This window comes from Physcomitrium patens, chromosome 12, assembly GCF_059467195.1.
Source record: "Physcomitrium patens ecotype Gransden chromosome 12, ASM5946719v1, whole genome shotgun sequence".
Classification (NCBI taxonomy): domain Eukaryota; kingdom Viridiplantae; phylum Streptophyta; class Bryopsida; order Funariales; family Funariaceae; genus Physcomitrium; species Physcomitrium patens.
This window is the reverse complement of record NC_143421.1, coordinates 7,026,881-7,098,969: the sequence shown is the minus strand read 5'-3', so window position 1 is coordinate 7,098,969 and position 72,089 is coordinate 7,026,881. Positions and strand designations below refer to the sequence as shown.

General features: G+C 34.2%; 5 protein-coding genes across 22 annotated transcripts; 3 read left to right on the top strand and 2 right to left on the bottom strand.

Annotated features, from left to right (window-relative positions):
- The first annotated feature begins 23,920 nt into the window (after positions 1-23,920).
- On the top strand, positions 23,921-27,397 carry LOC112289390 (aquaporin NIP1-1). 5 transcript variants are annotated; one of them, XM_024534560.3, is made up of 6 exons: positions 23,921-24,077; positions 25,259-25,547; positions 25,776-26,000; positions 26,228-26,422; positions 26,667-26,728; positions 26,876-27,397. In XM_024534560.3, the coding sequence occupies exons 2-6, from the start codon at positions 25,344-25,346 to the stop codon at positions 27,075-27,077; spliced, it is 888 nt and encodes a 295-aa protein (XP_024390328.1). In that variant the 5' UTR covers positions 23,921-24,077; positions 25,259-25,343; the 3' UTR covers positions 27,078-27,397. The 5 variants fall into 5 exon arrangements, with proteins under 5 accessions (XP_024390328.1, XP_024390327.1, XP_073393659.1 ...); XM_024534559.3 differs by having other exon boundaries at positions 25,248-25,547; XM_073537558.2 differs by having other exon boundaries at positions 23,967-24,077; positions 25,139-25,547.
- Positions 27,398-28,595: 1,198 nt separating this feature from the next.
- Positions 28,596-30,672, top strand: LOC112289466 (putative carboxylesterase 18). Of its 2 annotated transcripts, none has more exons than XM_024534706.3 (4): positions 28,596-28,905; positions 29,053-29,237; positions 29,335-29,806; positions 29,941-30,672. In XM_024534706.3, the coding sequence occupies exons 1-4, from the start codon at positions 28,693-28,695 to the stop codon at positions 30,088-30,090; spliced, it is 1,020 nt and encodes a 339-aa protein (XP_024390474.2). In that variant the 5' UTR covers positions 28,596-28,692; the 3' UTR covers positions 30,091-30,672. The 2 variants fall into 2 exon arrangements, with proteins under 2 accessions (XP_024390474.2, XP_073393668.1); XM_073537567.2 differs by having other exon boundaries at positions 29,329-29,806.
- Positions 30,673-34,682: 4,010 nt separating this feature from the next.
- LOC112289828 (uncharacterized) lies at positions 34,683-40,940 on the bottom strand. Its single transcript, XM_024535460.3, has 10 exons — positions 40,605-40,940; positions 38,620-40,007; positions 38,335-38,485; positions 37,831-38,142; positions 37,379-37,644; positions 37,098-37,243; positions 36,786-36,947; positions 36,234-36,687; positions 35,571-36,104; positions 34,683-35,446 (listed from the first exon to the last, which is right to left on the bottom strand). The coding sequence occupies exons 2-10, from the start codon at positions 39,970-39,972 to the stop codon at positions 35,168-35,170; spliced, it is 3,657 nt and encodes a 1,218-aa protein (XP_024391228.1). The 5' UTR covers positions 39,973-40,007; positions 40,605-40,940; the 3' UTR covers positions 34,683-35,167.
- Positions 40,941-45,808: 4,868 nt separating this feature from the next.
- On the bottom strand, positions 45,809-53,927 carry LOC112290055 (uncharacterized). Of its 12 annotated transcripts, none has more exons than XR_016505757.1 (19): positions 53,686-53,905; positions 52,778-52,896; positions 51,760-51,881; positions 51,140-51,168; positions 50,719-50,830; positions 50,458-50,555; positions 50,179-50,275; positions 49,793-49,882; positions 49,578-49,640; positions 49,378-49,452; positions 49,106-49,171; positions 48,777-48,854; positions 48,518-48,625; positions 48,135-48,212; positions 47,758-47,877; positions 47,395-47,468; positions 47,009-47,063; positions 46,666-46,878; positions 45,809-46,442 (listed from the first exon to the last, which is right to left on the bottom strand). XR_016505757.1 is itself a non-coding variant. In XM_024535990.3 (19 exons), the coding sequence occupies exons 3-19, from the start codon at positions 51,790-51,792 to the stop codon at positions 46,281-46,283; spliced, it is 1,392 nt and encodes a 463-aa protein (XP_024391758.1). In that variant the 5' UTR covers positions 51,793-51,881; positions 52,778-52,896; positions 53,799-53,927; the 3' UTR covers positions 45,809-46,280. The 12 variants fall into 12 exon arrangements, 10 of the variants coding, with proteins under 10 accessions (XP_024391758.1, XP_090110850.1, XP_024391754.1 ...); XR_016505758.1 differs by having other exon boundaries at positions 47,425-47,468; XM_024535990.3 differs by having other exon boundaries at positions 46,666-46,719; positions 53,799-53,927.
- An 8,204-nt stretch (positions 53,928-62,131) lies between these two features.
- Positions 62,132-67,958, top strand: LOC112289819 (uncharacterized). Of its 2 annotated transcripts, XM_024535446.3 has the most exons (6): positions 62,132-64,689; positions 65,218-65,489; positions 65,878-66,104; positions 66,351-66,556; positions 66,901-66,966; positions 67,107-67,958. In XM_024535446.3, exons 1-6 carry the CDS (start codon positions 64,140-64,142, stop codon positions 67,118-67,120), a joined length of 1,335 nt encoding a protein of 444 aa, XP_024391214.1. In that variant the 5' UTR covers positions 62,132-64,139; the 3' UTR covers positions 67,121-67,958. The 2 variants fall into 2 exon arrangements, with proteins under 2 accessions (XP_024391214.1, XP_024391213.1); XM_024535445.3 differs by having other exon boundaries at positions 66,901-67,958.
- Positions 67,959-72,089: the final 4,131 nt, after the last annotated feature.

The window sequence follows — 72,089 nt, the reverse complement described above, 5'->3', positions numbered from 1 at the left end:
GCTTTTTTCAGGTTCAGCATTATCATAGTTTTTATCTTTTCTTGAATGACGAGATCCAATATTGGACAATCTAGAGGTTTTTTTGAGAGAGTTTCAATCCATGTATGGAGAATATGATGCTATTTGTGTTGCAACCAATAAGATCCATATTTTACGACAAGGCAATCAATCATAATGTTGTATGCTTCACAATTTTGATAACTTACAATTGATATCAAATAGGATGATGCTACACTTGTTAGCCAATTTCTCTATGGATTACAATACGAGGTAAAAAAATTAATGCTCAACTTATCTGATCGTCAAACATTAAGTAAAACAATTGACTTTGTTGTAAAATTCAACAATCGTCTTTTTGAATTTTGATCTGAGAACCATACAAGTAGACTTCAATGTTACTATAATTCAGTGGCAACACCAACATCTCTTCAACACATACATTCAAAAGTAGAGAATATACAAATTGATGCGGTATGTTTTCAACCTCTTACTGAGCAAAAAAAGATTCGTCGTTGTCAAGAAGGATTATACTTATATTATGAAGAATTAAAGCACACTGCTCAACATTTTCCAAAGAAGCAACACAACCATAAAATGAGAAGTACGACGATCAAAGAAGATAACATGTCAGAAAACGAGATTGTCTAGCTACAATAGGGACCATGTGGCTGAAACCTTGTACAACACTTAATGAAGGTCCTATTTTCTCTTCAGAATCTTCTCCATATTTTACTATAAATGTTATTCTAAGACCTAAACATCACAAAGCCTCTGCCTTGCTAGATTCAAGAGCTTCAGCATGTTTCCTAGATGAAAAATTTGCCAAAAGTCATGACATACTTTTAGTGAAGAAAACTAAATCTATTCATGTAGAAGTCATAGATAGTCGTCTGTTGTCTTCAAGAGATATTACTCATGAAACCCTTCTTATAAAAGTAGCAACTAATGGTCATAGGAGCTTTGTAATATTTAATATCATTAGATCTCCCTCTAATCTAGTCATTTTAGGTTTATCATGGCTAAAAAAATATAACCCTAAAATAGATTGGACTTCTTATAGTCTTGATTTTTTTAAAAGTATAACTAAGAGTGTAGTTAATCAAGTAGAAAGTCATAAGTCTAGTACAATTAAACTTGTATTTGTAGGTGCAAGAGCTTTCTTACATGCTGAAAAAGAAGGATCACCTTGTGTCATTTATGCCATACATGTTTCTACTGGTAGAATAACTTCAAGTGGCATTCTAAGCCAATATTAAGATTTTCTAGATGTATTTGAGAAGAAGAATATGGATACTCTTTTAAAACATCGTTTCTATGACTGCTTAATTGACCTTTAAGAAAGAGAACAACTGCCATTTGGACCAATCTACAATTTATGTCAAAATGAGTTGGCTGACCTCAAGAAGTATATTAAAGAGAATTTAGCCAAAAACTTCATATGCCATTCCAAATCTCCAGTAGAAGTTCCAATTTTATTTGTGAAGAAAAAAGATGAATCATTGTGGATGTGTTGATTATCAAGGACTCAATAAAATCACCATCAAGAATAGGTACCCACTACCTTTGATATCTAGAATCCTTGATCAGTTGAATCAAGCTAAGATCTATACAAAATAGATATATGAGGAACATACAATCTAGTACACATCAAAGAAGGAGATGAATGGAAGACTGCGTTTCGAACAAGGTATGGACATTTTGAATACAACATCATGCCTTTTGGACTTACAAATGCACTAGCAGGATTCCAATATCTAATGAATGATGTCTTTTGAGAGTTTTTAGATGATTTTGTTGTCTGTTACCTAGACGATATTTTAATCTATTCTAAAAATATAAAAAAATATGAACTTTATGTTCGTTGTATATAACAAAAACTAAAGGATGCAAGATTCTATGCCAAGATAGAAAAGTGTATATTACACACTACTCAAGTCAACTTCTTAGGATATATCATTTCAAATGATGGACTTATGATGGATCCTAAGAAAATTCAAGCTATTATGGATTGAAAGATCTCAAAAACGGTAAGAGATGTCAAATACTTTTTGAGATTTATCAACTACTATATGATCTTCATCAAAGACTTCTTTCAAGTTGCAGCTCTACTTACACATTTGACTTGTAAGGACAAACTTCAATGGAATCAAGAAGTAGAAGTAGTCTTTGAAGCTTTGAAGATAGTCTTTATTTTTGCACCAATCTTCTATCGCATTGATTTTTCTAAGCCATTTTTTATAGAAACAAACGCATTGAACTTTGCTCTGAGTGCTATTTTCTTACAAATGAGAACAGATCATAAACTTCATCTAGTAGTTTTTCATTCCAAAAAATTTTTAGGAGTCAAGATCAACTACAAGATCCACGATAAAGAACTTCTTGTAATCGTGGATTCATTTCAAGAATGATACCATTATCTAAAAGGTGCTTCTAGTCCAATCATCATGTATGCAGATCACAAGAATCTTGAATATTTTATGTTAGCACATATTTTGAATTGTCGCGAAGTCCATTGAAGTATGTTTTTGTCAAGATTCGAATTTAAGATCACTTATTGATTAGAAAAACAATAAGGTTGTCAAATGTACTCTCTAGATGATCTTATCTTGCACCAAAGGAAAGAGATGCTACTTTTGATCAACAACGAATAATTTTCTTGAAGCTAGAGCATCTTCATCTTCGAGCAATGAAATTAACACTAACTGTTGATTCAACTTTCATTAAGTAAATTCAGTCAAGTATATCTTCTGATCCTCTTATTCATGATATTAAGAGAAATCCTTCAAAGTCTCATGATACTTCCAAGTTTGAATTCAAAAACAATCTACTATATTTTGAAGGACGTCTATATGTTCCAGTAGGTGAAGCTTGATTATATGTTCTTCAAGATTTTCATGACTTTTCAACAGCAAGATATTTTGGATACAATAAAACTTTGGAACTAATATCTAGGGACTTTTGGTTGCCACAAATGTCAAAAGCAATCAAAGATTTTGTACAATCTTGTGATTTTTACTGAAGATCAAAAACTCCTCGTCATCGACCTTATGGACTTCTTCAGCCATTATCCATTCTAGAACAACTATGGTCTTTTGTTTCTATGGATTTCATCATAAATCTTCTAATCTCAAGTTCTTATGACTCTATATTCGCGATACTAGATCGTTTTACCAAGATGGCACATTTTGTACCATATACAAAATCTATCACATGTAAAGAAACAACTAAGCTCTTTCTTAACAATATTTATTGCTATCATGGATTACCCAGGGTTATTATATTAGATTGGGGAACTCAATTTGTATGAAGATTTTGGCGGACTCTTTTCAAGATTCTAAAAGTAGATATGAAATTATCTTTGACATTCCATCCTCAAACTGATGGACAAACACAATGTGTTAATCAAGTTTTGGAGCAGTATTTGAGATATACCATCAACTACCAACAAGATGATTGGACAAGTCTTTTGCCATTGGTAGAGTTTGCTTACAATAACATCGTACATTCTTTTATAAAATAAACACCTTTCTTTACCAATTATGGTTATTATCCATGATTTGATACTTTTGACTTTTTAAAAGTTGATAATTCTATGGCTAAAGATTTGGCAATTCATTTGTCAGAGCTACATGCAACGATGAAGGCACAATTGAAAGAAGCTCAAGAACAAGAAAAGGTCAATGCGAATGTCTATCGAAAGGAACAACCACCATTCCACATGGGTGACAAGGTATGGTTACTTCGTCACAATATCAAGACCACTCGTCCTTGTGACAAGTTGGATTATCGAGGGCTTGGATCATTTTTTTATTTTTACACAAATCAATCCAGTTGCATATTGTTTATACCTATCGGAGTCAATGAAAATCTATCTAGTATTTCATGTGTCTCTTCTTGAATCATACAAGACAATGGATATATCAAGAAGAAGACAAGCTCCACTTCATCCCATAGAAGTAGACAATAATAAACAGTTTGAAGTGGAAGAAGTCTTAGATTCAAGGTGGTGCTAGAATAAATTGAAATATCTTATCCAATCGTGTGGATATGATATTAGAGAATGCACATGGGAGCGAGTAAAGAATCTTGCAAATGTAGCTAAGGTGGTGGAGGCTTTTCATGGATAACATCCATCAAAATCAAAATAAAAACCTTTTTTATAAAAGAAACAAGATCTAAACAAGATAACATTCTACTTTTAATCCTTATTTTTAGCTTCTTTTTAGTTGTGACATTGAGGAGATGGAGAACCAACAACCAGTGGATTCGACTCAAGAACCTTCGTTTGCTGACTTGCCAAATGAATCATTACAATTGTTATAACCTTCAAGATGATGCAATCAAAATGAAGATCCTCAAGAACAACATATTTTTTCTCAAATGGATGGCAAGATACAATGCGTTTGATATCATGACCTTGGAAGGGACTCCCGATGTTTGGTGATTTTACTAGAGGTAGGAACAACTCTTAACGGTGTTTCAAATGTTTTATTTGAAGGAAGTTATGAAGGCCTTAATAACAATTAAATAATTAGATGGTCTTTTTGTCTTGGTATGGGACACTATCGATAATTGAGAGATCCTATCAATCATCTTCGAAGAGAACAAAGATCAGAGTATGTAGCAAATATAATTTTCCACATCTTAGACTTCCTCGACATGTGATCATCGTTGTTCATGGCCCTCATTCCTAGAAGGGGGAGTAATGTTACAGATATATATTTAGTATAATTATTATCTATGTGATATGATTAGGTAGAAGTAAGTAAAAGTAGATTAGTATCATAATATCTTCTAGAGAAGCTTCCTAAAAGCTTCATAGACGCTGCTTTGACTTTACATGTGTTTATACTTGATTCATAGGTTAGAAACTTGATCAACAAGTTAACCATGTACCACACATGTTGGTAGCTTGTGGAACAAGCCAACTATGTGGCACCCACATAGAAAACTTGCCTTGCAAGTTAAAATACGTGTTGTGCAAAGTCAACACGTTTTTGGAGGTTTTATAGGACGTCGCCACATAGCTCTTAGGTAGATAGTATATATAAAAGCAAGAGTGAAGCCTTCTTCACTCTTGTCAACTCCTTTTTTGCTTCTAGTCTAGTTTCAAGGATCTCTAGTTTTCTTGTCTTTTAGCAATAGCCATTCCAGTTTCTTTCTTAATATACATATTTAGTTATTTCTATTTTGTCATCTTTCTTTGAGAAAAGTCTTACTTGTTTATTTTTTTTTATCAAGTTCTTGTCTTTGACATGCATACAATAATCAATTATTTGAAAGATGTCAAGAACAAAGATTTGGCTTGAGAAGAATAAGTCAAGTACTAATGGTAATTCCTAAACTTTCAAAAACTTATTCATTAAGGCCAAAATCGATATAAATTGATACAATATGTTTTATATCTCTTATTAAGCAAGAAAAGATTCAACATAGTTAAGAAGGTTGTGCTTATATTATAGAGAAGCTAAGTATAATGCTCAAGATTATCTAAAGAAGCAATATAATTATAAAATGAGGAATATGATTGCCAAAAAAGATAATATCTTAGAAAATAAGTTTTTTCAGCTACAATAGGAACGGTGCAGTTGGAATTATATACAACACCTAATAAAGGTCCTATTCTTTCCTTAAATCTTTCACCTTATTTCATACTATATATATATATATATATTTTTGAGCTAAAAATTATAAAATCTTTGTCTTATTTGATTCAAAAGCCTTGGCTTATTTTATAAATAAATAAAAAATTTATCAAAAAACAAGAGATATTATTAATCAAGAAAATTAAATCCATATATTTGAAACTCATAGATGGTCATTTGTTATCTTTTAGAGATATTATCTATGAGACTATTCTTTCAAATATAGGTATTAAAGATAATAGTGTAATAATATTTAATGTAATAAAATATCCTTTAAATTCACTTATTTTAGGATTATCATAGTTAAAAAAGTATAACATTTAGATAGATTGGATTTCTTATTATATTAAATTTTTTTTATAATTCAATCCAAATTTTTGTTAATTAAATAGAAATTTATAAGTTTAGTACATCCAAATCTTTATTAAAAGGTGCGAGTGCTTTTATGCATATAGAAATAGGAGGGTCATCTCTTGCTATTTATGCCATGTCCATTTTTAATGGTAGAAAGACATTAAATGATATTCCTAGGGAGTATTAAGATTTTTAAGATGTTTTTGGAAAAAAAAAATGTAGATATTATTGTAGAGCATTGATCCTACGATTGTTCAATTGATTTGCAAGAAGGAGCTCAACTACCATTTGGATCAATCTACAAATTATCATATCATAAGTTGGCTACATTAAAAGAATATATTGATAAGAACTTGGCTAAAAATTCTATATGCTATTCAAAAACTTCAATAAGAGCTCTTATTTTATTTATGAAGAAAAATGATGGATCTTAATATAATTTATATACTACTCAAGTTGTCTTCCTAAGATATATCATTTCTAATAAAAAACTATTAATGGATCTGAAGAAAATCTAGTCTATCATAAATTAGAAGATTTTAAGAATAATAAAAAATAGGCAATGCCTTTTGAGCTTTGTCAATTCCTACTAGATCTTCATTAATTTTTTTTTTCAAGTTGAAGTTCCACTTACATTTTTGACTTGTAAAAACAAACTTAAGTGGAATAAAGAAGTCGAAATATTGTTTGATGCTTTGAAGAAGGAATTTACTTCAGAACCAATTTTGTATCACATTGACTTATGTAAGGCATTTTTTATGGAAACAAATGCATCAAACTTTTTCTTGAGTTTGATATTTTCACAAATGGAAGCAAATGACAAATTCTATCTAATAGCTTTTTATTCTAAGAAATTTTCAATAGTAATAATCAACTATAAAATTCACAATAAAAAACTTCTTGGAATTGTAGAACCTTTTCAAAAATAACATCATTATTGAATAGGTACTTTTAATCCAATTATTGTATATAAAAATCATAAAAACCTTGAGTATTTTATATTAACTTACACGTTGAATTGTCACTAGATTTGTTGGAGCATGTCAATATTAAGATTGATTTTAAAATTATATATTGACTTAAAAAAATAAGGTTTATTAGATGTACTTTCTAAATATTTTTATTTAGTATAAAAAGAAAGTTATGTAATTTTTTATTAAGAAAGAATAATCATCTTGAAGCTTGAATAATTTTATCTTTAAGTAATAAAATCAATATTGATTGTTGATTCAACTTTTTTCAAATAAATTCAATCAAGTATGTCCTTTGATTCTCTTATTCATTATATCAAGAATACTTCTTCTAAAACTTATAATACTTCCAAGTTTAAGTTCAAAAATAACCTACTCTATTTCAAAGATTGCTTATATATTCCATAAAAAAAAATACATTTATAAGTTCTTTAAGCTTGCCACAACTTTCCAAGGACATGAAATTTTAGATACAACAAGACTTTGGAGCTTATATCTAGAGATTTTTGATGGCCATAAATGTGAAAAGTTGTAAAAGACTTTGTATAGTCATTTCATATTTATTTAAGATCAAAAATTCCTTATCATTAATCCTATAGACTTCTCTAACTATTGCTATATCAAAACAACCATGGTCTTCTATTTTTATGGATTTTATTATGGATCTTTTAAGTTCAAGTTCATATGATTCTATATTTGTGATTATAGATAATTTCATAAAAATGACATATTTTGTATAATGTAAAAAAATTATTTCAAATAAAAAAATAGCTAACCTTTTTGTTGATAACATCTACTACTATCATGAATTATCAAAAAATATTATATCAAATATAAGGATACAATTTGTATCAAGATTTTAGAAAATTCTAGATATTAAACTATCTTTGGCCTTTTATCTTTAAATTGATGGACAAAAAAAATAAATGAATCAAGTTCTAGAGTAATATTTGAGGTGTACCATTAATTAAGTATCGACTTTGCTATAAGATACTATTGATGGCTAAAAAGACATATCAACCATTGTCAAAGAGAACAAAGATCAGAATATGTGACAAAAAAAATTTGTTTCATCTTGGATTTTTCCAATATATGATGATTGCTCTTCATAGAAAATATTTGTAGAAGAAAAGATAATTTCATAGATATATATAAATTTATTCCAATAATTACCTATATATTTAAATATAATTAGATAAAAATAAATAATTTCATAATATCTTTTAAAGAAGCTTGCTAGAATATTTATAGATATTTTTTTGACTTTATATAGATATATATATATATATATATAGTTAATTAATAGGTTAGAAAATTAGTCAACAAATTAGCCATGTATTGCATGTATTCATAGTTTTTGGAACAAGCTAATTATATGGTGTACATATAAAAAACTTATCTTATAAGTTAAGACATATGCCTAATAAAGTCACTATGTGTTGGAGATCCTATGGAACATCACCACATAGCTCCTAATTAGATAGTATATATGGAAGTAAGAATGAAGTTTTTTTTTACTTTTGTCAATACTTTTTAGTCTTTAGTTTTATTTCAAAACTTTTTAGTCTTGTTATCTTTGGCAATAGCCATTCTAGTTTAATATTATTTCATCTTTGAATAATTAACTAGTCTTTTCAAGTGACATAAGAGTGTCTTAATCTTTCAATTTTTCAAGATTCATATCCTTGATTTGTAGAGTCTTTTGATTTTCTTTTATTGGACAATTGATTATTGATTTTTACACCTTCACATAGTGATTTAAGTTGAAAGTGTATAGTTTGCAATGAAAAAAATATCATTTTTATTGATATAAATGTGGTTGTAAGTAAATAGATTTCAAAGAGCAATACTGTGAGATATACCACATTAAGCTCTTACAATATATCTTTTAGGATATAACTCTAAGGTGGCATGGATGGAGGTTGAAATAAGATGTATGTGAGCCAAGACTATGAGCATTGGATCTTGAGGTAGGAACTTAAGAATCTAAGCTAAGACCTTGGCAATTTGAAACAGGACTCTATAACTCCAACCTAAGAATGTACAAGCTTAGGTATTATAGATACATATTTATTATAATTTTTACCTAGATGATATGAATAGGTAGAAGTAGATAAAAGTAGATTAAGTTCATAATATCTTCTAAGAAAGATTTTTAGAAGCTTTATAGATGCTATTTTGACTTTATATATATTTATAATTGATTGATAGGTTAGAAACTTGATCAACAAGTTAATCACATGTCATACATATTGTTAGCTTGTAGAATAAGCTAATCATGTAGCACCCATATAATAAATATGTCTTGTAAGTTAAGATATGTATTGTACAAAGTCAACATGTTTTAGAGCTACTATAGAATGTTGTTACATAGCTCGTAGATAGATAGTATATATAGAGGCAAGAGTGAAGTATTCTTTACTCTTGTCAATTCTTTTCTTACTTCTAGTCTAGTTTCAAGATTCTATAATTTTCTTATCTTTTGGAAATAGCTATTTTAATTCCTTTTTAATATATATACTTCCTTATTTCTATTTTTTTATACTTCTTTGAAAAAGTCTCACTTATTTATTTGCTTTTATTAAATTCTTGTCTTTAACAAATTGAAAAGAATACACTTAGAGAATAGATTATTCTTTTTTTTTTATAAGACATAAGTATATTAGAAGTTACAAATTATCCTCTTCTAAATTGATATTATTTTGAGTATTTTCTTTGTTTTTAAGTTCTTTTTTTATTTATCTTGAGTAATATTAAATATTTCTTTTTTTCAAGTATTATTATAATAGACATTACAATGGAAAAAATGTAAGAATAATTGAGGAAATTAATGCTTGTAATATATCAACTCAATTTATCACTAGAAGGAGGAACAAGAATCACAAAAAGTGGAGATATAGAGATGATTGAAGCTACTTCAATATTTGTACCAAATCATATTTCTTTTCCTATAATAAAAGATCATTCAAGTACTAAAAAACCAAAAATTATCTTATTTGAGAAGTTTGATGGTACAAAATCAAAGTTTCAAGGATTCATCAATGAAGTATATTTAGCTATTGAACTTAAATTCTAAAGCTATTTAACTCCAAGATTACAAGTTAATTTTATTTAAATACTACTTTTTTATTTTGCATTATCATGGTTTTCATATTTTTTTGAATAATGTGATTAAATATTTTATTCTTATTGGAGTTTCAAACTATATATATAGAAGCTTTTTTGGTGGAGTTTCAATCTATATATATAAAAAATATGATACAATTTGTGTTATAAAAAATAAGAACCATATTTTATAATAAAAAATCAATTTTTAATATTATATGCTTTATAATTTTCATAACTTACAATTGATATCAAGTAGGTTGATATTGCATTCATTAGTCAATTTTTTTATGGATTACAATATAAGGTAAAAAAATTGACGCTCAATTTATTTGATCTTCAAATATTGAGTCAAATAATTAATTTTGCTATAAACTATGATAATCTATTTTTTTTGTTTTGGTGTGAAAAATACATAAATAAGCCTCAATATTATTATAATTCAATGGCAATATTAACGTCTTCTCAACACATACTTTTAAAAGTAGAGGATATATAAATTGATGTGATACATTTCAAACCTCTTATTAAGCAAGAAAAGACTCGATATTTTTAAAAACGATTATATTTATACTATAGAGAATCAAAGCACACTATTTAGCATTGTCCAAAGAAGGAATGTAATCATCAAATTAGAAGTACAATTATCAAGGAAGTCAATATGTCAAAAAAAAATTGTCCAACTACAATAGGAACCATTCACTTGGAACCTTATACAATACCTAATGAAGGTCTTATTCTCTTCTTAGAATCCTCTCTTTGTTTTATAATAGATATTAATTTAGGACCTAAACATCACCAAGCCTCTAAAAACATAGATGAATATAAACTTCATATTTGTTGTATATTATATACACTAAGAGATGTGAGACTTTATGCCAAGATAAAAAAAAAATATGTATTTCATACTACTCAAGTCAACTTCTTAAGATACATCATTTCAAATGATGAACTTATGATGGATCATAAAAAAAATAAAACTATTATAAATTGAAAGATCCAAAAAATAATAAGAGATATCCAATGTGTTTTGAGATTTTTCAACTACTATCAAATCTTCATTAAAAACTTCTTTTAAGTTACAATTCTACTTATACATTTAACTTATAAAGACAAACTTCAATGGAATTAAGAAGCAAAAGCAAAATTTAGAGCTTTGAAGACAACCTTTATTTTTATACTAATCTTATATCATGTCAACTTTTTTAAGCCATTTTTTATGGAAATAAATAAATCAAAATTTATTTTGAATATTATATTAGTATAAATAGAAATAAATGATAAACTTCATCTAATAGCTTTTTATTCCAAAAACTTTTCAACAACCAAAATCAACTATAAGATCTACAATAAAGAACTTCTTATAATTATAGATTTGTTTCAAGAATGGTGCTATCATCTAAAAAGTGCTCCTAGTTTATTCATTATATGTATGGATCACAAGAAACTTTAGTATTTTATGTCAATATACATTTTGAATTATTGCCAAGCTCACTGGATCATGTCCTTCTTAAGATTCAAATTCAAAATCATTTATTAACCAAAAAAATAACAAGATTTATTAAATGCACTCTTTAATTGATCTTATTTTGTATCAAAGGAAGGAAATGTCACTTTTGATTAATAAAAAATAATTCTCTTAAAGCCAAAGCATTTTCATTTTTGAGCAATGAAATCAATACTAACTATTGATTTAACTTTTATTAAGCATGTTTAATCAAGTATGTCTTTTGATCCTCTTATTTGTGATATTAAAAAAAATCTTTTAAAGTTTCATGATAATTCTAAGTTTGAATTCAAGAACAATCTATTATATTTTGAGGGATTCTTTTATGATCTAGAAGATAAAACTTAATTATGTAATCTTCAAGCTTGTCACGACTTTCTAGTAGTAGGACATTTTGGATACAATAAGATTTTGGAACTAATATCTTGGGATTTCTGGTGATTCCAAATGTAGAATGTGGTCAAAGATTTTGTACAATCTTGTGATTTTTGCTCAAGATCAAAAACTCCTTATCATTAATCTTACAGACTTATTCAACTATTATTCATTCCAAAACAACCATGGTCTTTTGTTTCCATAGATTTTATCATAAATCTTTTAATCTCAAGTTTTCATGAGTCTATTTTTATGATAGTAGATTGTATAAATCAAATTTTGGAGCAATATTTGAAGTATACCATCAACTACAAATAAGATGATTGGATAACTCTTTTGCCATTGGCAGAGTTTTTTTATAATAATATGGTATATTTTTCTATTCAACAAACATCTTTCTTTACTAATTATGATTATTATCTATAATTTGATGCTTTTGACTTTTTAAAAGTTAATAATCCTATAGTAAAAGATTTGATAAATTATTTATTTGAGCTACATACAATAATGAAGGCATGACTAAAAGAAGCTCAAGAATAATAAAAGAATAATATAGATGCCTATTGTAAAGAATATCATTATTTTTATATTAGTAATAAGATATGATTACTTTGTCATAATATTAAAACTATTTGTTCTTGTGATAAGTTGGATCATCATAGACTTAGACCATTTTTAATTTATAAATAAGTCAATTCAATGACTTATTGATTACATCTACTAAAGTCTATGAAAATCCGTCATGTATTTCATATGTCTCTTTTGGAGCCATATAAAATAGTGAATATCTTGAGAAGAAGATAAATACCACTGCTTCTTATAAAAGTAGATAATAATGAAGAATTTAAGGTAAAAAAATTCTTAGGCTGAAGGCGGTGCCAACTTAGATTAAAGTCACAGATATATATATTTACCTCAATAGTTACTTATATAATTAAATAGATATACATAAATATAGAATAATTTCATAAAGTCTTTTAGAAAAGCTTCCTAGAAGCTTCATAGACATGGTTTTGACTTTAGATGTATTTGTAGGTTAGAAACTTGGCCAAAAAGCTAACCATGTATTGTAGCTTGTAGAACAAGTTATCTTCGTATAGTAGCTTGTGGAAGAAGCCAACTACGTGGCGCATACATAGATAACTTACCTTGTAAGATAAGACATGTGGCTAGCAAAATCAACACATGTTGGAAAACCTATAGGGCATCGCCACGTAGCTCTTAGTTAGATAGTATATGTGGAGGCAAGAGTGAGGCCTTCTTCACTCTTGTCAACGCCTTTCTAGTCTTAGTCTTGTTTCAAGACTTTTTAGTCTTCTTGTTTTTGGGAACAACCATTCTAGTTGATATTACATCACCTTTTGAGTGACTTTCTAGTTCTCTTCAGTGATAGAAGAGTGTATTGAGGATTCCCTTTGTTCGAAATTCATGTCCTTGACAATTTGACAAGAGTCCTAACATATTATTTTTGTCTTGTTCTAGAAATCTGTGGATTATTCCACTTCTATTATTATATTTTAAAGGTTGTGGACTATCCATCTTTAATCAAAAAATCTTATTTTCTAACACTGATCTTTTTTTTAAAGAAAGTAGATTATCCCTCTTTATAGGATTTATTTTTAGAGGTTGCAGATTACCCTCCTGTAATTTAACTTTTGAATTCGTTTGAGTTGTCTATAGAAGGAAATATTATGGATACTACTCTCAATGGAAGTGAGAATAGATTTGCAACTATAAAAAATCTTCATGAGCTTGTCAACACTCTAAGAGTGGGAATCTCACGCATTTCCAATGTGAATCATGGAAGTACTATGCCTATGCCTATAGAAGAAGTTCAAAGTCTACAGCAAAAAATTATGCAATTGAAAGAAGCAAGTAGATCAATGTCACAACCAAATTCAGGGAGTTTTATTTCTATAAGTATGACATGGATAAAGATTAATATGCCTGAAAAGTGTGATGAAACAAGATCAAAATTTTGAAGATTTTTGCAACAAGTCAAGCTCTATCTAAGGTTGCACCCTTTTCAATATCCTGATGGATTTACCCAAGTCAGATTCATAGGCAAAATACTATTAAGAAGTGCTCTTTCTTGGTTTGTACCTTTAATGGAAAAAGATTCACGACTCTTTTATGATTTGAATTCATTCTTAGAAGTATTTACTATTATATTTGGAAAAAGTGATCGAGAACAAGTAGCACAGACCAAGCTTTTATCTTTATGGCAAGGATCATGATCAACCACTATATATGCTGTCAAATTCCAAAACCTCACTTGTGACGTAGACTGGAATGACAAAGCACTTATCAACCAATTTTGATATGGGTTGAAAGATAGCGTCAAAGATTTTTTATTAATAATGCCAAAAGTAAAATCTTTGGAACAATTTATTACTCAAGTCATTGCATGCAACAATTTTTTATTTGAAAGGCATCAAGAAGAAAAATTTGATTGGAGAAGAACAAGCCAAATAATGGCAGCTGCTCCCAATTTTTTTGAAACGTATTTATTAAAGCCAAAACCAATGCAAATTGATATGATACATTTTTAACCTTTCACAAAGCAAAAAAAGACTCGAAGTCACCAAGAGGGATTGTGTTTATATTGTGGAGAAGCTAAGCACAATGCTCAACATTATCCAAAGAAGCAATGCAATTACAAAATGAAGAACACAATTACTAAAGAAGATAATGTGTCGAAAAATGAATTTTTCTAGCTACAATAGGAACCGTGCGGTTGGAATCATGTGCAACATCTAATAAAGGTCTTATCTTCTCCTCAGACCTCTTATCTTATTTTATAATAGAAGTATATTTAGGACCTAATAATCACAAAGTCTTTGTCTTGTTAGATTGAAGAGCCTCGGCATGTTTTATAGACAAAGATTTTGCCAAAAATCAAAAAATATCTTTAATAAAGAAAATTAGATCCGTACATGTAGAAGTCATAGATAGTCATTTGTTATCTTCTGGAAATGTTATCCATGAAACTATTCCTTTAGATGTAGCAATTAAAGATCATAACAATATAGTAGTATTTAATGTAATAAAATCTCCCTCTAATCCAGTCATTTTAGGATTATCATGGTTAAAAAAATATAACCCTCAAATATATTATATTTCTCGTAATCTTAACTTTCTTGATAGTATAATCTAAAATTATGTTAGTAAAATAGAAGTACGTAAGTCCAGTATGCCAAACCTTTACTAGTAGGTACAAAAGCTTTCATGCATACTGCAAAAGAAGGATCATCTTTTGCTATATATGCTACACCCATTTCTAATGGTGAAACAACGTCGAGTGATATTCTTAAGCAATATCAAGAATTCTAAGATGTTTTTGAGAAGAAGAATGGAGATATTCTTCCTGAGCATTGACCTTATGATTGTTCAATTGATCTGTAAGAAGGAGCTCAACCACCATTCGGACCAATCTATAACTTATTGCAGAATGAATTGGCTGCATTAAAGGAGTACATTGATGAGAATTTGGCAAAGAACTTCAAACGCTATTCTAAATCTTTAGCCAAGGCTCATATCTTATTTTGTGAAGAAGACAGACGGATCTCTATGAATGTGTGTAGATTATCAAGGACTCAACAAGATCACCATGAAAAATAGGTATCTTTTGCCTCTGATTTTAGGACTTCTTGACCAACTCAATCAAGCAAAGATTTATACCAAAATAGATCTATGAAGAGCATACAACTTAGTTCGTATCAAAGAAGGAGATGAATGGAAGACTGCTTTTCGAACTAGGTATGGACATTTTGAATATAATGTCATGACTTTTCGACTCACGAATGCACTGGCCGCTTTTCAACATCTTATGAATGATGTTTTTTGTGAATTTTTAGATGATTTCATTATTTGTTATTTAGACGACATTCTAATCTACTTTAAGAACACATAAGAACATGAGCTTCATATTTGTCACATGTTACAGAAACTTAGAGATACAAGATTATATGCTAAGTTGAAAAAGTGTATATTCCATACTACTCAAGTTGATTTTTTAGGATACATCATTTTCAACAAAGGCCTTATGATGGATCCCAAGAAGGTTCAATCTATCATAGATTGAAAGATTCCAAAAATACTATGAGATGTTCAATGCTTTTTGGGCTTTGCTAATTACTATCAAATCTTCATCAAGAATTTTTCTCAAGTTGTAGCTCCACTTACACGTTTGACTTTTAAAGACAAATTTGAGTGGAATAAAGAAGTAGAAGCATCATTTGATACTTTAAAGGAGTTTATTTTTGTACCAATCTTATATTGCATTGACTTCTCCAATGCATTTTTTATAGAAACAGATGCGTTAGATTTTTCTATAGGTGTTGTGTTGTCACAAATGGGAAGAGTTGACAAACTCCATCCAATAGCTTTCCATTCGAGGAAATTTTCAGCAGCTGAGATTAATTATGAGATCCATGACAAAGAGCTCCTTGCAATCGTAGATTCATTTCAAGAACGACATGTCCTTCCTCAAATAAATGGCGAGATATAACATGTTTGGTATCATGACCTTGGAAGAGACTCTCGATGTTTAGTGATTTTATTAGTCATAAAAACAACTCCTGACGGTGTTTCAAATGTTTTATTTGAAGGAAGTTACAAAGGCCTCAATAATGACTAAATAATAGGATAGTCTTCTTGCCCTGGTATGGGGCATTATAGATGGTTGAGAGGACCTATCAACCATCTTCGAAGAGAGCAAAGATTAGAGGATGTAGCAAATACAATTCACTGCATCTTGTACTTCGTCAACATATGAAGACTACTCCTCATGGAACTTGTTCCTAGAAGGGGGGATAATATCATGGACATATATATTTATCTCAATAGTTACTTATATGATTAAGTAGAAGTAGGTAAATATAGAATAATTTCATAAAGTCCTCTAGATAAGCTTTCTAGAAGCTTCACACATGCGGTTTTGACTTTAGATGTGTTTGTAGGTTAAAAACTTGGCCAAAAAGCTAACCATGTATTGGTAGCTTGTGGAACAAGCCAACTACGTGGCGCATACATAGATAACTTGTTTTGTAAGATAAGACATGTCGCTAGCAAAATCAATACATATTGGAGGTCTTATAGGTGTCACAGATATATGCATGTAAGCTAGTAATTACATGTATAAATAGGTAGAAGTAAGTAAAAGTAGATAAAAGTAAGTTAATTCTATAATATTTACTATAAAAGCTTCCTAGAAGCTTCATAGATACTGCTTTGACTTTATATGTAACTTTAATTGATTTTTTGGATTAAAAATGTGGTCAACAAGTTGGCCATGTGCCACACATGTTGTTAGCTTGAACACCAAGCTAATTATGTGGCCTACATGTAGAAAAACTTGCCTTATAAGTCAAGGCATGTGTCCTACAAAGTCAACACATATTGGAGGTCCTATAGAATATCGATAGATAGCCCTTAGTTAGGTAGTATATATAGAGATAAGAATGAAGCTCTCTTCACTCTTGTCAATTCCTTTCTTGCTTCTAGTCTAGTTTCAAGGGTCTTTAATTTTCTTGTCTTTTGGCAATAGCTGTTCCAGTTTCTTTTTTAATATACATATTGAGTTATTTCTATTTTGTCATCTTTCTTTGAGAGAAGTCTAACTTGTGTATTTATCTTTATCAAGTTCTTGTTCTTGACAATAGGACATCGCCACATAGTTCTTGATTAGATACTATATATAAAAGCAACACTGAAGCCTTCTTCATTCTTGTCAATGCCTTTCTAGTCTTAGTCTTGTTTCATGACTTTCTAGTCTTCTTGTTATTGGCAGTAGCCATTCTTATTAATATTACATCACCTTTTGAGTGACTTTCTAGTTCTCTTCAATGATAAAAGAGTGTATTGAGGATTCTCTTTTTTTGAGATTCATGTCCTTGATAGTTAGAATATCTTATTCATTGGTATGGATACAATATTAGCAAATGTACATAGAAGCCAACAAAAAATCTTATAAATGTAGCATAGAAGGTCAAAGTTTTTTTATTAATAACATCCATTAGAACCAAGTTGAAGGATAGCAAACCTTTGCTATGAAAGAAACACAATTTAAAAAAGATTGCATTCTACCTTCTATCCTTGTTTGTAATTTTTATGTAATTATTGCATTAAAGAAATAGAGAATCAATAGATAGAAGATTCAACTCAAGAACCATCATATGTTGTCTTATTGGATAAGAAATTTTGATTATTTTAGACTTCAAGATGACATAATAAGGATGAAGACTTTCAAAAAAAATATGTTCTTCCTTGAATATATGGCAAGATATAATGCATTTAATATCATAACTTGAGAAAATAATCTTGATATTTGGTGATTTTATTGAGGTAAGAACAACTCTTGATGGTATTACAAATATTTTGTTTGAAGGAAGTTATAAAGGTTTCAACAATGATCAAATAACAAGGTGGTATTTTTACCATAGAATAGAATATTATTGATGGTTGAGAGGACCTATCAACTACCTTCAAAGAGAACAAAGATTAAAGTATGTGGCAAATAGGAATTACCGTATCTTAGACTTCTTCAACATGTAATCACCGCTTCTCATGGAACTCATCTTTAGAAAGGAAAATAACGTCACAAATATATATTTATTGTAATTATTACTTAGATAATATTAGTAGATGGAAGTAAGTAAAAATAGATTAATTTCATAATATCTTCTAAAGAAACTTCCTAAAAGCTTTATAGATGATGTTTTGACTTTATATTTGTTTATAGTTGATTGATAGATTAGAAACTTGATCAACAAGTTAATCACATGCCACATATATTGATAGCTTGTGGAACAAGCTAACTATATGATTTCCATATAAAAAACTTGCCTTGCAATTTAAGATATATATTGTATAAAGTCAACATATTTTGGAGGTCCTATATAAAATTGTTATGTAGCTTGTAGGTAGATAGTATATATAGAGGCAAGAGTAAACTCTTCTTCACTCTTATCAATTCTTTTCTTCCTTTAGTCTAGTTTCAAGAGTCTATAATTTTTTTATCTTTTAGCAATAGCTATTCTAGTTTCTTTTTAATATACATAATTTTTTTTTTATTTTATTATACTTCTTTAAAAAAGTTTCACATGCTTATTTGTTTTTATCAAGTTCTTATCGTTGATATTATGATGGAAATTTTGGATTCTAAGTAAGAAATTGCTATAATACAAAGAAGACTAATTGTGAGGGATTCAAGCCATGAATTTTAAAGCTTGGACAAGAAATTATTACAATATAAGGAAGGAGAAGTATCATCATAATTCAAGGTGGGATCTTTGAAGCTTGAGTGAAGAATTATTACAACATTAGAAAAAAGATTAGTAGTAAAAGAGTTTAGGGTAGGATCTACTAAGCTTGAGTAAGAGATTTTTATAATATGGAGAAAGAAGAGAGAAGATTAATAATTAAAAAACTTAGGATACGATCATCAAAACTTGAGAAAAGATTGTTATAATACATAGAAAAGAAGGGATCTATAGTGAGAGAACTTAAAACAAGACTTCTAAAGCTTAGAAGAAGAACTATTACAATGGAAGGGAGTTTAGAAGTGAAGGACTTTTATAGCTCAGACTAAAGTTTGTTAAAATGTATATGAGGCCAATTGTAAAAACCGGATGGATGATTGTTATAATATAAATGAGGTCAATTGTAAAGAAATTTTTAGGCTATAGAGTTCTTGTGCCAAAAAACATTGAAATGATTTCTTTTACAATTGACACAAATTTTTTTATAAAGATAATATATTGTAAAAATGATTAGAAAGGTTTATTATAGAATCAAGGTTGTTTGCCTTATTGGCAATGAAGACTTGTATTATAGAATTGTTTAATACATTTTAGAGATATATCATTAATAACCTTCTAAAACATGTAAAAGTACTTTTATCTACCATCTTTTTTTTGAATAAATTTTTTTCAAAAATAATATGATTTTTAGAAATAATGTCTTTGTTATTAATTTTTTAACTACCTACTTCTTGAATTTTTTTAATTGAAGGTGCTTTATATGTCTTCTTGGTCTAAGATTTTTGCATGTATATACTCAACTTAAGAATATCTTCAAATAAATTCTTCTAATTTTTTTGGAGTTATGAATAGAAATTGTGCTTAATATAAGTCTCATCATGTCTTTTAAGTAATACCATTTATTTATTTATAACTTTGAATGTTATGATCTTCCACATACAATATCTTCAACACCTAAGATTTATTAGACTGATCTTAATATAAGTTAGAAATAAGATCTTATCATTGAAAGTATTAAAAATACTAAAAAAAAAAAAAAGATTTTGAAGTCACTTTCTTAAAAATGGTATTTTTTGACAATTTTGAAGGTAAGATAATATAAAGAACTTTGGAGATTCATTTTTAGAAATGGAATATCTACATAATAAATGGATTAAGATGAAGTGTTTACTTGTCTTATTTGAAATTAGACAAGAACATAGTTTTTAACTTTTAAAGAAATATTGTAAGAGTATAATAAGATGACCTTTTAAAATAAAGAGATATTTTAATAATTTTTAATGTCTTCAATAATAATATAAAAAAAACCAGTTCTTATCGAACAAGTTGCATTAAACATGAGAGTTTTTCAATAGTCCTACAATTATAAGTTCATTATGATTTGAGTATCTTTATTATTATGAAAATAAAGCTATTTGATACTGGCTCGAAATTGTCTGATCAAGAACACCAACTCTTCTGCATGAAGAGAAATATTACACACAAACCATTGTTGAATACTCATGGCTGACTTCTTAACTACCAAAGCATTACAATCCACTACCTCCATTTCTGCGTCTATGCAACCATATCAAATAACCACAGATCTAACTCACCACGTCATATTCCCCATTGAAATGTGAACCATTCACAAACACACCTTGAGCTCAGATGCAAAGGATCAGAAAACCACTGCAATTATCGTCTGATCCCTTCCAAGTCTTGTTGTGATACTTGGTGAGTCTGATTCCAGATTTGACGTTAATCAGTTTCCCAAGTTGCAATTATCATTGGAACCATGTACACAGAAGCCGGTGATATTTGCCATCATCGGTGATGGTTCATACCCTCGATGCAGGCACTCAAGATGAGTGGATGCATTCAATGTCAGTGACCCTTTCTGGAGGTGTAAACAAAGCAGAGCCGATGAATTCTTACAACTGACTAGGTTGGCAGTGCGATTCTTATCTTGTTGCAATCTAGCAATCAGCAGCGAACAATTCTGCACATCTCTGTCGCTTTTCTATTCCACCATTCAGAAAGGGTTCAGAACTAGAATCTGGTTTGCATGCAGAGCGTTGGTTGCGGGGTCGAGCTACAGTACCTTGTCCTACCCCTTGCGAGGGTCACATGGTTGTCAAATGGACATAACGTGACTTGCCCCCCGCTGCACTGATCATAGTCGTGGGGGCTCCTCCGTCATGCGATAGAAACTGGGTGTCCTTGCGGACCATTCACGCATGTCGTGCGGGTCAAAAAATTCTGCTCACTTTTCGATCACCGTGTTACCAATGAACACCGCAAGCCTATTCAGCTTTACCGTATATGCAGATTAACCACAAACGCGACCCCGTATGCACATCCCCGACAGGAACACACATGAGAAGGTTGTTGGGTACCAACAGACACATCGGTGGTGAGCAACCGTTGTGGACGTGCATCTGGTTTGCTGCATGCCAAAGCGAAGTGCACATGGGCCTCATTTACTTCAAACAAGGCCCATATTGATCCCAATGCATGATCCTTGATGTGAGAATTCTGTGAACGCGGGAGAAAAGTATTCACAGCAGTAGAAACAACAGGTGAGCCCCGGAGACTTATCGACAATGATTCAAACCAGCTTTGTGTCAAGCTTTGCTGCTAGTAAACAAAACATGAGTTCTGTACCAATTGATGGTGCTCGAGGTTGAGCTAACAGAGCTCCCAAACCGGAGGTCCATGGTTTCAGATGCAAGCCTGTGAGTTCTCATGCTTGTTGCAATCGCAACTGAAGGTGGGTGCATGACCATTCATCTTTCACCTTGCTTTGATTTTGAATTTGTTTGAAACGAAATGCCTTTCGAAGCAGTTCCGCAGCGGGTGTAGAAACATGCCACCCATATTTCCTCGCTGTTAGTCTCACGTGGTGCTCTTGATCAGGCAAAGCTTTTGTGATGTTTGTTGTTGTTGTTGCTGCTGCTTTCATTCACTTGTTGCTTTTTAGAACTCACCACTTTCATGAATGAGGAGGAAAGAGCAAATGATTGAATGAAAGAACAAAAGACGAGGATGGTGGTAATTATAGTAATAATCTGAACGTATAAGTGTGTGTGTAGAAATCACTAAGAAGGGGTGAGATCTCATTTGCAGCAAAAGAAGGCCTGGTGCTTAGTTATGATTGTTTTATTTCTGAAAATCGATTTTTTTTTTAAACTTTTGTTTCTATTATATTGGAGTTTACGTTAAAACCAACATTGAGACAAAACCATGTTTTAACGTAAACTCCAATATAATAGAAACAAAAGTTTTAAAAAAAAAATCGATTTTCAGAAATAAAACAATCATAACTAAGCACCAGGCCTTCTTTTGAGTGCAATGACTGTGTGAAATGTGGTCTTTTAATGTGAAGGTCTGAAAAATATGATTAGTAAGCTTTGAAAGATGGTTGACATTCAAAATGTAAAAAAGTGAAATACTCATTTGTTTCACGCTCTAATGGATTTTGTTAATATTCTAGTTATTTGATTTTATGCTTTGTGTTTTATGTTTTTTTATCATCAACAAGTACATGATGTTAATTGCAATTTAAACAAACAAAGGACCTTTGATATTCTGGACAAGATCAAAGTTTGGCAGATATAACTGATTTATAAAAAATAAAATAAAAAGGAAAAAAGAAAAGGTGTTTTCATTAAATCATTAAAAAAAATTATAGTGATAAAAAAATACGAAATTAAAATATTTATTAAAAAATATCAAGAGGAAAATTTTTAAAATTGAAGAGTAATAATTATTTAATGTTATATTGTAGACTTACAATCACAAATGCATGTTTTTTGATTCTGCAAATTAACCATAATTTGGACAAAACCTACGCACAATGCAATAATAAAAGCTGCTACTTTCAATAACTTAAGTATAAATATTCATGTAAAGCTACCAGACATAAAATTTTCACGTAGAAATTTATTTGAAATTTTTTTAAAAAACATGAATAAAAATTAAAGAATGAGACATGACAGAAGTTTTGTATAACATGAAAATTCAAAAAATTCATAAAAAGGTTCATCACATCTTAAGAAAAATATTCAAAATCTGCAGACTCAGATATATAAAGAATAATATATGTATATATATATATATATATATATTCAATAAAATTATAAAGTCAAGGTTGTTCACAAGATACACTATTAGTAACGTGGCTCGTGAGGAACTAACTACTAGTAACTTGGACCTCTACCTGGGAACGGAGCAGTTACGGCTGTGATTTCATTGGGAACAAGGTTTTTATAGGGAGGGAACAAGATAGCCAAACTCCTCGTGCTCACTGAATTGAATTTGTGAGTGAATTCAATACGGACCAGGTCCAACATGGCGCAGTGACCGATCGCAAGTTCGACTCTCAACCAACCCCCTTCTCAAAATGGACTGGATTATTTCCTTCCAGCCTCGTCACCACCCTCTCGGTACAATGGCCCTTTATCGGCTCCATTCAAAACCGTTGCGCACTTAAAAAAAATATGGGTAATGTTTGTTTGTATATATATATATATATATATCCATGTGTGTATATATACATATATATTTATATATGTGTTTGAATATTATTAATAAATTGTATAAGTAAAATCACTACTGCAGTTCACTTATTATTTTAAAATCAAAACAACGTTTTGGTTCTAGAAATGCTTTCATATACAACGTTTTGCGCTAGTGCGATGATACATCCACTGACTTTGGAGAATCAAGTGATGAATAGGTTTGGAGGAGTGAGTACATGGTCATGGAAGGATTTCCACGCAGAGACGGGTCCATCTATATCCATCGCCATTGCCATGTACACCTGCGTGCGGAGGCATTGACACCACCCCCACCATGACGCAGTCCCATCGCTGCGGTGAGTTGGAACCTGCTCGCTTCGTAACCTTCGTTGGACTGGTGATGATGCACAGACACTCACACATACACACTGACTGGCTGACTGACTGACTGGCTGATTGATTAACTGACAAGTTGCTGCGGCGTGTTTCTAAGTTGGGCACAGTCACCCGCTCTCTGATCGCCGCACTGGCATCACAATCACTTTAGTCTCAACCACTGCTGGTGGATGTGTGACACTGTGAGCGATCTTGTTTTGGTTTCCGTGAATTGAATGAGCTATTCTCTTTTGAAGTGTTGATTCGGCGCACCGGGAAGGCAACTTGTGCTAAGTAATTTAGTTTTGCGAAAGGGAGAGGTTTCATTGGTAGAGGCAGATGTGGGTGTTTTCCTGGTTGCCAACTGCTCTGCTGTGGTTGTTTCCGTCTGTGCGGTGGTAATGGGGGTGCGAGTTAGATCTAGTAAAGATACATCCTCCTTCGTATTGAACAGCGACCTCGGTCTTTGGCATCCCCGGTAGGTGGTTGGCATTCTAAGCTCAAGCTTTTTCTATAGCTGGACATCGTATTAGGAATTCTGATGACTTGCGCATTCAGTTGTCTTTTGTGCAATCAATCTCTATCGCCACTAGGATTACGCATACAGTTCATTTACGAAAACCTCATACTGTAGAAGCACCCCTCCCTGACCACTTCCTGTTCGGTGGCATTTATATGATAGGTTTGACCGACTTTAATTTCTGATTTTTTGCGCTGATGTTCAATTCTTGTGAATAGGAATCAGTGGAAGGGTGGCTAGAGGCCATGGTTGCTACTGGTCATTAGCATGGTGAAAGTTCAATAGCAATTTGATAATATTTAACGCAATTGGCTGTAACTGGTAGAGGTAGACTAGAAGTCGGATTGAGCTTGGACCGTGACCTCAATTCTTACCATTGCAATGATATGTTTAGTTCTTCATCTTCTGTTGCGGAAGCTTGTAGGTTAGAGTGTGAATTTCTAGAAACCAGCTGCTTTAAAAGCGCGTTTGTTTGCAAACACATAGTCAATTTTTTTATTTTACTGGGACCTTGAATCGCAGAGTCAAGCAGGAATTTCTTTTTGCTTACTGCAATGCGGCGGCCGTTCACCCAAGTAAAATAATAAAGTGCACCATGTAGTGATGATTGATTTGCCATCTGAGTGGAAAGTGATATCTTAGGTCAGGTTGAGGTTGCGGAGTTCATCCGATGATGTGGAGGTGACCCGTAATTTCCGACGCTTGAAAATTAGCTTGGTCTTACGGCATGGAAGAAATCAATATCCGCATGCCCCCAGCTCCAGCGCCCCTCTTTTCTGAAGATAGAACATCAACTGCAGCCTGCAGTAAAAGATCTCTAGACATGGAGCATAATGGTCAAGCTCCTATCGTTCATGCGCAAGATGTTAATCCTTCACGATTCAGCACTTTCACATCATCGCTCAGGCCACGCACTTCGCTAGTACGAAAGGTGCTGCTCCACTGCCGTTGCATCTCTTTTTACTGCATGCTAAGGTGGCGCCAATATGGTCAAAGAGGATGCTTTTCCCTTGTTTACTAAGATGTGAACCACTTCGTAAATTCGTTTCCTCCGATTGCATTTTGTGGAAGAGCCAGGACATCGTAGACCTCCGCTTGAGTTTAGCATACTACATTCTACAATATGCGAATGCTTACTTTTTGTGGCTTTTCCACACAGTTGATAGCCGAGGTGATCAGTACCTTCATTCTCGTTTTCATGGGATGCGGTGCGGCTATGGTGAACGTCATTAGCAATGGCAAAGTGACTCCTGTGGGGATATCCCTTTCTTTCGGACTTGTTGTCACAATAATGATCTATGCGGTCGGCCATGTTTCGGGTGCTCATATGAATCCCGCCGTAACGCTTGCGTTTGCTGTCGCGAAACACTTCTCCTGGTCCCAGGTGGGCCAGTTTCTCCTGCCATGAAATTGAGAACGGAATGCTTTACTCAATCTTCTTGAACTATCAAATTAAGGCACAGCGATGCAAACATACCTGCGTCATCTGCTTTTTAATCATTTTCTAGTCAAAAAATCGCTCATAATGATTGAGAATTTTTCACGTTGTACCCTAGTTTAGACTGTAGCTTCGATGATCCTATGGAAGCTAATTTATCCTGCGTGTGTCAGGTTCCACTGTACATAGCAGCACAGTGTAGCGGAGCCTTCACGGCGTCGTTCTTGTTACGGTGGATTCTCCATCCAGCCGCCTCCGAAGGCGCTACGTTACCTGCGGGCAGTGATTTTCAATCGTTTCTGATAGAGATAGTCATCACCTTTATTTTGATGTTCGTCATTGCTGCCGTCGCCACGGACACTCGAGCAGTAAGATCAATCAAATCTGACTCTTACCACAACTCCCACAACATGATTTTTCTCCAGACATCAGAGTTTCTTTGCATTTCCGTTGAATCATGAGGCACAAGTTAATTTGACAAGACTAATTCTAAATGATCAGGCTCAACGGTGAAATTCTTGGCGCCTCGGGGTTGATTGCACAGTCAATTCACAGATCGCAATCACTTAGATTATGTCGTTGACTCCGAATTCCTATGTGCTATAATTTCAGTGTGGAGAATTAGCTGGAATCGCTATTGGCTCAGCCGTCGCGTTGAATGCTCTCATGGCCGGGTATGCCATCCTTCTCCTCCTCGCTGCTAGCAGCAGTCATTAGAATCTCAACCCATGTAGTGAAATCACGGTATATGCATTGTTGATTCAACAGACTTTTTTAATCATTGCTATTGAACAAAACTATTGCACTCGATGTGATTACAGCCCAATATCGGGGGCATCAATGAATCCAGCGAGGTCGCTGGGTCCGGCAATAGCTTCTGGGAACTACAGCTCCATCTGGGTATATTTGGTCGGTCCCATAATTGGCTCCGTCATGGGTATGCTGGCATACAATTGCATTCGTCTTCCAGATAAGCAAATGCAATGCACCTGCGACAAAGCACCAAAAAGCTTCCATCGCTGACATCTTCCCGAAGGCAAACCTCACCATTTGTCTGAGAACGGAAACAGTGCACGGCCCACACCGATGGCAGATTAAGATGTTGCCGATGTCTTGCTCCAATTCGTAGTTTGTACTGCGCTGTGTAAGTTTGTTTGTTTTGCGGAATAGTTAAATCTGCTATGGAAATTATCTAACTATTATTGATTTTATCATGTCCTACTGATGTTAATGCTAGTTTTACCTTGTCATTTATGTCGCAAAGAATAAAATCTGATCATGGGAATCCTATGTTTGTTTCTCAGGAGACTGTTCTGTAAATAATAAACACGGTTTTACAAAAAGTTCTGTCTGTGTGGTTTCGAAGTTTCAAAGTTCAAAATTTCGACAGGATTACTTTTTTCTTAATGTTCAATACTATCAACATCAATCGATGTATGCTAAGGTGGCATTATGCTCTTAAATCTTGCTAGTTTCAGATGTTGTATAAAGCATCACTTGCCAGATCAAAATGTCACTGTATATGACAAAGTTGTGGTGAGCACCGCAAAAGGTGATATTATTATTCTTGTTGTTCAATGTACTGATGTCACTTTGCAACCTGTCTAAAAAATGTAGAATAAACAAACCAACACGCATGCTAATTCGTGATCACCATATCTGAAATTGTAATCCTCTGTTCTACAACTTTTAACGTGCCCAAATTTTAGATGGATACTGTCTCAAAAAATCGAATTTACTATGATGTTGAAATCGTTGCAGTTGTCTTTTTGAGTACCATACTTGTTGAGAACACATATACACACACACACACACACACACACATATATATATATATATATATATACATTTTCCTTTTTCGAAAAAATTAATGGATACAACATTTTTGGGTCCTAGAAGACATCATTTCTTGAATTTTGTTTAAAATATTTGTCAATATGTCATTTATATGTAAAGCTAATTTTTAACAGGTCAACAAGTACGTGCTATACAATATTTGATAAAATTTCAAAACATTTTGTATTTAATGCACCTCAAATAACACTTTATCCACAATTTACTCATGAACATGAAATAAATCCAGAGCTTAATCCACATCAACCTAGAACTCCGTACAGGCAAACCAACACCGCTCATGGAAATTTAGCATCAACTGGCACTGATTCAACGCAACATCAATTAACTAGAAGTCAAGAGACAACTCAGGAATTAACCCAATAGCGCAGTCAACATGCCGCATTGTAAAAATATTGATATAACACAATGAAACATAGACATGATTAAAAGAGAATAGGTTGCATAATGAAGGTCTCGAGCTTGGATTGCAAATCTTCCCACGTTCTATCCTTATCACATTCTCTCAGACAGGCGGCTAGAATCGTGAAGGCGAAGAGGTTGTCGCTTAAGTTTTTATCTATCGATCTGAATGGCGACCTAAGTAACTTGAAGATCGGTATCTCGAAGACCAAAGGTCATGAGAACGGCAGATTCAGTTCTTCACATGCCTTATACGGTGGAGCTAATCTAGAATCGGTGAGGAAATTGATGGCAGCAGTGGGATTTTGTTGATACTTTAGTAGGGATTCATGATATAGTCGGCGAGTTACTCTGAATCGATCACTGGTCCGATCCATTTCAGATGGAGTTGTGGAGTTTGCGCCTGCTGTCGAGGATGCTGCATGCATTTGATAACCTCTGCATTCGGAAGGACGGCACGGTGAACCGCAAATGGGACAAGTTTCTAGGGACACAGGTCCCGGCGAATCCTCAGGCGAAATGCGGGGTGTCGACAGTCGATGTGATTGTCGACTTCGAAAAGGATGTATGGGTGCGTCTTTTCATTCCGAAGAAGGTGAGTGCCGAACGGGCCCACGGACTTGATTGACATCGCTCACATGACTTGTCTCATACTTTGTATCGTTCAGCATCAGTCACGAATATCAAAGGTTTAAGCGTGATCATGAAGGATGAACCAATTCTTGATCTGTTTCTGCTGCAGAAGAGTCGAAAATTATACAGCTTATATAAGAAATCGAAGCCACAAGCTCAGAAATTGTTCCCTATCATCTTCTTCTACCACGGCGGTGGATTTGTCTTCCTCAGTCCCGACTCTGTGTGCTACGACACATTCTGTCGACGACTGGCTCGCAAGTGCCATGCGCTAGTGATCTCTGTGCACTACAGGCAAGAGCTGCTAACGAGTTTTGTTGAATTCAATCACAGGATAAAAATCGTTTGTGCAAGTTACAAGTATTCCTTTGACGAGAATGTGTAGGTGCAGACGAGCGCCGGAGCACAAGTTCCCCGCCGCCTACGATGATTGCTTCGCTGCGCTGGAGTGGCTTCAATCTGGACAAGCAACTCAGTGCCTTCCTCGGAGCATCGACCCCCGATGTATCGACTTGTCAAGAGTTTTTCTCTGTGGCGACAGCGCGGGCGGCAACATTGCGCACCACGTTGCAGTTCGAGCATCCGAGACGGAGATCAGTCCGTTGTGCATTAAAGGCGTGATGCTGCTCAGTCCGTTCTTCGGCGGGCAGGAGAGGACCCCGGCCGAAATTCGAGTGAGAAACGTCCCCATGGTGTCGGTGAAGAGATTGGATTGGTACTGGAAGTCGTTTCTCCCCCATGGAGCCAACCGTGACCATCCTGCTTGCAACATCTTCGGACGCAACTCGCCTGACCTCTCGGATGTATCCCTTCCCTCAGTGCTTATCATCATCGGCGGACTCGACATCTTGCAGGACTGGGAGGTTGGAATGTTTTCCTCCACTCCACAATGTAACGCTTGCCTCTAGATTTCAACATTCGTAAAACCCAGTATTCTAAAGCATCCTAAACTGTATGCCGAATCGGAACATGATCGTGAATCATGGGTTGTTTGCAGACGAGATACGCAGATTGTCTCAACAGAGCCGGTAAGGATGTGAAAGTGTTCTTCTACAAGAACGGAATTCACTCGTTCGGGTTGTTTGACCAGACACACATCACGAAGCAGATGTTCTTCAACATTATGGGGTTCATCGACAACCACTGAACAACATGACCTTTTTCCCTCGGCTGATCCATGGTTTTCTTTACCCTATCACAATACACGGTTTCACGCAAGTGGCATTCCACACACGTGTAACAGATTCGACCGCTTCTTAGAGAAGTCGAATCTTGAGTTACCAAGGGCCACTGGAGTCTTCTGCGGAAACGTAGAACTGGCATTTCGTTTGCGTTTCTAGGGGTTGAGTTATTTGGGACCCGTTCACAGCCACCGACTAACTGACTGCAGCAACTTACAGTGTGCTGCAACATCATATGCTGGTCTTTGTTTAACAGTTTATCATAAGCTTCAATTCACTGCTCACCGCAGGGAAATATCCTCCAATGCTGCTGGAACTTGATCAGTTTTTTATTTTTATTTTTCATTTTTTATTTATACTGCTGTCCTTGAATTTTCTGGTTCGCAGGAAATTTGGAGGAGAATGCGAGGTGAGCAGGACACTCTAAATTTTTATTGGTTTTGTTTGTCGAACGACATTTTGGTTGTCGGTAATGAGTGGGTTTTCTTCTGGAGTGACTCATGTTCATGAATGAAACCACGCAAAATCTAAAATTCCATTGCGATTTACAGCTAAATGTCGTAGAATATGCAATCTGTCCACGAAAGCAAAGTGTTGTTGCTTCTTTTGGGAAGTTTTTGGGGTTTCAAAATGTTGGTGAATGAATGATTGTTTGCTTTTTCTTATACCCTTTTTTAGAAAGAATAATGGGATCTTCACGTTCAAGTTGTGAATCAAATCTCACCGTTCTCTTTTAGATTTTATTTTGGTATTTTCATGTGATTTTTAGTCTAATCTAATTATGTGAACAATCTAGAACTTATTCAAATATGCTTAGTAAAATTTAAATCATACAAGATATGTAGAGATAACATCTCATTAAGAAATATATCCAAAAAAAAAATAACGGGTGATTTAACACAATTTAAATTTCAACATTTTTTTTTTTCTTATAGGAAAAAAAAGTCGTAAATTTTATATTACTGAATATTTCATTTTTATTAATTAATCAAATTAATCAAATTATAAATATTTTTATCAGTTTAATTCAAAATTACATTTTATTAGCCAGAGTTTTTCAAACAAATCATATTGTTCCATGACTTACTTTTTAAGATGATTTCAGGCCTTTACATAATAACTTCAATATTCTTTGTATTAAGAAAAAAATAAGACAAAAAAGTAAAATAAAATCTAAATGAAATATCTAATTCATAATCATGCACTAAATATAAATATTCAAGGAAAATCACTCTATTAATTTATCAGTGACCACTTAATATTAAAAATGAAATTTGAAAATTGATCATTGCATTCTATGTCTACTTTCTATTTTATGATGACTTATAAGAGAAAATGAATAAATAATAAAATATTAAAAATCTACATTGATTATAAAAAAAAGTAATTTTATTTCGGATAAAAATACACTTTAAAGTAATAAATACAAGAACATCTTCTTCGAAATTAATGTATAATATTTTTATGCATTGTCCAAGCCCTTTTAATCTAACGCTTACATTATTAATGCTTGAGGCAGTAAAACTAATTTCAGTGGTTTTTTTTTTATCAATATTTTCATTTAGAATAAAATGAATATTTAAACTAAATTAAATAATTTATTCAAAATTTAGGATTTTTATTTTTATTTTTATTTTTTGATTTAGCTTTAATTCATAAGTTTTGTTAACTTAATATCAGAAACAATTATCATTGTGGTGAATTCACAATGTCTAGACAGCACTTCTAAATAAAATAATGTTTATTGCTTCAATTTTTTACTTGCCTAATTTATTGTCATCCATGCTTTTATTAAAGAAAATCTTATTTTGTATTATCACTTTTTAACTTTATTTAATATTGTACTAAAGGTTTTATACCATTATAAAATAAAATATTATTACTATATTAATTTTTATACTAAATATTTTTAGTATTATATCCACCATTTTTTTAAAAAGGAATTAAAAATTATATATATATATATATATATATATATATGGACATACACATATAAACATGTATAAATAAAGAAGTTGCAAAAGATGAGTGAATAGATGGAGGTGGAGGTAAGAGGTTGGGTATATTAGAACCATTGGAATTATAAGTAGTAATTGAAGCTAGTATAAACATTTGGTGTAGATTTGAGGAGGAGAATGTGGTTCAATTGACATTAATTCCATCTAGATTGAACTTGCAACCCTTCTTATTCATAGTTGCAATAGATAGAAGAGTATCACTTGCCTTGAGAATCCAATCCACATTCTTTACAACACAAGGTTGTTCTTTCCTTGTAGGATCTAAATTTTGAGATACATTTTTTTTATCTCCAAGATTAGCTAACGACTCTATTGTAGCATTATAATTAGATGGACATAGTGCCATCAAAGTTCTAAATTTTATTTTTGTTACTTTAGATGTGCATGTCAATGGCATAGTTGATGCACATATATTCAAAGTTTTAGATTAGTGCCAAGATCAATGCTTCATGTTCATGTAGAGCCAAAAATAATGATACCAGCATTTGTGGCCTATGAAAAATTTCTTGAGCCAATAATACCACAATCATGCCAGCGCTTATTGCATTTGCATTCCATATAGAGCATTTTAGATTATTCTTCTAATACTTCTTTTGTCTCCATATTTGGCAAGAATTCTTGGATTTATCAATCCTAGATTTTTATTTTACTTACTTAGAATACAACTTCCTCCTAGGTTACCTCTTGAGCTTGTTCCTAAAAAGAGAAATGATTAGAGAGTTACTTCTTTCTCTTTTTTGTATCTCTTCTTTGAGAAGTATAGATTATACTATATCCTCAATGATCTCGTCCCATTTTTTGGATCCCAATGATTACACCAAAAGATTCCATAATTTAGATAGTACATTTAGTATTAGAAATGTCATTCTCCTCTTATTCATTTCTTATCATATTTTGATAAATCATTCCTATAATTGAAAAGTTCCCAAAGAAAGCTCTCTTTTCATCCATTGATGGTATAGTAAAAGTAGTAGAGTTTCTTTTGTAAGAAGAGCTTAGTCATCACTCTTAAAGGTTTGTGAAATTTGGTAAGCTTCTCCTACATTTCTTGTATAATATGGAATTTTTAAATGTAGTTGTATTATAAAGGTCTCACATTTAGCACAATCTATGTTTGGACTTCAAGTTCCTCCATATTGCATTTTGATTGTTTATTGGCTTAGTGTTGTTGGGACATGAACTTGATCTATCTACGTACTTGTACAATTGCCTTGAACTCAAAAAATATTGTATCACAAAGCTCTATGTCATGTAGTTTTTTTCATCCAATTCATCAATTTGCAAATTGCTTTCAATCAAGGTGGTTGCTATGACAAATGTACAAGAGAGAGGATGAGGATGAAGTTTGGTACTAAACTACATGTCACTTTGATACTATGATGTAAAATGATAACTATCTATTGACATAACACTGTATAGTGGACCTATTGTAATATGCTAAATAACATCACATAGTGGATCCACAATAATATGTTAGATATATTTGACAAATATTCTTGCATTGTTGAGTTACTTCAAGATGAAGATAACATAATCTAGAATACCACATAGTCGTATAATCCATATGGTTTGAATAATTTTTTTTATATATCTTTCTTTACTTTTCTTTTCTTTGTTGTGATTTGTCTTGCTTATTTAAGTCATTTGTTTATTCTTTCACTTCCTTCATTTGCATTCTGGTTATGGAATTTATATTTTAAAATTTTTGTTTGTTGTGGTGATGGAGACTTTGTCTTACAATACTATGGCTTGTGTAGTGCCCAAGTAATGGTATTAAATATTTATATATTAAAGTTAAAGATTGCCACTACAACAAAAAAAAAAACTTCTAATAGAATATCTAGACATCCTTAGAGCCTTGTAAATAGTACTTTTGAAACTAATAGGAAATATTTCAAAACTTAGCATATTTAGAGCAAAGAGTTAAAGTGCTAAAAATAATACTATTTAATCTAACTATTTGTTTGATATCCAACTCAAAAGAAAAATATAAATTATCCACTCAATCCAAAGTTATTAAAAATAGAATTATAAGATATACATCAAAATTAAGTATTTGCTTTAAGCAAAGTGGTTGCATTGAAACTTGTTGATCACTTTGTTTGACTTAAACTTTATTGTCAACATTACCTCCTTCATCTTGTTCATACAATCCTTGTCCATACAATTGTTGAGCATGGAGTTTTGTATTAGGATCGAGTCTAGCAATGCACATATCCTAAAATATGCAATGTCCGTGTTGTGGAGCAAGTTTTCTTTGGTTGATTACTCTTGTACAAGAGCAAAATTTAGGATTCAAAATGTCCATGCTGCAAAGAGAATGGAAAACATTCTACGAGAGCTATATCTAAAAACATTTAAAATTTAGGATTCAAAATTTAGGATTCAAAATTTAGGATTCTAGTTTTTAAAAAGAAAAAGAAAAACATTAGTCCAAGTCACCAATACAAAACATGTTAAGTACTATTTTAATATTGATATATGATCTACAAAATATTTTTTAAAATGAAAACAGAGAAGAAAGAGAATAAGAAAGAAAGTAAGGATCAATGAATCAATGACATTCTTCCGTTAGGAACATCATACTGACATGTTGGATTCAATCTCTGTTTACAAAGTGGAAAGAAAATGTACCAAAAACAAAAAAATAATAATAATCATTTTTAAAAAAATCGATTACTAGAAGCTTTCATATACTGAATCTGAACCAAAGGTTGTGTGGCCCCTGCAAAGAGAATGGAAAACATTCTACGAGAGCTATATCTAAAAACCACGAACAATCCTAATGAATCTAAATTATGGGTTCTCGTAAACAAGAGCAACCACACCAAACCTCGCAGGAAAGATGCAAACTTGAGGCCCAATGTGATCAAGATGCGGCACCGAAAGAACTGGAAAGTAAAGAACAATTTGCACAGGTTCTGGCTCTGGAGCAGTTAAAAATCCACAATGCAATCTCCTGCCGTTGTGGAGATCTGGACCAGACCAGGACGGGTTGAGGTAGCAGCAGCAGGAGATGCCGAATTCACCATGACGCCTTCTGGAATGTCAGCCTCGGCTCTGGTGTTTGTGAAGGATGCAGTGATCTGAACTCGGTGTCCACCACGATTGTGCTTCCGTCTGTGTACTCTCCCCTCAGAATGCCTTGCGCGAGCGGATCCTCGATGTTTTGTTGGATGGCTCGTTTCACAGGTCGAGCGCCGTATCGTGGATCATACCCCATTTGTGACAGAAGCTGCACCGCGCTGTCGGTGACCCTCAGGTTGATGAGGCGGTCTTGCAATCGCTTACTGACTCTATCCAGCTGCACGAGCAAGAAACAAAGATATGAACAAAAAGGGGTTTTATACAGAACGATGTGCTGTGCGGGATCGGGCGTCGAGTGTGGAGCAAGATCGTGGACTGGTTTACGGTGATGGGATTTGTACCTGGAGTTTGACGATCTCACAGATCTGTTGAAGGCTGAGGGGCTGGAACACGATGAATTCGTCAATCCGGTTGATGAATTCCGGGCGGTATCTCTCTCGCGCACATTCCATGACGTGCGACTTCATGACCTGGTAGGCCTCTTCTTTGGAACCGTATGCGTTAGTGTTCGTTGTCACTTCCGTGATCCTTTCAGCTCCGACGTTGGACGTCATTATTATGACTGTGTTGGTGAAGTTGACGACTCGGCCTTCTGAATCTGTGAGTCTTCCGTCGTCCAGAATTTGGAGAAAGATGTTGAAGATGTCGTTGTGAGCTTTCTCTATCTCATCGAAAAGCACTACTGAGAAAGGCTTTCGACGCACGGGTGTGGTCAATTGGCCCCCATCGCCATATCCCAGTAGCCCTGGCGCGGCACCCGTCAACCTTGACATGCTAGCTTTTTCCCCGTATTCGCTCATGTCAATCCGGACCATAGCATCCTCGGAATTGAACAAATGAGATGCTAACGCCTTGGCCAATTCTGTCTTTCCAACCTGCAGTTTATGAGAAGAATTGTTACACTCAGCCAGCATTAAGGAATAGACTCAACAAGTCTAACTGTCACAAGTGCGTAGGACGTCCAGCATAGAGACGAAGCCTGCAGCGCGCGGCAAAGAATTTACCCCTGTCGGACCCATAAACATGAGACTAGCAATGGGACGCTTCGGATCTGAAAGCCCCGCTCGTGACCTCTGAATAGCTCTGGCGATTGAATTGCAAGCTTCGTCTTGTCCAATGACCCGTTTGTGCAGCTCCTTGTCCAGCTGCAGAAGCTGATGGGTCTGAGATGCTCGCATTTTTGTAACCGGAATACCAGTTCGAGAACTCACAACTTCCAAAATTTCATCGGTAGTGACCATTACACGAATCAGAGGCTTATAATGTTTCTGATATTCATTCCATTCATTCTCAGCAGCTTTAAGTTGTGCCTCGAGGTCCTCTAAACTAGCGTTGCCTTCGGCATTTTTTTGCTCGCTCTTCGATACCTTCAGATTGTTATGCATTACAGCATAGAGCTGTTGCTCGCTGTAACCTAATTTATACCAGCACCGCTGACATAGTATGTTATTCAGGTATCTGCAAGTCAAACAAAGAATCGGGTATCAGCGCTCTATGATCATCCAACATGCTGGAAAAATTAGAGAATAGCATGAACAGAGCAGATAACCGCTTACTTCATGTGTCTGTAATAATCTCCACTGATGGGGTTAATCAAACAACCATCACACGTCAGCCGAGGTGGTTCCACCAGCTTGAAGTCGCTTGCAGTGAATTCACCGACCTTGCCGATTATGTGCAGAATGGAAAAACATTTAAGACAAAAATCGACGTCCTGACTGCACATGCAAACCCAACAAGGAGAGTATGATGTCGTTGAAAGTATGCTGCAATGACTCAGAGTACATGATTTCACAGCAACAAAAGCTCAAGGGCTCATCTGGTCATACTGAGAAAAACAAATGTTGTAGTTACCATGAGTGACTTACGTGTGATGAGTGAAACGGGGTCCAATAATGGGAGTTGCTTGACAAGAGTCGCAAAGAACGTCGGTGTGTTCTTCGACATCATCGCCACCACTCTTCTCCTCTGAGACAGAGGCTGGGGTACTGTCACGGGTCTTCTTTTCTGTAATCTGTAAATACGCAGTAATGAATTCACTGAGTGATTATGCTGTATTTCACAATGTAGAGTTTCTCTTCCTTGCAAGTAGAAACATGAGAATGAAAGTGCAAGATACCAAGGTTCAAGTTGGAATGGTAGTGGTCACCTTCTCTTTGAGGGAATTGATTCGAATTGCCATTGCCTTCTCCTTTCTCCACTTCCGGGTCAGATTTGCTTCTTGTGCTCGCAAACCCTCTAAATCTGACAGAATTTGACGGAGACGATCTTGCGAGGATGGGCTTGTTGCTGCTGACACAGAAAGCCGATCCATGTCCAGTTGGACAATTGCGCGCTCGATCTCGTCTAGCTTTGTTGGCTTTGAGATGATCCCCATCTTAACTTTGGCCGCGGCTTCGTCTACCAAATCAATGGCTGACAAAGAAGAATGCCAACGTCAGCTTATTGGGATGAGTGAGCAACGTCAACTTTAGATTGCGATCCTCACTACTGCATAATCAGAAAACAGTTCTGGTTGAAATGCCACGTAGAGGTGCTGATCAGACAATTTCCCAACACACTTGAGCTAAAATTTCACGTGAAGAAATGCGAGGATGGAACCTTTATCTGGAAGAAAACGATCAGGTATGTAACGCTCCGATAGCTTAACGGCCTCAATCAAGGCAGCGTCGGCGATAGATATCCCATGATGTGATTCAAAATGTGTCTTAAGCCCTCGGAGAATGGAAATTGCTTCCGAGGCGGACGGTGGATCGACAACCACTTTCTGAAATCGTCTTGCTAAAGCTTGGTCCTTCTCGATATACTTGGTGTATTCGTCATATGTTGTGGCTCCGATGCACAGGAAATCTCCGCGAGCGAGGGCAGGCTTCAATGATTGCGAAGCATCCGTAGCGTCTTCCTCGGTCCTTCCTGCAATCCACAACCATGTGGTCACCAATGATCTACCACCTTTATCTCTGAGAATATGCATGCAAATGCAAGGGAAGGCATCAATCTAGACCTAGCTACAGCATTGGCTTCACACCCCCGGAAGATTCGAACATGGACCACTATTCCCAGCGCAGTAGAAAGCATTCAGCGAGTATGCAGCTCATAATGTACCAGCGCCCATAATCCGGTGAAGCTCGTCAAAGAAGAGGATTACGGTTCGCCTGGCTTCTGTTGCCTCATCTATTAGTTCTTTGATTTTCTTTTCAAACTGTCCTCGGTACTGCGTGTCAGCAACGATGTTTCCGACTTCCACAGATATGACCTACAATACCACCCATGGAGACGCATTGTCATTCATGATTTTTGTAAAACTGAAAGTTGGATGCAAATGCCTGGAAAAGCAGAGACACTCACATAGCAAACATGACACATGACTCCAATGACGATGGTTATTACCTTGCATCTTTTAAGAGGATCAGGAACATCTCCTTTCACGATCCGGAGTGCCAAACTTTCAACCACAGCAGTTTTCCCAACTCCAGGATGTCCAATGAGGATGGGATTACACTTCGATTTCCGGGTCAGAATTTCAATACATTGTCTGACAACGTCATCTCGCCCGATGACTGGGTCAATTCTCCCTTCCTTCGCGCGTGTAGTCAAGTTCTCTCCATACTTTTCCAAAGTTTGGTGAGAGTAATCTACGTCTTCGTTATAACCAGAGTTGTGCTTCTCGTCATCACTGTGATGGTCCCCACCCTCTTCATAAGGTACAAAATCCTCTTCATCCCCCTGCAGCAATGGATGGCTAGAGGATGGTTTGCCACTAAATGAAACACCTGGCCCGCCGGTGGGCACATTTAGTGGTGAAGGTGCGTACCCTTGAATGTTAGGAGGAAACGGCGGCTGGCTCCCATGCACAGTGGGAGTGCAGTTTGGCGGTGGCGGTAGGGTAGAGAAGTTTGCAGAAGGAGGGTAGGAGGTTGGAGAGCCAGATGATGTTGAAGGAGGGATTGTAGGATATGTATAAGAAGAATTGGTAGGCAAGCTATGTGTCAGAGAAGATGGCGGTGTGAGCGAGGGGTCTGCAGGAGGAGGGTAGCAGGTTGGAGAGTCAGATGAGGTAGATGGAGGGTGTGGATAAGAGAAATTGTTCGGCAAGCTATGTGTCAGAGACGATGGCGGTGTGAGCGAGGGGTTTGCAGGAGGAGGGTAGCAGGTTGGAGAGTCAGATGAGGTTGAAAGAGGGTTCGTAGGGTGTGGATAAGTGAAACTGCTCGGCACAGAAGTATCGAATGCAGAAGCGGGCGGATGGGGTTTCATTGGATACATATAAGGGTAAGTTTCAAATTGTGATGAAGGAGGATTCTTACCTGCATGCGGAGAAGCGCTGCCAACTCCGCCATTTTGGTCATGCCAAGAATCGGTTGAAGAATTTGCATCAGATGCTTTCAGTGGGCTCTCTGGGTAGAGAGGAGCAGACGGCTTGGGAGGATAGCTTTGATGCAGACCAGTATGATGGGATGTCTGAGGACTCCCTTGACTGGGACTGAGGTTATTATTGTAACATTCAGAAAAATATTCGTGGCCATGATGTGGAGGCGGAGGATATTGCGCAACCTGACCGTGCTTATCAGGCAATGCAGGAGCGCTGGTTGCACTGAATTGAGACCCTAATGCCCATGGTGGGTTTGTTGGAGGAGTCTGATTTAGATACACTTCCGAATCTGGATCCAATGGATACAGATTGGAATTAGGGTTTTGGTACGCATTAGACCCATGAAGACCAGTGCTTGGTGTCCACTCCATCGCAGGATCCGTTGTTTTTTGTCGCACCCAACTGCCTGAAATTTGTTCACAAGACAAGGTGAGTTATCGAGTTACCCGCTCAATCGTGCTCATTCACCGTGCCACTAGCAAGAACAGACGACGACGAAAAAATTGCAAAAAACCACGATCTACCAAACACCAAACAGCTGCAACATCGATCCGTACGAATCTAAAACTTCGGCTGGTGCATAAAGCTAACATTGGTGAAATTGTGAGAATCCGAAGCCACTGCACTGGTTCAAGAACGAATCGACGTCTAACGAAACTGCTTCTGAGAGGCGTCGAGAGCAACGAAGTGGTGGCGGACTAACCAAATTCTAATAGTACGAAATTCCAGGGATTCACTCTGCCGAAGTCTTAGCTAAGTTCATTGTCGGTAAAGACAACGTTCAAACTTAACACGCGGGGAATTCGAGTCCACGCAACAAGCTAGCAAACTACACACAGATCTGCGACCCAATCACTGGGCAGAGGTGAATCTAGCAACCTGCTCGCTATGTCTAGTGCCTACGCGGAACAATGATGCCAACAAGCTCAAATCCAACAACAACAACAACAACACGATCACAATCTTCAAAAGAAGCACTTCTAGAGAAAGAACACAGACTCACCAGCAAAACCCGGTACATGCACGTCAAGAACGACGCAAGCTCCCGATCTAGCGTTGAGCTAAGCTGCGTATGGCATCACCTCGACAGTGTGAACCAGCAGCAGCAACAGCACCCCACGACCACCAACACCACCTAGAATCCTACTACAGTGCTTTGATTTCCTTTCCTTCTTGCAAAAGCAAAGCACCCAGAATTGCAGGTATTGCAATGCAACAACAACAACAACAGCAAGTGCAGGTGCAGAGGCGTCTCCGAACTCGGACCGCGTTGCTGGTTTGGTGGAACTGTGACAATGGTGGACTTGCACCCAAGTCAACCGTACCGTCACACAACCCCCCCCCCCCCTAATTCATTTCACTCCTTCTGAATACATTACTATATATATATATATATATATATTGATATAGATAGAAAAGGATGCGTCTTGTCAGTCGGTGGAGCTGTTGCTTGTGGAGCCCGTCTTGCGCAGATTTTGGGATTTCCTTGCTCTTTCTTTGGCAAGTTTAGAGGTTGAAAGGGTGGGATGATAAGGTGGAGTTTTGATTCTACTTATTTCCAGGTGATCTGAACATGAACTGGGTTGTGATTCATGTATTTTGGAATTTGATGTTGAAGGATAATAATAAAATAAAATTTTGAGGAAAGATGGTAGAATAGATATGGGTCATAAGGGTGGATTGTAAGTCTAGCCCTTGGGTGGAAAGTCAACCCATGTTGTGCAACTTGGTCTTATTCTAGTTGAGCTAGTTAATGCACGTGTTGTACTACATGCTAGTCAATGCAAGTAGAACCATAGCATACCATTGAATGGTTTTTTTATTTAAAAAAAAAAAAAAAAAAAAAAAAAACTTATACACATAGTTGTACCCTCTTTTGTTTATAACTTTGGTGGGTAGAAATTTTATAAATTATGCAACGTTATGAATTCAACAGTTTTGAGTATATGACTTAAGAAAGACTTCCATTCCTGCAAATATTATGAGGTGAGCGAGGAATATTAGTTATGGAATATAAAATAATCAGGATATATTTGAAGTTGGATTATCTTTTACGTATAATATATCATTTGATTCAAATTTCTTATTATATAAAAAAATCAGATATTTATCACAAAAATTAAACATGAATTTTATGTTTAGAGAAATAAGAATAATATTAACAATATTACACAGGATTTTACTCCTTGTTTCTACAATTAAACCCAATTTTTTTATTAGGTTATATAAATGAATTTATATATACAATATTTTTATAGTTTGATACATTATCATTGAATTTTATAATTAAGTACAACATTAACTTTGAACGTAATTTCTAAATAAAGCAAATAGTTTATTACAAAAATTTATAAAATAAAAATTACATATACATATATATAGTACAAATAAAAATAACCATTGTCAAATATAAAAATATCAGGAAATCTTAAACCATAACTAGAATAATACTTATATGTCCAATCCACACCTCAAAAGCTTTACAATGTTTCACAAAGATTATGTTATTACTCCAAGTTAATTTTGTTTATTACTACTTCTTTAGCTAACATAAATCTCCACAACATTATTTTTAGTTAACTATACATTATAGAAATTTTTAAAGTAATAGAAAATATTACCCATGTATTTCAAGCTTTTTATACCAAAAATACAACTGATAGAAATATAAGTTTTAAATGCAATGTAATATTTTATTTCTAAATATTTTTTATAATAAACAAAAAATAGCTAAAATATTGTATATATGTATGTATATATATAGAGAGAGAGAGTGAGAGATTATAATTTGTAAATATCAAATCCTTTCTTAATTCAATTGTACTTTTATAAAAACTTTAAAAGATTGTAAGAAATACAATTAATATTAAAACATTGTATAGTCAACTTTTGTATCTAAAATATTTTTTAACTACCATTTTCAATCAAAATTGATCTTATTATTGGTTGTGAAATTTTTAAAATAAAATCACAAAGATAATCAAAAATAAAAATAATTTCATAATAATAACTTCTTAAATGGCCATAGTTTATCAAGGTAAATACCAAGAAGATCTCATTAATGGTCATTATCTAACTTAAAAAATACCAAGAAAACACCTTATTCAACACCATAATTTTGTAACATGAATATCTACAAGGCATTATTAATGATTACAATCTACCAAGCCATTTTATTTTTTAAAAAACACACTAATTATTTTATAAAAAAAACTACTTTTGTAATCTAAGGAGAGAGAATAATAAAAATTAATACCTACAAAAATTGGAATCTAATAAGATAAACATATGTGCAATAATTAAAATTAAGAATAATTATTAAAAAAATAAATCATTTGTATAATAGTTCAACTAAATAAATCATCGAGTGTATATCAAAAAATCTCATTAATGGCTATTAATTACCTTCACAAATATCAAGAAAGCACCTAATTGAACAAAGGCTTTATGAAGATGAATATTAACAAGTCTTTATTAATGATTACAATCTACCAAGCCGTTTATATTGCTTTAAATTACAATAATTGTTAAAAAAAACTACTTTTGTAATCTAAAGAGAGAAAATACTAAGATATAATGTCTTTGAAAATTGGAATCCATTAAGATAAACACATGCATAAAAATTAAAAATAATAATGATTATTAAGAAAAGAAATCTTTTACATTATAGTTTAATAAAATATATATATGAAAAATCGTCTTAGTAGTGACCATCATTTAATAAGACAAATGCTAGCAACTAATTTATATGTATATAACAATTTTATAAACTACCACAATCTAGCAAAATAAATATTGTCAAACAGCTTCTTTACTAACCACAATTCAATAAGGTGAATATTAGAAAATAAATTTATTAATTTTTTTAATTTAAAAAGATTAATACTTGATAAAATAATTAGCAATAAAAAAACATATATTATTAAATAAAAGTTTTTGTTAATATTCATGGCTTAAAAATACACATTCTAATTTTAAAAACTTATAACACTATTAACAAGAAAAATTATTGTTAATATTGGCCTACTCTTCAATGAACAATTTCAAATGTCAAAATCTATCCACAACACCACAATATTCTCTAAAATTTAGAGGTTTTTTACTTTGTTTTTTGTTTTTCTTTTAACTTTAGTGTTATTTGTTTTTATTAATATTTCAGGCTAAATTATCTTCATTTACAATAATTTGTATAGATGAAAAGCATATAATCAACCTTTTTTTTTTTTTGTTACCAACCTCAAGAATATTTATAGGAAAAAAAATATTAATTTCTATTAATAATTAAGTTTTGAACAATTATATGTATTAATTATTTCATATGAATTAAACTTTATTGAATTTCTTATTTTGCATCCAACATAATTAAGTGGAGCTAGCAAATCCAATGTGATTCAATTATGCTATTCATACCCTACAAATACAATCTTTCATGTTTTCAACTTTTAGCTTTGAAGCATCAAATTTGACCATTGTGTTTAGGCCATGTTGCCTTTCCTAGCAATAAATCTTTTGAATCTCTACACTAGACTTAACTATGCCAACTTTTAATTAGAGCCACAACAAATACACATATATGAAGAAAGGATACATATTTGAATTAATGTTATATCTGAAATTAGATATCCAGTTAAAATTACTGTTCCTTCAGTACAAAATCTGTATAATTTTAGAAAAAAGTGAAAAGTTATATTTATAAAACACAAGTAATTAAAGGTAAGTTTTTGTCTTTTTCTTACATCCATTTTTAATATATTTTTTAAATCTGTTCCACATCTGTGAGCTTAACCATGACTGGATAGAAGATTTAACAAACAATCAAAACATTTCATTAATATGTTGTACCACGAGTTTACGATAATATGTACCATTCTAATATCTTCTTATTTTCTAATACTTTTACTTATTAAATTCATTTTTTAATATTTTTTTCTATTCTAACGACCATCTTCTAAGTCTTCCTGAAGAGAACTAAACTGTGTGTTCTACGACATACATGAACATTGTACTCCCCATTTATTTATAAATACATCCAATGGTGTGTTATTGTATAATAAAATGATAGGATATAATGCTTTGAGAGCATCATTTGTATATCACATAATTTATATCTATGTGTTGAATTAACACAATAATGTCTTTAAAAACTATACACTTCAAATATCATACCCTCATGAATATTTGGCACAAAGGAGAATAAAAGAAACATTTTTTTAAACAAAGCTTTACTCAATGTTCCTCCTATTCTTCTAGTTTCTTATACATGTTCTTCCAAAGGTGTATATATATATATATATATATATAGGATTGTTAAATAGACCTGTATTTTTACTAAATAGACCCACTATTGATGAAGAATATGGTAATCATGATGAATGTGGTTGATTTTTATTGGTTGCAAATCCAATTATGAAAAAATGAATCTAGAGATTTCTTTTCTTTTCTTTTCATGATGGTTAGAATGGGTGGATCGATTTAATAAAAACTTGGGTCTAATTATCTTTCCCCTAAATAATTAACTAAATATAAATATTAATATATATATATATATATATATATTTATAGAGATAAGTATCAACAATGTAAAACTTGTCACATGTCACTGCATTTAAAAATAGTGCAGATTTTTGTGTGTGTTAGGTCTCAATCCCTTAATTCCTGTCACATTCTCTCCTGTTACTAAGACCCGTTAATCACATAAGCATATTGTTTCAAAACCATTATGTAGAAATAAAACTTAAAGATATTCCAATTCATTGAAATAAATTCATAAATCCATGTATTAAATAAATCTAATATACCCAGTAGCCTTGAAGTGTGGAAGTACGTATATATATATATATATATATACGTGCAAGTATCAAACGTCACAACGTTTTGAAACTATGTTCGTAGTATAGTAAATATTTTCCATAACGAACTTTACATCTACACAATGATCCAAGATGCCGTCCACAATGATTCAATACTTTCCCTTACCACACATATTTTCTTAGACAAAGTTTCAGATAATAATTAATTACGACTTTATCAACTCACTTCTAACTTAAATTTCCAGAAGTAGGATCTTGTGAAATCCTCACAGAATTCATCCTCCTGTTCTTTTCAACTTCGACCCCTCATTTGTTTAAAAAAGAATACTCTAAAAGAAGAGTGTTTGGCAGTGACTTTAACCGACACAGTGGATGGATGCATCAATACTAGCGAAAATAAAGAAAGACGATACCAGATTCTTGTATGAACTGGAGAATAATATCAAACCAAGACTTTGATGATGCAAAGGACCGGGTGAGGAACTTCTTAGCGGTTGTATCACAATCGCTCCTCGACGCGCTCCAAATAATACCCAGTCTACATAGTTCTAAATTTACATACCCTTCACAGGTCATTGACATAAATGTACCATTGTGTTCGTAGAATCGTCATCTTCGGAAAAAGGAGTAACAGTTTCCTCACAGCCGCGACCCAATTATACTCACCCTTAGTAGATCCAAAATAAGAACTGTTTGTTAGATCGCAACAAGTCTTCACGAGCCGTGGAGACATCGGTCAATACCAGTGATGCTACTGGTATCCCGTGGGCACAAGTGGTACCCGATGGGCTCGAATACCTCTATTTGGAAGTGTCCTCCGATGAAGAAAATAGGCATCCCTAACGCTTAAATTATCATTAGTGACTACTCTAATGCTCCCATACTCTCCACTCTTGGTCTGCGCACAATCGATCAGGATGGGCTCTAAGACCTCCATTTGGAAGTGTCCTCCGATGAAGAAAATAGGCATCCCTAACCCTTACATCATCATTAGTGATTACTGTGATGTTATTATACTCTACACAGTTGGTCTGCGCACAATTGATCAGCTCTGTGAGTATGAGCATGAGCATGTTAGAGTGAGGATAAGAATACGCTGGGAGACACCAAGATATCTTAAGTCTAATTGCTTTGATTAACCGAGATAAGCCACTCAGTTGTTCAATCCAGACATTCGAGAAAACTAAGAAAGATCAGAATAGTATAAAACAAGCCCAAAATCAAAATGTAGGACTACAAAACTAGTTAGAATACCTTGGATAAAATTGTCCCGTCAAATGTCTTTATCTTTGATATTCGCTCCTCTTCCTGTTCGCAACATCCCAGTATGATTCGGACCATCGATTGAAAATACAAATTTATCTGAGTAATTGCGAGGGAACGTGTTGTTCTCTAAATATCTCGAGAGAAACGATTGAGAAAATACCCAACTATGATAATGGTTTGTTCAGTAACCACCATTTTAACCTGTTTCAGAGGCAAATTATCATGCCAGAAGTTTATCCTAAAATTGTGGAAAGAAACCAATCAATCCAGAATCTTGTTATTGAAGTCAACTAATTTATTAAAAATCATGAGAAAGCCAAAGGATACTCACGCCCTGTGCAGTACTTGCTTTATTTTCCGACTCCATTAACTTTGCAATGACGTGACTGCAAGAAAAATAAAAACAAAAAATCTGATAGTTAGTAACCATTTGTAGCAGAAATTAGCGTAGACGCTGGCACAAAACTAAAGCAAACAATTAACTCTATCACTTTACACACAACAATGCATTAATTTCATGACATGATCCTATATTGATATCATATCAATCAAAAAAACCTGGAGACAGTCATAATTAAATAGAATTTCATACAAATCAACACATTCATGCATATCCAACTCTAGCAAAACCACTACTGAAACCTCTCGAGGGTTAAGAGAGATTAAACGACTGTTTCAAAACCTGCAGATTAGACACATGAGGAAAACATGGATCACCTTTCAGGAACAAGCACAAAACCATTGTACCTGCTGTCATCCTCCTCCGACATGTGTTTGTTCATTAGACTAGCCTGCACCACCATTAAAGACATCACACCCATAAGCCTCGATAGATGCATACTGCAAAACGTATGTTGGATACTCTACACGTCTACATTATGTTCGTGTAAAGTTGAAGTTGCGAAAAGATGCCATATCAAAGGATTAAAATGCTCCGGAAACGAGGAGTGGTGTCATTGGTTAAACGAGACTTGTTCGGCTCAGATTCCTCTTAAATGCAAGTATTCTGCTGTTCAAATCATGATTTGAACAGGATCAATAAAAGGTGCAACAAATCAGGTGCAGAGACAGGGAGGATACCTGTTCAGAAATAATGCTGCGGGCCTCTAGAAGCTGCGCCTCAAGAGCTTGCTCGCGCTCACTAGTTTCTCTTCCTGCATCAAGTAACTTTTGACTTTCTTGCAGCTGCATCATTCGTTCCTGATAAGAGGAAAAAACACGAGCAACTTTTACTACAGCCAACAAGGCGATAGAAAAGAATAAATAAAGGATGACATTGTCTGAGTGAAGACCAAACTTGATACAAATTCATCACAAAATTTTCGATCATCGTAGCTGTATTCAAGTAGTAAAGTAGTATGATAATCATTTATTTAACTAGTGTTGCACGACACATTTGCTCAATAACATATTGAAGAACAAATAGCCGAGCAATGACCATATGTGACAGGTCTTACTTTAATGGTAGACATTTTAGCACGTAAGCTTTCTCCAATCTGATCTCTCGCCATATGAAAAGGTAGGTCGAATACATCCTGCACAATGTGCACAAGGTTCAATTTATTGGAGTGGATGCTTGGTACTTGATACTTAGCACGGCTCAATCAGCACATTTGATGGAACGTTTTACGGGTCTGATATTTTTACACCTCAAATAGTTAACAGTGGGTACAACATGACCTAAACTCGCAAACGAAGTTACCACATATGTAGTATGTTCTGTACGACCTCACAAGGGCCACGCGTCATAGAGCTCATGACATCAAAGCCCAAGGAGAAGAAGAAAGCTTTAGTAAGTGCAACATAGGAGTTTGCAAGCGAAATGAATGATTGCAATTACCGTTCGGCCTCCCAGGGGTGTGGCAGGTGGTTCATGTTCGTGAGAGCTTACTCCAGTGCCAGGTCTAATCAGCCCACTCGGGGTGTTCAAAAAATCACGCATGTCATCCTGCATCATAAAGAAAAGTTAAGCCCAAACATCAGAATTTTACTCCCTGGTGCCAAAAGTTACTTGAAATTGCTACACTGCACTCTTTCGTCAACAAAAGAATGTACTGTCACAATGTTGAGGAAAAGAGAGTCTAGCACTAGCTTCATACCTGCATAGATCGAAGCAAACCCCGCAATTCCAAATTTTCAGCCACAAGATCTTGCTTCTTTGTTTCATAAGCATCCACCTATACAACAAACATCAGATCACGCAATATTCCACTACTGTGTTTTCTATTACAAGACTGCCAAAATTGTTAAACCTGAAGAAAACCAGTAGTACTAACCCGAACAACATTTCTAGGATACAGAAATCATGACAAATGGATACCGTCAGAATCTAAGTCGATCGATCACATGCGCAGAAAAAGTAGAGCACAAGTACTGACTCAGCTTCACTATGAAACATACATTAAAGATTCGAGAAAAATTCACTCACTATCATCTTATAGAAATCACCATCTGCTTTCTTGGTGTTCCAAGTCCCCCGTTGCCTGCCCTCTTTCTGCTTAGAGTCCAATGAAAACACATAGTGACTGAGATACGTAAGGTTGTTAAAAAATAATTCAAATCACGAGCATTACCTCATATGAGGAATTTAGAAAAAAACTTCAATTAATGACCGGCGAATGTTTAAACGTTATTAAGATACAAACATCTTCCAGAGGATTTGAGCGTGTGCGAACAGGTCTAGAGAGGAAGAAAAGTTACCTGTAATAAATTCATGATCTCAATACCATTCTTAGAATCTTTCTTCTTTTCGATTAATACTTGATTCAACCGTTCCTGGACCAGCCAACAAACCAACACAGTTCATCAGAAAAAAAGAAAAAAAAGCGCTATGCGAAGGACTCATAATCACATAGTGACCTGTAGTAGCATCGTTGTTGGCAAATAGAGTCTTCATATACCTGCAACTTGATATACTCTTTCTCTTTCTTCTTCAGTTCATGCATCTGCTGAGCTTTAACTTGCTGACAAGAAAAACACACACACAAAACAGGTTTAGTAAATTTAACCAACCTGAAGTCCTGAAAAGTAAATTACGAAAAACTTCCAAGAAACAATGACCTTATTTTCTGAAATCCAATCTTCCAAAATCTAGAGGTCGAAAACATCTTCTCACCTGTGTACTAATCACCATCCTTTGAAACTCATCTTTCTCATGCTGGAGCTTCTCAATTTGAGCTCTGCTAGTAGCTGCCGCTTTTTGCTCCTGATATCAGTGTGACAATATGTCCAGAGCACCAACAAGAACCAGATTATCAAAAGCCGTAGAAAAGCCAGTGTGTAATATTAACGGTACTCGTTATGTTCAATGAAAAAAAAGAGAACCTCCCAACTTGAAATGTAGCTGATTATCCAGCTCATCCTAACCAATCAAGGATAAACATCCTGAGATGAAAGATTGTAGGAACCTGAAGCAATTCAATCACCATCATACAAGTCTTGGATTCGAAATCTGCATAGAGATTCATGAGTCAGCCGATGACATAGCAGACTTTAGAATACCTTGCTTGTGATTGCTTGCAATTCACGTTCTTTACTTGCCAGCTGATCAGTAAGCCTTTCCACCTTAGCTTCAAGCCGGGACATATCTGACATTAGCCTGCACAGTTCAATGCAAATACTCAGCATGTTTCAAAGAAATAACCGAGGATTATTCTGATAGATGAGAGCATTCGAAAGGAAATGGTTAGGTTTGTAAGATCCATGCAAATAGTTGTAGCGCCGGATTCTAGACTTCACACACATTGAGCAAACATTGAGTTCAAGAACAAGAGACCGCACCTTTGCCTCGAGTCATTGGCTGCTTCACGATATTCGATGTCCCGCTGTCGCTGCTGAATCATGGCATATATGCAGTTGCATGTTCGCACGATTGAAGACTGCAGATAGAAGGCCATTTCATAAGTTATCAGACGCAGTATTCACAACCACCATCTGGAAGAACTATGCCGTTTGTAAAAGTCTCTTATGTCTTACTTGATGATTCCTAAACAATTGACTGAATAAAATTTGTGAAGCTACAAAACAGTAGTGACAACTTACTGGTTCACTGGAGTAAAGATCTAGTCCTGATGGAAAGCCAAATGTAACTAAAGACTGGTTGAGATACTTAATGCAGTGGTCCAAATTGTGAATGTCTGCAAAAGTATCATCCCTGCAAGTTGAAGAAATAGTACAAGGTTACAAAAAGGGCTTACAGATTAGAGCACAGAATGATACATGGAATTGAAGCCGCACTTAAAAAAATAAGATACATTATGAAAGAGCTCTAGAACTAATGGCGGATGCACAAAAGCAAAACTAATGGAGGTCTATGAATATCGTATGGATGTCGCAACCATTCTTAAACCCAATAAGTTGTGCTATTTGCCATTGATTGAACTCATAAGACAGACAACTCCACTCATTTCGTAATCAGGGCATAGTGTAGAAGAGGAAAAAATGAAGCTGAGACGAAGTTTACCCAAACACGTCGCTAGAATCATATAAACCCTGCAAAAAGAAAAGTATTAACATGTCAGTCAAGCATAATTCTTACAGCACATGATGCAAACTGACCTACCACCCTTCTTGAGTTATCGGCAACTGAATCGTTACAACAAACGTGTTCATGACCAATTTACGCTAAGAACACGGTCTATCCCTGCAATGATTCTCATTTGAGATCGATTCTAATTGGTTTCTCTCAGTAGAAGTCCCACAGAAAATCTCAGTAGTTTGTTTAAACCGACATGTCAAATTACTCCAGGCAAGTTATGCCTATTACAACGAAATAAACTGGCAAAGCACAGCAAAGTGGCAGACGAGTAGTGAAAATTTTCATCATTGACAAAACAGAGACCACCCATAAACTTCAGATAACCATACATTTAAAGTGATGTTTTTACTGTCATACGACTATTAAGAAATATGTTGTTTCTGACTGGTCATCCCAAGGATAAATAAAAATATGAATACTTCGCCACTCCTCTTAAGAGTGTACTGATAGAATCACCCTCTTTAACAGGAATTTCCCTACTTATGCACCACACTGATTCAACGTACTCGTAAAACTTCATGCCTCCAAGAATAAAGAGGACTTACCCCGTAACCACCATCAACGTCGGTTAACCCCATGATAAGCACTGCTTGTATCAATGTTGAACCACAATGAATGATGGAAGGCAAGCAATGTGCATGCTTTTTCTCGCCGCACAATAACCTATCTGCAGGCATTAAGAACACATAAACACCAAGGACAAAGTGCAGCGACTAAATCTGAGGTGAGATAATCATTAAGAGAGTAGATACTTGAACCGATGACGGTACATACATTCTAACTGATCCTAGTACATTCAATCTCGAGGCGAGGAGCAATTCCAACGTCATAAAACTAATCGCCTCGACTCAGAAGATCACATCCAGAGCAAGGCATACAATAACTAAAAGAGATCCAAGGACACTTTGGGCAATATATTTCCAAAAATGACATGAAGCTTTATTGTCAAGGAAATGAAAACAAGATCAACAAGAGTAGGTACTAAACATTGACAAGGACACTAGGAGAGGAATAGAGAATTTCTGAAACCAGTCTGTTGTATGTCTGGGTGACTGCACAAGAACCCCAGGGTTTGAACTGATGGAGACTATCTACAAGCTTTAAAAGAGGGTAATAAATGTGTTAAATAGAAAATACGGCCCAAAACCTGAAAATTAATTATAACAGCAACCGACAGAATACACGATAAAATTATGTATGAGTTAATACCAAATGACTACTAAGTCGGGATCACTCGAATTCTTGCAACGGGTCTGTCAGACATAAAATTCTCCATGATCGAAGAAATTCGAGCCTCAAGGATATGTATCGTAAAGTTGCCGAATTGATGAAAGGTGATGGAAATAAATTTGAATGAAACGCTCACTCTACTATGAAGTACAGTATAAGCTTTGACCTGACGTAGTATTCGTAAGCAGACCTATGACCACAGAACTATGCAACGAAGTTTGATTTTTGCTGTGACCTGTGGCGCAATTGTGGACGAATGGAATTACCAAATGCCTGCAGTTCAAAGATTGCATCGGTAGGAAAACTCGCAACAAATATGGGAAGAAACAATACCTAAACAACAAGTTGACGTGATATCCCTGCAACCAATTCAATGTCGTGCGTAGGTGCACCAGTTGCCAAGTTCCCCCATGGCTCTCTCAAAGCTCCCTCAAAAGCCTCAATTGAACAAGCTGGAAACATTCGACAAAACATCTAAATATCAAGAAAACAGATACGCTCATCCAGACAATTTTTCAATACGGGGTCGAAGACCAGTATGCAAGAGTCAGAATATCGCAGAAAAATAAATTCAATTACCTCGGTAGCAAAGAAGCCTGCGCATTTTGGTTACTATATCCACTCAAGACACTCCAAAAGAATAAATTGTACGGGACGATTTGGAAACACTTTCAACGATTTAAGAGCGCAGGTGCCCAATGAACAGGCACACTCAAAAATGCACTATTCCTTAACCGACGAGGCAGAAGCTACCAAATCAACCTCAATCACGATACGCTTCCGGCGGAGGCTGGAACTGCTCAAGCGTCGACAAAGAGTAGGAAAGAGAAAAGAGAAATCTCTGCCCAAAAAATAGCAATCAAGCCAATCGTCTAATCAAGGAAAGTCGACAAAGTGCTTCATAGGAAACACAGTAAAAAGGGCAATCATCCTGCACGAAGATCGACGAAACACACGGAATCTGGCCAATCCTCACGCTAATTAACGCAAAACCTTAACACACGCTTTTTCCTATACAACACTGCATTCCGAAATCGAAATAAGAAATAAGCGCAATAAAAGACGGCGACATCACTTATCAATATAAGTCCCCGTTCCCCCGACTCACTTCCAAAATGAAGTGCAACCAAATTACAAAGACGATCGGGGAACGAAAGTCCGAGAGGTAAACTGAACACAACTTGAAAAGCTGAGAGGTAAGCATTGGGAAGCTAGCAACCTTTACAATGCAGATCACATACCTGCTGCTACAACGCAGCGATGGAGAAGAGATTCACCTAGAGAAGCAAAACGAAGAGGAGCGCGCAATAAATAAAAAAACAAAAGAAGTAGGGCGCGAGAGCGTGATTGAGACCGGAATGCGCACTGCGACGCAATGGGAGCTCCGCGGCGAGGGCTCGGAAGCGGCGAATGAGGCGAGGGACAAGGGCCATGGCTGCGAGGCGAGGGGCTCCGCGGGCCGCCAAGCCTCGTAAAATCGTGTCGCAGAAACCTCCTAGTTCAATCGACCGGCTCGAGACATTTAGGCCGTCAGATTTCCAGATTGAATCCTGGGCGTTACAGGATTTACTGAGAACGCAGGGAGGGAACGGAAGGGAACCAGGGGGCGGGCAGGTTGGAGGGCGGCAGGTTGGGAACTCAGAACCCATTCCTGATTGGGCCCACACTGATCCACATTCACATTCATGGATGCGGAAGTTTGTTCATGGCTGCCTCTCAATCCCAATTTTCAACCATCACTCGTGCTTCAATTTTTTTTTTTTTTTTTTTTTTTTTCCATACACAACGGCACATGCATGTACATCATATTTTTTTTTACAGGGAGAAATTTTGAAACTTCAAAAATTTACTCATTAATTTTTTTTCTCAAACACAGATGTTTTGTAAACAAGGATTCATTATTGATTATATCTTTTTACAAGAAATTAAATACATATTGGCTAAATTTTACTTAATTTTTTATTAAATATTTAAATTACACATAATTTATTTGAAATATTGGAAATTTTCTCTTCAAAATATTTTGCAAATCATAAAACATTTTCTACAAGCATTATGTATCTAGGTAGTTTTACAACTAAAACAAATGCAATAATCATAATAGTGTGGACATAAAAAAACACCACTAACATGAGTCTTTATTATATATAATGGAAAATACCACATATGAACTACCATCCAATCAAATAAAATTCTTATATAAAGTACCAAATTTTGCATCCATACTCTTAATAAAAATCTAAATCTTTAAAAAAAAATTCTACATCTTAGTCAAAATTGCATCCTTCTTTATTTAATACAACACTATTATCATCTTTTATAATCATATATTGGCAATTTATGCACTTAAGTTTGTTGACTTCAATAATTATAGGTTTAGATCACTACACTCTAGACATTTTTCTTTGCAAAACTTAGATAGTCTCACTTACATATGCTTTTTTCTGAGCAACTTCTTGTCTTTGTTATAAAACTTTGAATCTACCAAGTTTTGGTGCTATTAGATTCTTTCAGCCATATCCTTCTTCATTATCAAATTTTTGCTTCTTCATTTGGCTTCTAAATCCAAATCTAGTATTTGTAATATGAGTTTGTATAAGAGTGATACTACTATCTTTGCTTGGCATAGGGATTTGTAGGTATCTTGGCAATAAGTTCCTTGTATCTCCTAAAAGTGCTAAGATTGATTTTTTTTGCTTTATTAAATACATTATATTATTCCATGGTTAAGGCTTCCATCTTATTTGGTATCACCAAACCAGTTATTTCAAATAATTTATGAACTTAAATATTATGTCTAAGAATTTGAATTTTACTCTATCTTCTATTACTTAAACCATCATTTAATCCATTATTTGTACAATTATATGATCCATCACTTGGGCCATCATCAAAAACTTTTTTTTGATTGAAGAAGTCATTGTTTTTAAATACAATTGGTAATAAATCCAATAGATGTAGATATTTTTCATTAAAAATTCATTTCATAGCCTAAATATATTTATAAATGGGACTATAATTGTTGCATTCATATCATTTGCAAGATAAATTGACAATATACTATTTTTTTGGAATATTTTAGCTTCAAAAGACTCACTCCATGTAGCATGCATCAAGAACTTTTAAATTTGACAATTGATCTTGTTTGTAACATTCAACCAACCAGTTAGTTCTTTACAACCTTGATGTTTGTTGTTTGTCTCCATCTCTTAAAGAATACTTCTCTAATTTTTTCATTATATGAGCATTGTTGTAATGTTATACCAAAGTAATTCTTTCAAAATAATGTCATGTATCTTACTTGCCTATCAATGCAATGATGAGCATATCAAGTTTTCAATTGACTTTTCAATTTAAAATAGTATATGTCACATATTCTCACATATGTTCTACAAGATTATTTATATTTGCATGTTCATGGCAATATAACTTGGTCTATTTTGGCCACATTAGGTTTTATTGGCAATTGTGTCCTATCTAATTATTTTCTATATATTTAAGTACCCTTTTATTTTTAGCATGTGTAATCTTAAATTTTCTATACTTAATATCAAAAAATTCTCAATGTTAGCTTTTAATATAGAGCACATTATCATATATAAATTAGAATATTTAATTTTAGATAATTTAGGCAATGAATGTTTGATCCATACTTTTTTTATATAGAACCAATACAAAAGCATATGGCACTTTACTTGAATTCTACTATTTTTTTCATTTTTTCAATATAAATAGTCTTTTTTAATGGATCTCATTATAGCCTTATAATTTGTATTATTTTTATCAATTGCTATTGCATTTGGTCAAATTATACCTACATTTTGAAACACAACACACATTATAAGATATAATGATGTTCTTGACTACTATCCTTGTCAGCCCTACAAAATATCATAAAAATTGGCATCTCTAATTCCATTGCATTAGAGTACATTCTAACATACAAAACATATTCTATTTATTGGTCTTAAATGATGAGTTCATGATCCATGTCAAGTTTGGTGTAATATCTTTTATTCTATCAAGCATGTCTTTTATTTGCATCACTAATATAAATGGTTTCTTCTCTACTATTGGATTCTCTAGATCATAAGCTTGGTAGAAAATTATTTTTTTGTTTTTTATCTATTTACGGACTATTTTTCTTACCACATTATAGTTGTCTTCATTGTATCTTTTTTTTATTTGAAGACAAGATGATAGATTTGATGTTTCTTTTGGATCTAAAAATAAATAAAATATTTATTGTTCATGCAATAAAGCTTTCTATCTTAAAATATCTTTATATTTCTAAGAATATTTTAAGACAAATTTGATATTATTAAGATTACTTAACATCTTAGTATAATTATTAATTGCTCATAAATAAATAAGTAAATAAAATAAAATAAAATAAAATCCTTCTTTAATCTAAGATCATTGCCATTATAGCTTGAATTGGCATAAACTTCAATATCTTGCCTTTCATCTTCTTGATGTATAATTTTTACAAAAAACTTACATCCCACATATCTTTTAGATGATTATTAATATTTTTGATTGAATCAATATTCATCCTACAAAACTTTTGTCTTCAATGGCACATACAAATTGCCATCTTTAAGGCATAATGTATCTTTCTTTGATATTGATGGATTAGCTTCAATACCAACACATGTTTGGCCATTAAATTATTCATAAATTCTTCTTCTTGAATAGGAAGAATTGTACGATGTTGTATATATTATTGACCTCTTGGACAAATCACTCTTTCAAATCTAGATTTTTCAGATTGACACTCAGTACAAGTCTTAATGATTTTAGAGATGTAAGTTCTTGAAATTCCATATTTGTTCTTTTCTACTATCTATTTCAAATCATAAAAACATGAAAGATTTTTTACATCTACAAAATGAAACCTTCTTTTATGATGTTTATTTGAAACTATTGATTTTCATTCTTCAATATATAAAATAATAAAGCTTAGATATTTTTTCTTAAATAACTGATCTTCACCATTAGGCAACTTTAATATCTCAAAATCATTTCTAAGAATTTTTTTTATTTTTTTAGAATTTTTATATGGAATGATTTAATTAAATTTTCTTATTAATGAATAAAATCAATATCTAATCCAATAATAGTTTCAAGTATAGTGGTTGTTTCATCTTCTTTCAACCATTGAAATAAGTATTCTCCCAATTCATAAGTTCTTGAAATTCATAAGTTCTTGAAATTAAAATCCATAAGTTCTTGAAATTCCATATTTGTTACCAATGATTTAATTAATTTTAAGATTACTACCAATAATTAAATTTAAGATTGCTATCAATAAGTAGAATATTATTTTAAAATAATAACTTTATGTAATATTAATCATATTGTTTGTAGTTTGTGTAGGTGAAGTAGATACTATATTTTAGAGTTTGGAAGATGAAGATATATTATAAATCATTAACAAAGTCTTTGAAGTCCTTAATCAAATATGTAATTTTAAGATTATTTTACCAATAATCTTGGTAACAAATATGGAATTTTAAGAAATAATTTATTGGTAAAATAATCTTAAATTTAATTAAATTCTACTTATTAGTAGCAATCTTAAATTCCATATTTGTTACCAATAATTACAATTTTTACATTAGTGCTAAACTTTTACATTAATTATTGCTAATATTTTAAATTTTAACTAAATAGTGGTAGGCTCTACCACTTAATTGTCCAAATATTAATCATTTTCTATTTATTTTCCATCCATTTTTCATTACCAATTTCTTCTTAGTGGTAAAAAATGGTCTTTAATCATATCCATTTGTAATTTTTTCAATCCATTTTTTACCACAAATTTTTCTTTGGTGGTGAAAAATCGTCACTATCCACGTCCATTTGTAATTTTTTTCCATCCATTTTTTACTACCAATTTTTCATTAGTAGTGAAAAATAGTCACTACTTATATTCATTTATAATTTATTCCATTCAATTTTCACCACTAAGTTTTCCTTGGTAATAAAAAATGGTCGCCATCTATACTTATTTATAATTTATTCCATTCATTTTTCATCACTAATTTTTCTTTGGTGGTAAAAAATAGTCATCATCTATACTTATTTATAATTTATTCCATTCATTTTTCACCACTAATTTTTTCTTGATGGTAAAAGATGATCACCATTCATGCCCATTTTTTATTACTTCTATTCTTTTTACACAAAACCATGTTTTGATGGTAACTGTAATGGAGTAAGAATAAGATATTTGTATTGTTGACACATAGAAATAGGTAATTGAAGCCACGTTTGAGAAGTTTCTAGGAATTTCTAGAATTGGAGCTTGATTGGTGGTCTATATAGAATCTACCATGGAACATTCTAAAAAGGACTTAATGCAATTATCTAGGTAGGAACCACCATTAAGAATATTCTAGAAAGTTCTAAGATAATTGGATAAAGTATAAATAGGACTAACCAAGGCCATTTGGATGCCTGATCAAGTATGGTTTTGATTCTTTTTTTTAATAAAGTTTGGTTTTGCATTTTTTTTTGTTCAATTTTGTTTTATTCTCTTTAGCTCTATTCTACCTTTCTTATTCTATTTTGTTTAATGCTGTTCAATTTTGTTCTAGTTTATATTGTTCTACATTATGACAAGATTTGTATTGCTATGAATTGGAAGGGTCTTAGATCCTACAGATAGTCCAATCCCGTTTTAGTGACAATTACTACTCATTTTTCCTTGTTAAAAAGTTTTCTTACATTTTTTCTTATTTTTTCTTTTGTTATGATTGCTACCATATTTTTTTATAAAAGAGACACTACTTCCTTCATAGTACTCTTTGTAGAATTTGGTAGCTTCCCATCCTTCTTCCTTGTCCTACTCTACTAAGCAACTTTCAAGATAAAGCTTATTTTGTAGAAGACCATCCATGTCTGTCGTGCCATTATGCAACATTGTTGGTATCAGGAAAATGTGGTTGGAGCTCACAACCACTTTCTCCTATGAGATTGCATGCTCAATCAATTCTCTCTCATTTCCTATAGAATCCTCATCCCTTGCAATTCTTGTGTACTACCCATCCTTGGCACTTCTCTTAGGCTATCTATCACATTCCCTTCCTTATTTCTTTTGTACTCTCCTTCTCGCTCTCCTACCCACAAGAACCTTTACCTATCTTATATGTTTTCCATGAGTTTCCAATAGACCATATAATAACTAGAATTTAATCTAAAAATTTGATGGCATAGATGTCTCAAGCCAGTCAATTGAATAAGGAGGTTTGTGCAACACATAGTAACAAGAGGCTACCAAGTGCTTTAATACGGATCATACTACCAAGCCTTATCTGACCACCTCCTCTCGTCACTATGTGTTGCAAAAATCTTTCTATTCAATTCACTAGTTTTGCCATTGTGGGCCATCAAATCACAAATGTTGTTCAGATGTGATTTCAACTATTGATTAGATTTCTGGAAATGTAGGGAAGAAATATAGGAAACCAATGGACAAACAAGTAAGTTCAAGGCTGCACAACTCAGATGCAATTTCAACTATTGATCAGAATCCTAAAAACAAAAGGAAGGAATGTAGGGAACCAAGGAATGAATAGGCAAGTTTGAAGCTGGCAGTTTGGAAGGTGGCAGATTAGATAGCGAGCAAGTTGGATGGCAGTGGGTTGGAAATTCAAAAGCCATTCTTCATTGGGCTTGCACTGATCTACATTCACATACATGCTGAATTTTGTATAATACAAAAATTACACAAAATATATTTGAAACATTATTAGTTTAATGATATAAGTTGATTAAAATAAACTACAGTTTAAATAAGTTAATAATTATAATAAATAAGAATAATGTGAAAACCTTCATAGTATCTTTTATTTTATTTTTTTTTTTATCTGTGAAAAATACTGCAATTTCTTCTACACATATACAATTGTATTAAAATAGATAACACAATTGAAGTTGTCAAGTATACTTAAATTAGTTTTTAGCTGTATTTTGGTAATATTTTATAAATTCTATTTATTACAAGTTTAAAATTCAAAATACCACATTTACTAACGTAATGTACATAATGAGAAAGGTCATCCAATAATTCTTTGAAGCAAGAGTGATGGTTGAAAAGTGGGATAGAGAGGCAGCTCCTGAACAAAATCCAGCACCCATGCATGTGAACTAGGATCAGCGCGGCCCCAATGAGGAATGGCTTTTGAGTTCCCAACCTGAGTTCCCAACCTGAGTTCCCAACCTGAGTTCCCAACCTGAGTTCCCAACCTGAGTTCCCAACCTGAGTTCCCAACCTGAGTTCCCAACCTGAGTTCCCAACCTGAGTTCCCAACCTGAGTTCCCAACCTGAGTTCCCAACCTGAGTTCCCAACCTGAGTTCCCAACCTGAGTTCCCAACCTGAGTTCCCAACCTGAGTTCCCAACCTGAGTTCCCAACCTGAGTTCCCAACCTGAGTTCCCAACCTGAGTTCCCAACCTGAGTTCCCAACCTGAGTTCCCAACCTGAGTTCCCAACCTGAGTTCCCAACCTGAGTTCCCAACCTGAGTTCCCAACCTCCAAACTGCCCGGCCTCCAACCTGCCTGCCCCCGCTGGTTCCCTACGTTCCCTCCCGCCGTTTCTAGAAATCTGATCGGCGGTTGAAATCGCATCTGAGTGGCAACTGCGATCCGACGGCCCACAATGGCGGAGTTTAGGTCTATTAAATAACTTACCAAGTAGGTTCGGTAACTAAAGTCTACAAATAGACATGACAAACATCTTATACATTAAAAATCATTTCCATGTTTGGATTTCAATTTAATTTTGATTGCTCTTTCCATGTACCAATTGTCAAGATGAAAATTACATTTAATATATTGAAAATGGCAATGTAAACAACTACATTTGATTCTGATACTATGCCATTTGAAATCATGGTTTTTAATTTTAAAGAACTATGTAAATTTTATGAGTATTTTTATGTACTTTCCAATACCCACCCACACCAGTAAAAAAATGGTGTATTGGGAATGATTTGGGGTGTGTTGTCTGTGGTTATGAAGGGAATTGAGTAACAATATTCAGCAAAATATCATTTGTTCTTGTAGGTATCCCATCATGCTCTCACAACATGGACATTAGTTGTACCGTAAAGTATCCATTTGTGCACATTTCCACTAATCATCAAAGAAATTGCTTCTTAGAATTGCTTCTTCCTCCTTCCCATTAATGTTAATATTTTTATTAGATGAGAACACTGGATGGAAGTTTTTGATTTTCAAACGTTCTAAATCTATGGGCAAAAATGCCCAAAAGTAGGCACTGTGATGAGCAAGGATGCTTGGATTTGCACAAGACATATTTGGTTTAATTGCATCGTGTGAATATATTTCTTTGTTTGTGTAGTTGAGTTTACAACAGCATTAATCTTAAAACACTTAACATTGAGAGGGACATTTAATAACAAAGATATTATTGCATTTTAAGATCCTCATTGTAGAAACTTCAAAGGATTTTGAAAGACCTGCATTTCTGATACTACTGTGATGACCGGGTCACCATACATTTTCACGACAAATCCGTCCAAGGACCAGAGCATCAACATGGTTTCACATCACAGCCCGGTGTCATCGAAGGGTATCGAGAGTTGTCTCTCAGGGTATCTGCGCTCAGGACTGGAGCTCTGATTGGATTGTGTTTGTTGACGTTTCAAATTTCCTTTGGTCCTCTTGGCCATGATCATTAGTGTCGCATGCGTGAAATCCGACTTTCAAGTACTTGGATTATGTATCCTATCATACTTGAACCGTGATCTTGGATTTCGACTTCGATCTTGATTTTTGGGGGCTTCTGTGATCACCCCAATCTAACAACGCATAAGTTTGTAATTTCGATCTTTGAGGACGGTTTTTTTGCGAGTTTCATTGGCTGAGGATTAGGGCATTTTTTTGTTTTTGTCTTTGTTTACGTGAGCTGCTTCCAAGGTTTGCGTGTCATGAATGCGGGTTTAAATCCAGAGATAGTGTCAGTGAGGGAAAAAGAAAGCAAGTAGGAAAGAAAGAAAGAAAAAATACGGACACTAACGAAGAGCACATAGCTTGTTTCACTCGTGTAGTTTTCGAACAAAACAGAGTGGAATTCTTAGAAGGGCTTTTAATGCTAGAAGCTCCATATCTATTCGAATCCATTGTTGCTGTGATTGTCTCATGTTTCTTAATCTGTTTGACCATGGTTCTTGCTTGAATTGTAAGCTTTCTCTTGCTAGTGCTCATGCTCGAGGCGCTGCGGGGCAGATTGAATTATCAAAATCAGCTCAGAGTATGCTTTTCTCATCACAGTATGCGGCTGAGGCCGCGAAACCCTGTGGTGCGACCATCTTACATTTCAAACACTCTGTAAGATCTCAGGTTCTGAGAGGAATTCCTGACAAGTCCCAGTGCTCTGAAGGTCAGATTACACACGCGATGGGTACGCATCGTGCAATGAACCTCTAAATCCGTGAGGTAGAAGAATCAACCGTCGATCACGCGATGGCCAATTGGAGCGAAATCCCAACCCTTGCAACAGATTTGATTATGAAGAGCTCTAAAGCTTCAAGCCTGGTTCATGTCATGTCAGTATTGTTTCCAATTTTTTTGCGAAAGCACAATCAGACAGCTTACTGGTGAGTCTAGGGTTTTGCAGGAAGCCTAACTCAGCAAAGACCGCGGAACATTGATTACGATATGCATCTCTTTCTGCTAAACCATAAAACTGATGTTACCTCTGTGACTCTACACATTGTGTTGTCCCCGTAATTCCCAACCATTGTAATCGTCAAACCCATGTTCAGCTCTAATATATGTACCCGCCACTGCATTCCCATCCTGCACGTAGACAAACCAAACAGGCATATACTGAAAGCCCCCTCATGTGAATCAAAGCACATCAGTTTAAGAAATCACACACATCCCTTCAGGGCACCAACGCCACCACATTCAACAATCCTGCAGCAAAGGTTTCGTAACACAAAGTGAGAAGTAGCGCTGTGTCTTGCCCCTCTTGTAACACTTGCAGCCATTTTAAAGCGGTGACAGGACCAATAACACGGCCATAGGCGGAATATTTCGTCAATTGACGTGATCCCGGGAATTGCCAATTGTCAATTAATAGAGAAAAGATTGGATACAGGAAAGAAAAAAGGAAAGTTGCTACCGCCACGAGCCGATGTCTTTCTTCCTCGACCGGAGATGAATGTTTCGCGTAGACTCATGGCCCGAACCGCGAAGATAACAAGCTCGTCTTTCGAAAGGGGCGTAAAAGATAAAGATGCCCATGTGTCATGTGGCTCAGGCGAAGCGTGCTTAGAGTTCTTGAATGGTACCGAAGGATTTTCATTGTCTGCGTGACGGATTGATTGTGTTGTCGTTGGCGTTAGCGATCCATTCGAGTTTTGAACGTTTGCGTCTGCTCTGTTGCGATTTTTAGTCTTTCGAAGGATGCATTGGAGAATGGTTTTGGTGGCGGAACTGGACCATGGCGATGTCGGGAGCGGGAGTGTTTTCTAGCTGGGAGAGTGGAGCGTGGCGTAGTCTTCTTAGGGTTTGAATGTTTGGGTGGATTGGGAGTACTATGTGTGGTTTAGGATCGGAGGTATGGCTTCATTGTCCGGTTCTGTTTTTGGAGATCGATGAGGTGTGAGTAGTTTATGTCAGGGGGGTTCGGTGGTGAGGTTTTGGGCGGAGGGAGTGATGGAAATCGGGGAACAACAAGAGGATTCTGCGGGGTTGAATACTGGAGATAAGAAACGTGGAATCGGAACCATGGAGTCTGGGGAGGAACAAGGAGGGGAGTATACGGTGGCTACGAAGCCAGATGAGCATCAAGAAGAGAAGGCAATTGAAGCGTTGGTAGAGAAGGAGGACGCAGTAATGGACTCTTTGCCCGTGGAAGTGGAGACGGACAAGCTCCGGGCGGAGAGAGAAAAGGCGCCGGATAATGCCGAGGAGCGAGTAGTTCACGAAGCTGCAGGAGGTTTAGGGTTTCCCAGCGAAAAGACTGTACGGGTATCCGACGGAGACAAAGTCAGGGATGCAGGTCAGCACAATGTAGGTGAAAGGAATGGCGTAGAGCAGCAGGTTCAGGAAAAGGGAGGGGCAGAAGGACACGGAGAAGACGATGGACAAGCTGAAGTCGATGCCACCATGGCGGACAACGACGCTGACACTGAGGTCGAAATGGCTGAGGCACCTGGAGAAGCGGAGGGCGAAGAACAAAGACCAGCCGGAGAACAGCCAGCTGGTACGAAATAGGTCTTCGGCACCTCTTCTTTCTCGAAATTGCGTAGCTGGATGAACTGCACATTGTGCAAATTCTCACTTTTTAATAAAATTTGGTGTTTGAGACAAGATTTGTTTCGAGTAATAGCTTGTAGATGTGGGGATGGGCTTGGGAGACAGTATAGTATCTATCGTTCTACTCTATACCCGAAATGCGGAATTTTGATGCTATGGATTGATGAAGAATCTAGTGTACTGTGAAATCTGGATGCATTCTAGCTCCTTCACATTTGTTCCCAAATCCCCTGAGAAATTCTTCGTTTGTGAACAGCAGTGTTGTTTGGTTGATTAGTATGAGTCGCAAGAAGAACAACATTATCATGAATTATGGAATCCTTAGACATCATCGAGGTATGGTGAAAGTGGAGTCTATCGCCTTGCTCCGGTTGAGCGGTCAACTTCTAGGTCAAGTTTAACATGTTGGATTTTTTTGTCCGTTAAGGTGTCGATCATCGAATGACAACATTACGTGTGTACCTTGATATCCTAGGTGATGAAACAAATGGTGCAAGGATGGTGCGAGTCGGTGTGAAGAGGAATGGGTCTGCAGCTTTGGATAATACTGATGGTGCAGGGGGTGAGGTGGTTGTCAAAAGGCCCAAGAAGAAAGCCAATGTTTGGAGTAAATCTAGCACTCGGAAGACCAGCAGAAAGTCGAAACCTGTTAAGATCCCAAGTGGTGAAAAGAAAGAAGAATGTATTGAAGTGAATCCCACCCAGCGGTATCTGCTAGAGGAGAGGAATGGAATTCAATTGTCCAAAGTGAGTCCGTGTTTAAGTAGCTTTCTCTTCTATCGGTGCTTCTTGAAATCCTCAACCGGGAATTTGAAAGCTGGGTTATCTTCTGTCTTTGGATTGTGAGTCCTTGCATTGAAATCAACAGCTAATGCACCTCTGGTGCACAGCTTGATCTTTGTGGGTATGAGTTGTTGCTCTGAGATAATTGTGAATGTCGCACTTGGGATGTAATAACACCTTCAGGTTTTAACTGTTAAGAATATAATAAAGATGTTTAATTTAGCTCACTGTAAGTGTCTATCTTAATGCTGTCAAAGTTCTTAGGTGTTAAGATTGAAGGTTTCTAGAGAAACATCACTATTGATTTTGATACCCGTCCTTCGGATATTGTGCATCTACTTCACATGTGCAGGATCAGAAAGCTGAAAAGGTAGAGCTCTCTCTGGACAAGTTGCAAGCCAGTAGTGAAAAGGGGTATCGGATGGTCAGGGCTACTCGTGGTATTTCTGAGGGGGCCTGGTACTTCGAGATTGTAGTGAAAGATCTTGGCAAGACGGGGCACACTCGTTTGGGATGGAGCACGTGGAAAGGTGACTTGCAGGCGCCTGTGGGATTTGATGCAAATAGCTATGCCTTCAGGTACTCCTTACCCAGCAGTGTGTGTGTGTGTGTGTTCATTAAAAAAGTCAAATTTATGAAATAAACCAGGCATTCATGCTCATGTATGTTTTCCGTTATTTGAGGCACAAACTTGCGAAATCCAGTGAAGTGATAAACATCTACCTGAATTTTTGGTTATACTAAATCACGCTTTTGGCGTAACAAGGCTTCTTGTATGGACTATCTCCTTTTTTCATAATTTGAAATATGCGTTCTTGTTTGCAGAGACGTCGATGGAAGTAAAGTACATCAAGCGATTCGAGAGCCATATGCATCTGCATATGCGGAAGGAGATGTCATCGGATTCTACATTAATCTACCCGATGGTGCGAAATATGCATCAAAGTACGAATTATATGTGAACAAAGCCACCAGGGCTGTCTTCCGTGTGCCACTTGAGAAGGAAGATGGACCTCCCAAGTGTGTTCCAGGTTCAATTCTATGAACTCATTTTTCAGTGTTTCTATATCCGGATTGAACTCAAAAGCCAGTTTGCTGACTTTTATAATTCTGTATCATAGTATATTAGAATGTTAATGCCTGCACCCTCTGTCGTGGACCACCCTCTCCGACAGTTTGTGAAAAGTTTATCAGGATCAGACAGTGTTGTGTCATTTTCACTACCAAAAGTAGATTGGGAGGTAATAGTTGCAAGAATATGTTTGCAGATTGGAATATGTCATTAGCTCTATTCTCTTGGACCTGTGTGCTGAGAGAATGCAAGTATTTGCAAAAGATCCATTGCTCATGCATTTTTATTTATTTTTTGAACCAGGAAGTGAAGTGTCTTTTTTCAAGAACGGCGTTTGTCAGGGCGTTGCATATAGGGACATATTTGCTGGTGAATACTACCCCGCGGCTTCAATGTATACGCTCCCTATGCCTGAGAAAAAATGCTCTGTGCGTTTTAATTTTGGGCCCAACTTTCAGTTCCCTGTCAAAGATTGGGGTGATAAACCAGTCCCCTTGCCTATGTCTCAGGCTCCTCCACCTGAAGGTTTGGCGGCGGCGGACATTGAAGAGCCTCCTCCAGCCGACGGTAGCAAAGAATCCAAAAAGTCCGACACAGCAAATGTTGCTGGAGGTAAACAAAGAATGGCAGCAGAACGAGGAAACAGTAGCGCAGAAGGTCGTATTGCTGTTGGAGTTGGTAGTGGTAGTGGCGTACGGACTAAAAGGGCAACAGATGATAAAGAGCGTGTCAAACGCCCAGGATTGCCTGCAAAGAAAGTGCCCGTTCCCAAGGGCTCTAAAAAGATGATTAGTATGCTTCCTCGATCTATTGTAGCGAAGTCTCCCGCCAAGTCTCCTATGAGTGATGCGTCTTTGCAAATTGAAGTGAATCTTGAGGGTTGCAGTAACGACGGTAGTGGTGACTTTGACGCTGGGCTCTCTTTGCATGACAAAGGTAACAGCTCTGACACACAAACGGACTAGCGTTGATTGCAATCGATTGCAGTGGATTGTGATTGTTCGGTAGCTAGTATTGTTCAAAAGAAACTGGCTCTTCACAAATTCATCGAGTGGACATGCTTTGCATGTATGAAGGCCTAGAGGGGATTACTGTATGATAGATGAGAAAGATGGAGCCAAAGCAGGCCGACAGTGATAGATGACGGCAAGGTCTGAATCGGGGACGCAAAATTACAACTGATGCGTCGTTGACATGTATCCTGCTTGTTTGTCTTTGCCATATCAGCCCAGATTTAGATTAAGGTTAGAATAGAAGTTGTTATAATGTGTATCTGCGAAGGGAGGTCAATGGGAAGGATGTAGTCCAAGAACTTGACCGTTTTCTATAATTTTCTGAATATGAGATCATTCAAGGATAAATGCCCTCAAAGGTTCAAGCCAAGTATTTATTGCTAATCTGAACATATTTGTTTGCTACGAAGCTACAGTACAATGTCCCTGATTATTGTAGCTCAAAGATTGTGCGAGGAGCTTGTAGACGTATGAAGTGATAGCACTTGCTTCCTATACCCAATATGTAATTCAAAATGTACTTACCTGGTCATCATAATTCACAAGGCTAGGTTTATTTCAATTCAATTACTGGGTGTGTATTTCATTGTCAGGCTTTGAATTTGTCTGAAGTGCAGTACGAGTCACATGCATGGAAGAAGTATTTTTTAATGAATGGATCTATATGACTTAAGTTCTGAAAATTCAATTATAAAGATAAAAACATAAAATTGGTTTGTAAACCTAGATTTATGAAATCAACCTAGATTATCAATCAAATAATAGAACAATAAGGATCACCTTATTAGATATATATTATTTTAAAACTCAATCAAATTCTTATATATTTCTAACATATGTATTGAAGTATATATATATATATGTATATATATATGTCATCATTATTTCAGCTTGCATGGTTTTTCTTTTCTAATATATACGTATATTTATGAAGCAGGGAGTTCAAAAATATACAAATATAATGCAATTATTTCTACCCAGAATTTGTATGAAACCCATGTAATTGGTAAGTATTAAAAATAATCAAGTACAGGATAAATTTTACCAGTCAGTGTTGATTGACTATATATTTAAACATGTTTTTAAGAGTTTACAAGTACTCTTAAAATTCCATAAAAGAACATCAAAAACATTTCGATTTAACACTATACTTACTTTCTCCTTACTAAAAATCTGAACATCATGATAGAATTTTATGTTCATTGTGACTTTAAAAATGAAAAAAAAAAAAAAAATCAAATCAAATCAAATCAAATATTAATCATGGGATATAAAATTTTGATTTTGTAATAGTTGCAAAAAAGATAAAAATAGAAATATTATGAAATCTTCAAATGTAAATATACATATACAAATAAAAATATAATAATATGAATGGTATATGAAAATCCTTTCGAAAGTTTTAAAGAATGAAAAATAGAAAAATTACTTAATTTTTTTGTAAATAATCCCTCATTATACAATAATAAAAAAATAAAAAATAAAATAGACACAGGCTTTTACAAAATTGATCCACCAATGAAACTAAGAAAAATGACCTCTAGATTTATTTTCCCACTACTAGATCTGAAACCAATCAAATCCAATTACACTCATCATGATTATCATATTTTTCATCATAGATAGGTTGATTTAGTAAAAACTTGGGGTTTTATTTAACATTTCTCTTAAAAAATCTATTTTTAACTCAATAAATCATGTTGAATTCTCTATATTTGAGATCATGATGCAATTTTGTTTTATTTGCATTGCATGGAAATTATCTTTAATGAATGATAGAAGTTCAATTCTTAGAATAATAATATAATTATTTCTATAAGAGATAATGCTAGTTGATTCCAAAATAAATTAAACATTGTAAATTTTATCAAATTTTTTTCACAATCTTATTGTTCTTTATTAAAATATTATAAATTATAAATTATAAAATAAAATAAAACACATAATGTTTTAAATAAAATGATTCATTAATGCATAGAAATTCTTATGGTTTCATAAAACAAGTGTTGATGTGTTAAAATTACTTCTACATTTTGAAATATACTTGAAAATTAATTATTATTATTATTATTATTTTTATTTTTTTTTATCTTTCCAAAGAATGAAGTTTTTTTTTTTTTTTTTTTTTTTTTTTTTAAATTAAAGGTGACATGATATAGAAGAAAAGGTCTTAGTATAATGTTTTGAATTGTTCTATATTTTACTCTAAAATTTCAGTTTGAATTTAGTGCTGATTTCATCATTTATTATTTAAATTATTTTACCTCACATATAAAATTAGTAATAAATAATTTGATACCTTACTAACCAAAACTTAAGCTTTTAAGCACCAAACATGAATCAACTTGAGAAGGTGCTAAAGTATTTTTTAATTCTTTATTCTTTATATTTGATGTGATTTTTAATTTTTTTTTTTTTTTTTTCATGTACACTAATAAAAAGGAAGTAAAAGAAAACTAGTAAAAACATGATTTTGTCATTCTTGTTTGTTAGGACCTTCAAATTTTTATTGATTGGTGGTTGATAATTGGTGGTGTTCTTTATCAAGAGTCTTGATATTTTTTAATTTTTATTTTATTAATCAATAATAACTAATATTAGAAAAGAAATATTTTTTATTACATATATTTTCTTTAATATTTGGATTAATTTTTTGGAATAAGTATAAGTTGCAAATAGTAGAAAGGTTTCTTCAATGTATTTTTTTAAAGTAAAATTTCATATATATCCCTCAAATATCTTGAAATATGAAGAATATTTCTATATTCTTGATAATAGAAAATATAGTATTTGTAGTGATACTCTATCATATACAAGGGATAAATTTGTTATTATTAAAAATGTATGGATATTCTTAATATTTTAAGATATTTTAGGAGTATATATGAAGTTTTCTCAATATTTTATGGTTTTTAGTGCATAAATCCAACTTTGATCTCTATAGTAAAGAAAGTTAGTTCTATAGATGGACACACCATATAAAAAAACTAAAACAAAAATTAGTTATATTGTAGTTGCTTTAAAACTTATTAAATGTGATGTAACTTTGATTACACAATACTTTAACAAGTCTTATTTTACAAGCTTTGATCAAAAAAATATCCTTAATTTTGTAGCCAAAATTGATTCTCTTCATACACAAGGGACTTATGGAATAGAAATTGGTTTCCAAAGTCACAGTACTATGGCTGACCAATTCTATTCCTAGTGTGCTTCTTATATGAAAAATTGATATGAATTAGTTTTGCTATAAGCACCTATGGTCACAATGTAATCCACATGTTCTTCAAAGGGACTGCCCTAAGGAGCTGCTTATTCTCTAGTGGCCAAAATATCCTAGAAGATATTTTATAAAAACATCTTCAATCACCACCAAGAGCACTTTCTTTGCTTGCTACCTAAACAATTATATAAACAAGGCAACAATAAATTTGCACAACTTGTGGAACAATCCACATTGTTGATCCTAACTTTGCCTTCAAATGGATTGTAAATCAACACTCCAATTCCGTGAGAAGCCACCTATAGTGGTACACCTCACAAATAGGCAACTATTACTAACAATTTGATAGTCTCTTATAACCATGACCCTTCCTCCTCAACTACTCTAATCCTCTACTAGTTATTTATTTGCAATCAAGCCTAATGGTGACATGTAGTGATGCTTAGATCTCTTCTCCCTTCCCTCCCTCCCTCCCATTGACTTGTCGGGTGTAATAACATCGCAACATATGATTTCTTTTTATTGGACATATCTTTTAGCTCCCACATTGTTGTAAGTGGTTCCCCTTTGCCATTGCTAGGCTTATGTCGCATGATTCTTATTCATCACAACATGATAATAAAAAAAATAAATTTCATATATATATATATTCCTTCAAATATCCTAAAATATTAAAAATATCCTTATATTCTTGATAATAACAAATATATCATTTATATATAATAAGATATCACCACAAGAGATACATTTGCTATTATCAAGAATGTAGAGATATTCTTGACATTTCAAGATATTTGAAGAGTGTATATATATATATATATATATATATATATTTAAAATTTTAAGTTTATGTAAAATTTTAAATTAATCTTTATACAAGGTAATTGATTGTGAAATATATATATATATATATATATATATATATCAAGTAAGAACTAATTTTTTTTCCTATATAAATGATATAAGATTGCTAATAGGTGACAAGGACAATGATGGTAAGACTAACAATAGTTGATGAATAATTACTATTAACATAATTTGAAATAAGGTTATATAAGTAATGCATATTTCAATATAAAGTCTTACATTTAAATCAAGTGACCAATTGATTGTGTTTATTAAACTAAGTACCTAATACAAGTATAGGTTTTATATGTTATATTGGGTTCTTAAAAGTATTTGTATACAATTGTATAAATTGGTTCTATTTATTTATTTTTATATTTTATGATTAACATCAAATTATAAATTTTTGT

Bases quoted from the DNA above. Each gene is read 5' to 3' on its own strand.
- LOC112289390 (XM_024534560.3), top strand. From the start codon at position 25,344: ATGGAAGAAATCAATATCCGCATGCCCCCAGCTCCAGCGCCCCTCTTT. The intron at 26,423-26,666 runs GTAAGATCAATC...CTATAATTTCAG, and splicing joins TCGCCACGGACACTCGAGCA to TGTGGAGAATTAGCTGGAAT. The intron at 26,729-26,875 runs GTATGCCATCCT...ATGTGATTACAG, and splicing joins TTGAATGCTCTCATGGCCGG to CCCAATATCGGGGGCATCAA.
- LOC112289466 (XM_073537567.2), top strand. From the start codon at position 28,693: ATGGAGTTGTGGAGTTTGCGCCTGCTGTCGAGGATGCTGCATGCATTT. The intron at 28,906-29,052 runs GTGAGTGCCGAA...TTTCTGCTGCAG, and splicing joins GTCTTTTCATTCCGAAGAAG to AAGAGTCGAAAATTATACAG. The intron at 29,238-29,328 runs GCAAGAGCTGCT...GAGAATGTGTAG, and splicing joins GTGATCTCTGTGCACTACAG to GTGCAGACGAGCGCCGGAGC.
- LOC112289828 (XM_024535460.3), bottom strand. From the start codon at position 39,972: ATGGAGTGGACACCAAGCACTGGTCTTCATGGGTCTAATGCGTACCAA. The intron at 38,143-38,334 runs GTACATTATGAG...TGTGGATTGCAG, and splicing joins TCACCGGATTATGGGCGCTG to GAAGGACCGAGGAAGACGCT. The intron at 36,688-36,785 runs GTAAGCGGTTAT...TTTGACTTGCAG, and splicing joins GATTATTACAGACACATGAA to ATACCTGAATAACATACTAT.
- LOC112290055 (XM_024535990.3), bottom strand. From the start codon at position 51,792: ATGGGGTTAACCGACGTTGATGGTGGTTACGGG. The intron at 49,453-49,577 runs GTATATGAAGAC...TGGCTGGTCCAG, and splicing joins AAGAGTATATCAAGTTGCAG to GAACGGTTGAATCAAGTATT. The intron at 49,172-49,377 runs GTAACTTTTCTT...GACTCTAAGCAG, and splicing joins AGATCATGAATTTATTACAG to AAAGAGGGCAGGCAACGGGG.
- LOC112289819 (XM_024535445.3), top strand. From the start codon at position 64,140: ATGGAAATCGGGGAACAACAAGAGGATTCTGCGGGGTTGAATACTGGA. The intron at 65,490-65,877 runs GTGAGTCCGTGT...TCACATGTGCAG, and splicing joins ATGGAATTCAATTGTCCAAA to GATCAGAAAGCTGAAAAGGT. The intron at 66,557-66,900 runs GTTCAATTCTAT...TTTTTGAACCAG, and splicing joins ACCTCCCAAGTGTGTTCCAG to GAAGTGAAGTGTCTTTTTTC.